This window comes from Phoenix dactylifera, chromosome 8 (genome assembly GCF_009389715.1).
Source record: "Phoenix dactylifera cultivar Barhee BC4 chromosome 8, palm_55x_up_171113_PBpolish2nd_filt_p, whole genome shotgun sequence".
NCBI classification, from domain to species: domain Eukaryota; kingdom Viridiplantae; phylum Streptophyta; class Magnoliopsida; order Arecales; family Arecaceae; genus Phoenix; species Phoenix dactylifera.
This window is the reverse complement of record NC_052399.1, coordinates 6,035,606-6,107,064: the sequence shown is the minus strand read 5'-3', so window position 1 is coordinate 6,107,064 and position 71,459 is coordinate 6,035,606. Positions and strand designations below refer to the sequence as shown.

Here is a 71,459-nt window from a genome sequence, read left to right as displayed (position 1 = left end):
AAGGTACCTAAACTAGAAATGGACTGGGATGAACATGACATGAGGAAGGCACAATTAAACTCTAAAGCTATGAATGTGTTTTATTGTGCCTTAGACCGTAATGAATTCAATAGGGTCTCTACTTGCAATTCTGCAAAAGAGATTTGGGACAGACTTGAAGTGACCCATGAGGGCACGAATCAAGTGAAAGAGTCCAAAATAAATATTTTGGTTCATAAATATGAACTATTTAAAATGGACTCTAACGAAACAATTACATGCATGTTCACTAGGTTTACTGATATAGTCAATGGCCTAAAAAGCCTTGGCAAGAACTATACTAACAGTGAACTTGTCAGAAAAATCCTTCGGTGTCTACCAAGGTCGTGGGAAGCTAAAGTGACGGCAATCCAAGAAGCTAAAGACTTGAACAAGCTTCCACTTGAAGAGCTCCTTGGATCCCTTATGACGCATGAGCTTACCATGAAACAACACAACGAGGAAGAGTCCTCCCATAAGAAAAAGGTAATAGCTTTAAAATCTACTTCTTCTAACAAGGACTTGTCTTGCAGCAGCAGCAATGAAGAAGAAGAAGATGAGGAAGATGGTGGTGAGGCTCTTCTTGTGCGCAAGTTCAAGAAATTCATCAACCACAAGAAGTCCTATCATCAAAGGAGAGGCCCCTCAAATTCCTACCGCAAGGACAAAGGTAAGGAAAGGGAAAGTGAGGGGATCGGCTGCTATGAGTGCAAAAAGCCGGGACACATCCGAGCTGAGTGTCCCTTACTAAAGAAGAGCAGCAAGTACAAGAAGAAGAAGAAAGCCCTTGTCACCACCCTATCGGACTCCGACGCATCATCTTCATCATCGGATGAAGAACAAGAAGAGAAGGCCAATTTTTGTTTCATGGCCAACGAAAATGAGGTAACTTCCGATACGCACTATGATTTTTCATTTGATGAACTTTATGATGCATTTAATGAATTAATGGTAGAATATAAGGCTATAAATCTTAAGAATAAAGAACTGAAAATAACCAATCAATCATACCTACATAAATACGATAAATTAGTTAAGGATAAGGATTTAATCACCAAAGAAAATATAGAACTTAAAACAAGCAACCAACTTTTAACTCAAAAGACCAACACCTTAACTAAAGAAAATGAAAAACTAACTAAGGAATTTTCAGAACTTAAAAAATATAAACAAACCTTAGATAAGGATCTTACTAAAGAACTTAATGATCTAAAAGCCGAAAATCAGACACTAACTAAAGAACTTAACAAATACAAACCCTTAGTTGAAAGATTTACCTATAGTTCTGAAAAATTAAACATGATACTAAATAGTCAACGTGCAGTGTTTAATAAAGTCGGTTTAGGATATAAACCAAGGAATAAGCAAAAACTTCTTAGTAACTTCTTTGTTAAAGCTGGGGAAACAAAAACTAAGAAAATAACCTACTTTTGTTGTGGTACAGTAGGCCATAAAGCAAATGTATGTAATTTTAGGAAAAGTAAAACTAAAAGAAAAATTAAAAGGGTATGGGTTCCAAAAGGAACCAACTTGACTAACCATGAAGGACCCAAGAAAACTTGGGTACCTAAGATGACATGATTTGCTTGTGTAGGAGTGTCTTGCAGCCAAGGTCAACAAAAATTGCTGGTATTTGGATAGTGGCTGCTCAAGGCACATGACGGGTGATAAAGACCAATTTTTCACCCTTGAAGCTAAGAAGGGAGGTGCTGTGACGTTTGGAGACAACAACCAAGGTCACATCATTGGTATTGGTAAAGTTCAAATCACCCCTTCTACTTTTATAGATAATGTTAGATATGTTGATGGTCTTAAGCATAACTTGTTAAGCATTAGTCAATTATGTGACAAAGGATATGATGTTATGTTTAAACCATCACTGTGCATTATAACAAATACTAATGATAATAGTTTAGTTTTTAAAGGGATTAGACGTGGAAATGTATATGTGGTAGACCTAGAAGACCTTGCAAAACATAACCAATGTTTAGTTGTTAATGAAACTAAAGATAATAATGCTAGTTGGTTATGACACCGTAAGTTAGGTCATGCAAGCATGGACACAATAACTAAATTAGTTAAAAGAGATTCCGTGATAGGTTTGCCAAAGTTAAAATTTGAAAAGAACAAAATCTGTGAAGCATGTCAATTTGGCAAACAATCTAGGAATTCTTTTAAACTCATAAAATGTGTCTCTACCTCTAGGCCTCTAGAATTATTACACATGGACCTATTTGGTCCAACTAGAACAACAAGCCTAGGTGGAAATAAATATGGTCTAGTCATAGTAGATGATTACTCTAGGTACACATGGGTCATGTTTCTAGCACATAAGGACCAAGCATTTTCCATGTTTAAAAAGTTCCATAAGGAAGTAACAAATGCTAGAGAGTCTTCAGTCATAGCCATTAGAAGTGACCATGGTACCGAATTCGAAAATCAATTATTTGATGAATTTTGTAGTAAAAAGGGGATAACTCATAATTTTTCTACACCTAGGACACCACAACAAAATGGAGTTGTGGAAAGGAAAAATAGAACACTAGAGGAAATGGCTAGAACGATGTTATGTGAAAGTAACCTCCCTAAGTACTTTTGGGGAGAAGCCATTAATACTTCTTGCCATATATTAAATAGAGTTCTATTAAGATCCATCATAAAGAAAACACCTTATGAACTGTGGAAAAACAGAAAACCAAAGGTTAACTATTTTCATGTTTTTGGATGTAGGTGTTTTGTACATAATAATGGGAAAGATAATCTAGGGAAATTTGACCCTAAATCTGATGAAGGAATATTCTTAGGTTATTCTACAACTAGTAAAGCCTATAGAGTCTTTAATAAAAGAACACTAGTTATAGAAGAATCTATACATGTTGTATTTGATGACTCTAGTGACATCTCCTCTAGTAAGAAAGCCAATCTTGATGATGATATTGAAATACTTGAAGAAAAGATAGATGAGGTGGGATTACAAGATGGTAATCAAAAGTTGATTGAAGGAGAATCATCAAACCAAGAGCCTATAGTGGATCATGGGCTAACTAAAGCTTGGAGGTATGCTCACGGGCATCCTAAGGAACTAATTCTAGATGATCCATCACAACCGGTTAGGACTAGAGCATCTCTTAGAAATTTGAACAACCATCTAGCTTTTGTTTCACACTTTGAGCCCAAACATATAGAAGAAGCCGAAAATGATGTAAATTGGATAAATGCAATGCAAGAAGAACTAAACCAATTTACTAGAAACAAAGTGTGGGATCTAGTAGAGAGACCTTCTGAATATCCAATAATAGGTACAAAATGGATATATAAAAATAAACTAGATGAAAATGGAATTGTTATAAGGAATAAGGCTAGACTAGTAGCAAAGGGTTATAATCAAGAAGAAGGCATAGATTTTGATGAAACCTTTGCTCCCGTAGCTAGACTTGAGGCGATTAGACTTCTATTGGCATATGCATGCTCTAAGGACTTCAAGCTATATCAAATGGATGTAAAAAGTGCTTTTCTAAATGGGTTTATTAATGAGGAGGTGTATGTAGAACAACCTCCTGGTTTTGAAAATCATCAATACCCTAATCATGTGTATAAACTGAACAAAGCGCTTTATGGACTAAAACAAGCACCTAGAGCATGGTATGAGAGACTTAGTAAATTCCTATTAGAACATGAATTCTCTAGGGAAAATGTAGATACAACATTATTTCTGAAAAAGAAAAATAGGGATATGTTATTAGTACAGATCTATGTTGATGATATCATTTTCGGTGCTACTAACAATCGCCTCTGCGAGGAATTTGCTGATTTGATGCAGAGTGAGTTTGAGATGAGCATGATGGGAGAGCTGAACTATTTCCTCGGGCTTCAAATCAAACAATCTGAAGGAGGCATCTTCATCAATCAAGCAAAATATATCAAGGAGATGCTCAAGAAGTTTGATATGGAGGGAAACAAGTCAATCAGCACCCCCATGAGCTCATCATGCAAGTTAGACCAAGATGAATCAGGTAAATCTGTAGATCAAAAACTTTATAGAGGTATGATAGGTTCTTTACTGTATCTTACTGTAAGTAGGCCTGATATTATGTTTAGTGTGTGCATGTGTGCTAGATATCAGGCTAATCCTAAAGAATCACACCTAGCTGCAGTTAAGAGAATCTTTAAATACTTAATTGGAACTAAGAACATAGGGCTGTGGTACTCTAAAGAATCTAGCCTAAACTTAATAGGGTACACAGATTCAGACTTCGCTGGATGTAAGCTTGATAGAAAAAGTACCAGCGGGTCTTGTCAATTTCTAGGAGAAAACCTAATCTCATGGTTTAGCAAGAAACAAAACTCGGTTGCATTATCCACTGCAGAAGCTGAATATGTTGCAGCCGGGAGTTGTTGTGCTCAAATCTTATGGATTAAACAACAATTAGAAGATTATGGCATTAAACAAGATAAAATTTCCATTAATTGTGATAACACAAGTGCCATAAATCTAACTAAAAATTCAATTCAACACTCAAGAACTAAACACATTGAGATAAGACATCACTTCATAAGAGATCTTGTATTGAATGGTGATGTGTCACTCCAATTTGTGTGTACTGATAATCAATTAGCAGACATTTTTACAAAACCCCTAAGTGAAGAGAGGTTTAGTGTGCTTAGAAGGGGATTAGGAGTGATTGATCCATCCTAGTGGGAGTTTTTCACTAGATTAATTGATTTTGATGATTAGAATGAGGTTAAAATAGAGTTTCTATGCAGTGATCATCAAATCAGTCCTTAATTAGGTGATTTTCCCTCATTTGGCATGATTATGGCATGGTTTTTAGGTGCGTGCCAAGGTTAGAGACGACTCGAGTAAGTTTCAGAGCCGGCTCCTAAGGGGGAGTCGACTCGCGCATTAGCGGGAGTCGACTCGCAAAGTTGGCAGCTGAGGGGGAGTCGACTCGCACACTGTCGGGAGTCGACTCGAAGTCTACATGCGCTAACAGAGAGTCGACTCGCGCATATTCTGGAGTCGACTCGAGGTCGAGTCGACTCGCGACTCAGGGGAGTCGACTCGCAGTCGGGATCCGACTTTTTAACCCTAGGTTTGTCGTTTCGCAAACACTTTTCCTCAAGCCGCCACTGTTCACAAAGCCCTAGAGCCGACTCCTAGGTCATCCCCGATCGTCTCCAAGACCTTTTCCCGTCGATTCTTCGCCGGACATTGAGTTTCCGTCCGTTCCTAGGTCATTTCCGGTCCGCCCGAGCTTCCTCTGTCGGTTCTTCACCGTCCTCTAGGTATTTTTCTTCCCGTTTAAGTCAAGATGCCTCGTAAGACTGTCGTTAGGAAGAGGTCCCGTCCCGAGGCCGGTCCCGAGCGACGCTCCAAGGCGCGGCACGATCCCGCGAGGCAACCACCTCCGGATCGGTCCCCGCCTAGGGTGGTTCTCGTTAGGCCGTTGACCGGGAAGGCCGTCACCTCCGGGAGGTTTGTCGATTTCGACTATCTCTCCCGGGAGGGGTTCACCATAGGCGATAGGCTTAGAGCCCAGGGCCTAGAGTACTTCCTCACCTTGGACCTTCCCACCTATCCTGGCCTGGTTCAAGAGTTTTACAGTACCATCCATCGGGGAGATGGAGGTATCGAGGGTACGGTAGTAGGTGTCCCGTTGCGTGTCACAGAGGACCTCATTGCCCATATCCTTCATCTTCCATTAGTAGGAGTGGCTCCCGCACACCCTGAGGATAGAGTTGCGGCCCTTACGGTCGTCTTAGGGCATCCACCTCAGTCCCCCCTAGATGAGGTATCTGCTAGTTCACTTCCTATTGAAGTAAGAATCCTTTTGAGCATTCTGTCCAGGTCCATCTTCCCTAAGACAGGGAGATTTGATTTTGTGAATGAGAGGGACTTAGCTATTATGTCTTATATCCTTCAGGACACCCCGATCAACTTCCCAAAGCTAATTTATAGGTATATGTGTGAGCCCCTAGATAGACCTAGGCTCTCACTTCCATACGGGATGTTATTCACTCTTCTTTTTAGGCAGTACGAGATTCCCATTCCTGAGAGGGAACCCTCTCGTGCCTTGCGATGGACTGATCGCTTGTGTACGGGGACTATGCACAGGATGGAATTTCGGAAGAGAGAAGGGATCTGGGTTAGGAAGTCTACTCTCACTGCTCAGACCACCAGACCATCACCCAGTCCTGAGCCAGATTCAGACTACCCAGACCTTCCAGACCATCCAGACCTCCCATCCACTCCTCCTGCTCCTACCACCTTTGTCGGACCTTCCTCCTCGGCTACACCATCTATGGAGGTTCGAATTGATCCAGAGCAGCTCCGGGAGCTGCGGCAGGAGATCGTCCAAGATCTGAGGGACGAGCTGCTTCGGGAGCTCCGAGGTGCGGTGCCTGCTCCCACTCCTGCACCCGTATCTTCTCAGTTGGTCCCTTCCTTGACAGCCGTGACTGACATGACGGCTCATGTACGGGAAGAGATCTACAATATCCGGAGTTTGGTCCAGGCCCAGTTCCACAGCATGAGTGAGGTCACGAGCTCCACTCGACAGATGCGAGAGGAGATAGGTCGTGACATGCACACCACCACCGAGGGGGCCGAGCGCTTGTCGAATGTACTCATCGACAAGCTGGACGCACTTCAGACATCGGTGACTGGGCTTCAGGCGTCGGTGATAGAGCTCTCCACTACACATAGCAGAGCCACCACGTCTATCATCGCACAGCTTGGCCATGTGACAGATGCAGTCACCCTCCTCATGGAGCAGAGCCGATTGAGAGGAGGAGCCACATCCTCGAGAGGAGGAGCCACATCCTCCAGAGGAGGAGATGCATCCTCGAGAGGGGGAGCCTCATCCTCGAGGAGGCCATAGATGTTTTTGTGTTTTGTCTTGTTTTGCTTTACTTATTGTATTCTCAAATGTATTCACATTCATATCAATACAATGAGTAGACATTTTATCTTCAATTATGTGCCATTTGATGTGCCATTTGTTGATTGTGCCATTGATTGTGTGTGATTACCTCCTTTTTGGTATGATGACAAAAAGGGGGAGAAATATGTATAAAATATGGTAAAATATGTAAAAGGGGAGAAATATTAAAAAAATATGTAAAAGAAATCAATGGAAATAAATATAACGATAAACTCTTAAAAACACACACAAATTTGTTCTAAGTGGATTCGGTACCTCGAGGCTCATTATCTCTCTTTTGGGGCTCCTAATTGAGTAATCTCCAGAATCTATTCAAGGGATATTCGGAGATTAGCTGAATCCTACTCAAGAACAAATTGACAGATTTTCCCTCTAAAAAGATAAAATTCAGTTCAAAAACTTCAAAGCATTAAAAGGAAATTCAGAGAATCGAAACATAGTTGAATGCATATGTTGAGGGGGAGAATCTGAATTTTAATCAAGCTAAATCATTAATGACATATAAGCCAAACAATTGATTGCATAATATGTAGGCTTATATAATTCCAAATGAAAGGGGGAGCTTTAACTCCGAAATTTAATGTTTCACTCCTTTCAAACTTGGATAAATTAAATTATCAGACATTTGAATTCATTTATGGATTTTACTTCATTGTTTTATGAGCAATTCATTTTACATATACTCAAAGTTTTGTCATCATCAAAAAGGGGGAGATTGTGGAGTGATTGATTAAAACCCCATTTGATTTTGATGAGCTCAAAGCAATTGAGTATATCTTGTGATTACTAATGAATTCAATTGAGTGTTTCAGTGAAAATCCTGTCCAAGTGTTTCTAGACTTGGTTCATAGTATTTTGGATAAGTTAAGAAGTCTGCATGAACCAATGTCTGAGACTCGAGTCGACTCCTGAGTATCACGAGTCGACTCCAAGCGTATCAAGTTCACTGGCACGAGCTCGAGTCGACTCCAGATTAGTACGAGTCGACTCCGACTGAGAACAGAAAGAAGAACAGAAAGCTTCATCTCAGAACCTGTCAACGAGTCGACTCCTGAAGTGCGCGAGTCGACTCCAATGTTCACCGAGTCGACTCCAGGGAAGTAAGAGTCGACTCCAAGCAGTCACAGGCAGAAAAGTCAGAGAGCAGTTTTCGGGTCTGAGATTCGAGTCGACTCCAGTGGAACGCGAGTCGACTCCGATGGTTGGGAGGTCGACTCCAAAGAAGGTAAGAGTCGACTCTCAGAGGAACACAAGAAAAAAGTCAGAGAACGATTTTCGGACTCTGAGATTCGAGTCGACTCCCGCAGTACACGAGTCGACTCCGAGACTGAGTGACCATCAACAGACAGAAGACCATGTTACTGCCTCTGAGATTCGAGTCGACTCACAGACAGCTCGAGTCGACTCCAAGACAAGCTACACGTCAAAAGGCAGAAGACCAACTTTCGGAAACTGAGAGCCGAGTCGACTCCAAGGAGGTTCGAGTCGACTCCAAGACTGGATGAGCCAAACGACAGAGAATCGAGAGTTCGGGCTCTGAGATTCGAGTCGACTCCCAGGACAGTCGAGTCGACTCGAGTGGACAAAATTCAAATTTGGATCCACGGACTTCAGTGGATGAGCCGACTCCAAAAATTGCCAGGTTAACTCCAGAAGTTGGCGAGTCGACTCCAGGTCAAGACGAGTCGACTCCCAGTCAAGACGGCAACTTTAATTCAAATTTGGAACAGTTGCCGAGTCGACTCCGGAAAAGCGTGAGTCGACTCCTGCTACAGCCGAGTCGACTCCTGATCGCGCGAGTCGACTCCAACCCACCAACGGTCATATTGTCAGGCTGCGCAGAGTATGCAGAACGGCCAGAAAAAGCAGAGTAACGGCTAGTTTCCGTGGGGATTGGCTTAAATAGCCACAGAGGACTGTAGCAAGGAAAGGAACAGACATTCCACTCCAAGCATTCAAGTTTTCAAGCTCTCCAAGTGCTCTTAAACGAAAAAGGGGAGATCTGCATTTACTGCTCCAACAACTTCTTTCCAACAATCAAAGCTTCCTCCTCCTGCATTCAAGTCGACCACTCTTTCAAGAGGAGACCGGAGTTCCAGAAGCCATACCTCTTCACCAGCTTAAAAGCGTTTGAGGGCTTCTAACTCCTTTACGATTATATTGTCTTAAATCTGCTTTTTGAGAAGCTATTTTCTGTTTTCTTCTATCTCTTGTATTTACTTGATTCAATCGGGGGATTGAATCAAGGGGTTTAAGGTTGGTTGGTGAGCCAAGTTAAAACCAACGTGTGTAAGGGTTTGATTGTGAGCCCGGAAAAACAATCGGGGTTGGTTCTAGTCGGTGAGCCTGGGAAAACCGACCGAGTTCGTTGTGAGCTCGTAAAACAACAAGTTTGGTTGTGAGCTTGCAAAACAACCGGCTGTAATCCAAGGGGGTTATAGTGAAATTCCCAAGTGAGACTTGGGGAGTGGACGTAGGAGCAAGGGTTAGCTCCGAACCACTATAAAACTTTGTGTTTGTAGTGCATTGTCTCTCATCTTCTTCCCCGCACATTACTCACAGCACTAGGCGTTAATTAAATAACTTGCTATAGTTTTTAATTAATCATCCACAAAGTTTTAATTAGCCAAATTATATTAAAAACCCAATTCACCCCCCCCCCCCCCCCCTCTTGGGTTGTCTATCTGGGCAACAAGAGAAGATACTAAATCCTAGTACACCCTAAAAGAAATCTATACTTATTTAATTACTATACTTAACCATTCTTTCGTGTATTTCTTTTTTCTATCGGCCTCGATCAAATGTCAAGATAACCGACTTTGACATTTTTTTTTGATACAGTGACGGCTCACACTGATCGAGTATAAGTACAACCAATAAAATCAGTAAAGAGAAGTTGATGGAGAGAAAAAGGAACAGATTAGTGATTCTCCCAAAGGATCTTTCGGGAATGATGTGTAACATAAGAGGCGACCTAGTTAGCAGCATTGTTTGCCTTCCAATAAACATGAGTGGCCCGGAATGAGCCAAACCCTCTCAAGAGCCTGCGTATATTTCAAAGTAATGGGTGCTGGTCGATATTATTATGTCGGCCTTGCATCCACTCAATCACTGTAGTTAAGTCTCCTTCAAGGTAAATGATGTCCGCACCTAAATATAGCTTTGCATGGGTGATGCCCTCCTATGCAGCTCCCAACTCTGCTCCGATGATAGTCACATCGAAAATGTGCCGACCTCCGGTTGCAACGAGTCTGGAGTCCTGATCTCTGATCACAAAGCCACACTTTTCCTCTGCCTCTACCCTTAGAAATGCTGCCATCAAAGTTTACCTTAAGAAGTGGGGCTCCTAGGAGATAAAGGCAATTCTGGTCGTTGTAAAAGCTGAGTGGGAGTCCCAAATATCCTTAGCCAACATAGGTAAAACCACCGTAGTAGTATTGGTGATCTTAGTAGCATAAAGTAATACTCTGTCCACCACTGTCCTCGGGTGCACCCTTTTGTTCTCGAAGATTCTAACATTTCTATTCAGCCATATATGATAGGCTACATAGGTACATCTGATACCCCACTCCACAATGTTGAACCTCCTTAAGGACTCCTTTAGATGGCCTAAGAAGTTCTCAATCGAGGCCGTAACCTGCAACATACTGGGTGAAGCCATAGCACATCCCCAAATCTGAGTCGCTCGTGGGCATCTATAAAAAACATGACTGATAGACTCTTCCACATCAGGGCATCCCTCGCAAACTAAAGTGATTGTCACTCTCCTTCTAGCTAGCACGCTCTAGAAGGCAAGCATCCCCGTGCCACCTTCTAAATGAATAAGGCAACATAAGGGTGGATATGCATCCTCCACATCCAACCTCCATCAATCCGTTGAGCCGTCCCTCCCCCCTCCTTTGACAAGGTAATATATGTCTCGAGAAATTACCTTCGATCTCCCATTCGCTCTCCATACCCTCCATCCACGGTCTTTCTTGTATGTATCGGTAGTGCCAAGGCCCTCTCAACCAGCTTCTCTCTGAAGGCACACAAACAAGGCTCTCATTCCATCTTCTCTCCCCTAAGATGATCGAATCATAGACTTTGCATCTGACCAGGCATCTCGGGTCGATCATGGTAAGCCACAAGCCAAGTGGATGCTCTATTAGCCATTTGTCCTCCAAAACATCAATAGCTCGTCTGTCCCTAATTGCCCATCTGATCGAACAGAGCACCATCGGGGCATGTGCATAAATCTCCTTCCAAATAAAAGAGATGCGACACCTGGTGCGGAAGTCAGACCCAACGGTCGAATCCCCATACTTGGCCCTCATCAAGGTGCACCAAAGAATCTTAGGTTCCATGAGATACCTGGTCGCATGCCTGGTCGCCAGAATCTCTCGGCTCACAGTCAAGGAGTGAATGCCCAGTCCGCCGCTACTACTCGACTGACAGATCACATCCCATGCTAATAGGTAAATGCTGCTCCTTCCCTCTCATCTGTCTCAGATAAAACTCTTCAACAATTCCTCCAGAGTCCTCGGTGGTGCTAGAGGCACGATGGTGTTGGATAGCAGATAAACCCGGATCGAATTGAGTAATGACTGAACAAGAGTGACTCTAGCCATCATAGATAGAGCACTCGCCTACCACCCCTCTAGCCTGTGTCTAATGCTCTGTGTCTAATGCACTGCTCGATGGTTGAGCATTCCTTTTTGAGAAGGCAATATCCAGTGATGGGAACCCCAAGATATCTCATGGTGCCTCCTGCTCACCCATTTCTGAAATCTTCATGATGGTGGCTTTCAATTGTGGCTCGATCCTCGGGCTGAAGTAAATAGTTGACTTGGTCAGATGAACTTGTTGCCCGAAAGCCCCATAGTACTCCTCTAAAATTCTCCAAATTGCATGTACTGATTGTTTTGTCGCTCGGACTAGAAGCATACAATCATTGGCAAACAACAGATGCGAGATCTGGATAGAATCCGCCATCGGCATATAGGCCTCCACAACCTGAATCTCAGAACCATAAGGAAATGCTCTGGACAGTGCGTTCGCACAGATAATGAAGAGAAGAGGTGAGAGCGCACAACTCTACCGATGACCGATGAAGGACTCCAAAAACTGTGTGGGCGTGCTATTCACTAGAATGACAAAGGAAAGAGCCTGAATGCATTCCAAAATCTACATGACCTATAACCGATAAAATCCAAAGCTTTCCACGGAGTGATTTAAAAACTTAAGCTCATTCTATCGTATTTTAATAAATCAATTAAACCATAATCGAAAGAGAAGATACTAAATGCCAGTACACCCTAAAAGAAATATATACTTATTTAATTACCATACTTAACCATCCTTCCATGTATTTCAATTTTGTATCGGACTCAACCTAATGTTAAGGTAACGGTCTTTGACAATCTTTGAAAGCGTTGTTGTTTTTTTTTTTTTTTTTTTTTTTTCGGAGATTAGAGGAGGTTATCCCTCGTCGGTCGACCGATCCTGTACCACTCAATCTCTATTCTCTACCTCGACTAGATTGATCGCGAAATTGAGAATTTTGTTCTAGGAGGTGGATGACCTTCGAAATCAAACACCTGCTCCTTGTGACGAGCGGAAAAGTCGTATCATCCCAAGTCCCAACCCAGGTTTGGGGGCGAAAATGTGCTTATCCGACCACCACATTCACTCACCTGGTGCAGATGCAACCAAAACTTATATTGGCCTGAAATCGTACCGTCCCCAAATGTCCACCGACATGAGGAGGGAAGGCAAAGTTTCAACTTTTCAAAGAAACGCCCCCCTTGCCCTCCAAAATTTCGCTCCCCAAATCTCAGAGGCGCCATTCCCAAACTTTCCAAACTATAAACTCTTCTACCATCGCCCCTCGTCTTCTCTCCCTGTCGTCTCTTGAATCCCAGAATCTCTTCTCGTCCCCAATCCTTCTCCTTATCATCTCCGATCCCATGGCCGTTCCTTCAAGCTCCTCCGCCTACGGCGGCAACAACGAGGGGGCGAGCAGGAAGAGAGGTGCCTCGTCCCTTTCCACCAGCGCCGCCGCCGCCGCCGCTGCTCCGAAACGGACCAAGAATCCTGGTGTCCGGGTCGTTGGAGGGCGAATCTACGATTCCGAGCACGGGAAGACATGCCATCAGGTATTCTTGTGTCGATTTTTTACCGAAAGATCCGATCTCTTCCTTTCACATTACCAACGATGTTGGAAAATTTATTCCTTTTGTTTTCAGTGCCGACAAAAGACAAGGGACTTCGCGGCTGCCTGCAAGCAGATGAAGAAGGACAAGCTCTGCACCATTAAGTTCTGTCACAGCTGCCTCCGCAATAGGTTATTTGAACATTCCCCCCAGCAGTTCCTTGATTTTTCTCAACCTTTAGCTTAGGGTAACTAGCGGTGTTGGATTGAATTGGTTTAGATACGGGGAGGAGGCGGAAGAGGTGGCGAAGTCGGAGAATTGGAGCTGCCCCAAATGCCGCGGCATTTGCAACTGTAGCTGCTGCATGTAATTCCTCTACCCAGTCTGATAAAAAAATTAATCTTTTTAAACGTTTGCTTTTATAATGAATTGGGCTGAGGAGACCTTCCATTAAGTTCTTGCATTTAGGTTTTAGTTCTCATGGCTGCCCGGAATTGACTATGGATTTTGATTTTATAGGAAGAAGAGAGGTCAGCAACCAACTGGAATTCTCGTCCATGCTGCCAAGGCAACTGGGTTTTCCTCGGTTTCTGACTTGCTGCAGCAAAAAGGATCTGAAGTACTTAATGCAGCGAATGTTATTAAAAGTATGAGTTCAAGAAAAACCCCTGCTTCTAAAATGGTATGATTTGATCGCTATCTCGTCTTTCATTTTAAAGTTCGTGTTCTCTGTCTTCATCAATTGTTTTTGGTTTTGAAAGGGGTCCGTAGCTCTGAAAAGAGGTCGTGATAAGGAAAACTACCATGTTGAGCAGAAGGATACCGATGGTGGTGACAGTGAAGGGGAACTCTGTGTGAAAAAAGAAAAAAAGAACCGCTCAAAGAAACTAACGAGAGACATTGGTAGTGAGAATTCCACTAGATGCAGTGGAGCTGTTTTGAACCAAGAGAAGGAAAACTTACAAGGAAAAAAATTTATTGAAGGCTCAAATAGTGCCTCAGAGAAAGAGGTGTCGGTAGATGGTGATGAGAGACGGGCATGCAGCAATGGCGATGAGACAAAATTGCCAGTTAATGGAAATGCCAGTGAATCAAAAGCCGAGTCTCTTCCAAAAGTACTCAAGTTTAGAAAATATGGTATTAAAAAGCTTTGTAAGCAGACTGTTGAAGAGACTGTGCTGCCTGAAGGCAGTCCCTTAACAAAGGTCGGGGATGTTGAATTCCCTGCCGAAGATGTGGGAGATGCCTTGCAGTTTCTGGAATTCTGTAAAGCATTTTTAAAGGTAGAATGTTACGCTCCTAAATGAAGTTATGGTTTTTATGTATGGTGGTTATTTGCCACTACTCAGGTTTGAATTTGAGACATCTCACTTAGAGAGAAGGGTGGCTTGACCTACTAGCTTTTGGAAGGAAACTGCTGTTTTTCTTTTGACATGAATTGATAAATGATTGCTCTTTCTAGAAAAAAAAGGAAATCATATTTTGATTCTATGTGTTATTCCTGCAAAAAAATAATAAAAACTCCTTTTCTTGCTCCCTTTTTCCCCCAAATGCATCTGTTAACAATTGAGTCTGGTGTACTAGCTTAATTCTCAAGTTGGTTACTTCAAACTTACTGCAACTTAGGTACCATTCTCTCTAGTTGCCTTCCAGCCTAGATTGATAGCATGCCTTGGACTTGGATCTGTGTGATATGTCCTTTTAATTGTGCCAATATTTAGGTGCTTGATATAAAGAAAGGTCAAGCTAAAGCTATTCTTCGGGAACTAGCAAGAGGACGTGTTGGGCGCCATGCAGCAAATTCGTTGATTGTTCAGTTTCATATCAAATTGTTATCTCTCATCCAAAAGAACAAGGGAGAGAAGTATGCCACTTTGCTATCATGTTTCTGTTTTTGAAATCTCATTTTGCTAATCTCATTATTAGTTCTCATGTCAGAGATCCACTTGTTTATTTTTGTAGTTTTGGTAGGCCTCTGTCTTGCTCAACAAGAAGTGGAGAATCATGGCTGCACGCTCTTAAAACATGTATTACCGGGTCTCAATGTCCCTTCAAGAATTTTCCTTTGGATTGTCTTAACAATGGCCTGCTGGGATATGATAGTTTGGATCCATCAAAGAAGCTTAGAGTTTTGAATTTTCTTTGTGATGAGTCCCTTGGTACTGAGTAAGTGGTACCCTGTTTATCTTTGACAAACACTAGTTCATTACTTCAATTGCTTATATAGATTTTAACCAACTCACTTTGTTCAGAGAATTGAGGCGTTGTATTGACAAGGAAAATTTAAATTATATTGAAAGAAAGAAGGCAGCCAAAGAAAAAGTTCAAGCTGCTAAAAGAAAGGTTTCAAATTTAGATATGTGGCTTATGTATTTGTTGTTCAGTTGTTTCTTGTTGGGTTATTTGTTTAGAATGTAATTTTGTACAGGAAAAGGATCTCAAGAAGAAGCTGAAAGATGATGTGGCCAAAGCGATGCTTTCTTTGAAAGAAGCTCCTCTTTCAGTTTCTGAGCAGGGCAATCTTATTTCAACAATAAAGTCTGAGACGGAGAAAATTCATGCTGAGATTCTAGAATCAATGGAACTTTTACCCAAGAGTATGTCTGATACTGCATGCCATTCACTCTTTTGGACTGTTGAACTTTCTCACTGCTTCCCTTTATTTAAACTACGTATGCTTCATTCAATTTGCACCATTACATTACATAATGGCTTCAGTTAACTGGACAGTAAGCTATGCTTGTGAAACTATAAAAATTTTAGAAGACATTGTGCCCTTTCAGTGCAGAAACAAGGATAAAGTTGGTTGTGGGCACGAGGAAAACTCCTTTGATATTAATTTTTAATATTAATCATGACCACAACCAACATTATCCTTGTTTCTCCACTAAAAGGACAGAAGGATTTCTAAAATTTTTGCTGTGATGGAAAATCTGGGCTATAATACGACCATACTACCGAGAGGTACAACTTATGATAATATGAAGCTAACAATTATATTTAGCTTCCAAATCTATCTCAAACAAAATATAATAAATAAATATCTAATTTCATTATCTATTAAATAACAAAATAATTACCAATTCAAATCACTCAAATCCAAACATAAATATCAAACTTATAATTTGTAATTTAAAAAATTACTAAGCTACAAATTTATAACCGACTAAAGAATTAAAGTTTTGCTATAAAATCATCAAGCTTGCTATCGTGAACTTCAAGCCTGGACCATTCTTTGTTTCTACTTATCCTATTTATCTAAAAAGAGAAAAATAAAAAAAAAGATATGTGAGTGACATAACTCAATAATTAAATTTTATACTATTTTATTGGATCAAGTCTAAGTTTTTCCATATCCATGTATTATTTAAAAAAATAGTTATTGCAAAAATAAAGTATTTTATAGTATAACATATTAAAGCAAGTCATAAAGTAAATCATCTATTTTTTATAAACATAGTTTCAAGCTTATATTTCAAATAAATTCACAAATCATTCTTCATATCATTTAACTCTATCATAGTTTAAAACATTACTCACATATATTCTTGCTACTATAACTTTGTACTTGTGATAGGGTCATGTTTCGCAATTGAATTTTTTTTTTTTTTTTGTTTCATATGCAAACTTTATATTCGCTGGCAGGGCCGTGTTTTGTATGGATGCTAGTTTTGGGTATTGATTTTTTCCAAGTTTAGGGGGTCATATATATCTATTTGAGAGCTTTTAGAATATTTATACTTTTTTCTTAAAATATGCACATAGGTAGATAGAACAATATTAAATGGTATGAACAGGTTCATATTTCATAAACAAGCTATTTTTATTAACAATATTTATGAAACTATTTTCCATAATAAAGTATAATTTTTATAATATATTTGCTGATTCATAATTTAAGAAAAATATGATATTTTTAATGGTAAATCATATGCATGGAAAATATTATAATTTGAAAAATAATAAGGAGTGAAGGATCTACTTACCTCTTTTACTTTAAATTGTCAAACGTCACTAGGCAAATTTGCTAAACCTAGTTAAAAACATTAAAAGCTAAAATAATTTTTATTTGATAACTTTAATAGAATTAAAAATAGTAAGAGAAGGCTTGATTCACATACAATGGTTTCGAGTGGGTTAGATCTAAATGATTTCTTTCATGAATTATAGGGTATGGACTTGATTAAGGCCAAGATCGTTTAACAAGATTCATCAAAAATAATTCGCTTAATGAATCATAAGGTATGGACTTAATCAAGGTCAAGATCGTTCAACAAGATTCATTGAAGGTGGTTTCAGGGATACTCATAGGGCTAGAGTGATCGGTCTGACTGGCTGCTTGAACATCAGAGCAGTTCAAGGTCTCTTTATTGGAGTCAACCTAAATCTATAAAATAGAAAGGTTGGGCCTTCACTAGGGTCTATAGGTCTTTTAGAGAGAGAGAGAAAGAAGAGAGAGAAGAAATAGGAGAGAAAGAGAGGGATGTGCTCTTTCTCTCTCTCTCTCTCTCTCTCTCTCTCTCTCTCTCCTTTTTTTCTTCTTTTTTGGCAAAATAGGAGAAGAAAGAGGGTAGACCAATGGCTTGATTTTAGAAAAGTACAACTAGGGTCTATTTATGAGTGGGATCCCCTAAAACTAAAAAGTTTTCTTAGTTCTTGGAGGTGACAAATTTTCTAAAAGGTAAAGACATAAATTTTAATTAAATAGTAAAAAATAGATTGCTAACTCCTAACGGCCTTCCGACTCATCTATACGAGGTTTGAGAGAGAGAGAGAGAGAGAGAGAGAGAGAGAGAGAGAGAGAGAGAGAGAGAGAGAGAGTAGCTCCTCAATTGGCATGCACAAGCTGAATTCTTTCATGTTCTCCATTCTTTGATCATCTGTTGCATGCAATCCATACCTAAATTTATCATGTTGAAGGACTGGGAGAGAGCCAACATGCACTTGAGGTAAATCTCTTATTCCAAAATATTGCTCGAACATGTCATGTGTGTAGAATGCATGAATTATTTTGGCATTGCAAAATGTTTTGCAGACAAAATATATCAGTTTTCATGAACAAAATCTTTCTTCATGTAAAGCTTTCACAGTTAGTGGCAAGCATTATGTTGGATGGCATTATCCTATCATTTATATTATGATGATTGTAGTTTTTTGATGAATCCTGAGTCAATATGAACAATCAGTTCAAAGGTAAAATTTAGTGATCATAATATCAATAACTGAAGGTTGCAACTATGCTGACATCAGGGACTGGATTTCTGAGTTGATATAAGGTGTATTTTACACTGAGCTTAGCATATGCATTGTTTTCTCATAGTATCATTGTTCAAATTCCAATATTACAAACATTTTGTAAAATAGAATTTAACCTGCTAACCTAGAATATGTAATATGGAATGTAATATGCTGAAATCTTGAACTTTATTCTCAGTTGTCAAATGATACCATTTCTGTTATACTTCTACTCTAGTTCATTTTTCTTGTATGTTGTCTTTTCTCTCATCATCTGGGTGGAAAGTTACTTTTTCCTGGTTTTCAAAATTTATTAACTTTATTCTGTTTTTGTATTTCAAACATATTAAAAGAGCAACAAAGACAAGATGCCCTTCGGACTGAGCCCATGCTTTTGGAAAAAAGTGGGCATGCATATTGGAAATTGGAGGGTCATTGCAGGAATTCAAATATCATACTTCAAGGTCAATGTTCACTGAATTTCTTTCTCTTCTGATATTTTGAATTGGAAACCTTTGAATTTTAATGGTGCCTTTTTTTTCCTCCAGATGTTGGGCATTGGGACTCCCTTGCTCTTGAGGATAAGTGGTTTGCCTATGATGAAGATGAAGAGAATGCAGTTGAGAAACATATTTCCTCTTTATGGTACAAAATCTTACTCTTTGTTCATTCTACTTCCGCATGTTTTTGTTTCAGAGTTTGTGACTTCTTAAATTTATCATATGCCTAAATAATGTTTGGAAAAGATGACTTTTATGCATTTGTCTAGAGTTATTTGCATTAACTTGAACTTCAAAATATCAAAGTTATGATGTGTCACGCTCTGAATCCAGAGAATAATGAACGTCACATATCTATATAGCAGACTATACAAATATGCAAGGCTATAGATCATATTAAAACAATAATAATTCTTAAAAATTTATTAAATCAAGAACTTATTCAAATAATTTTTACAATGGTTTCAAAGTGACATAAGTCAACATCTGCTAATTATTTCTTAATTCAAACAAAATATTCTAATGAGTTTAAATAGTCTGACTAGAACTCCAATAAACGAAAGTATCTTTAGAAGATCTAGCATATTTCTTTAAGTCTCGAGCAATCATGCATCTAGATCTAAAAAATAGAAAAATTTTAACTCCCTAAAGTGGAGTCTAAGCATGCCAAATAAATAAAAAAATAAAAAGCAAGATATTGACTATGAAGTAAATCAATTCTTGAGGAATACATATATCTCTTTTTGAAGTATACTGTTGTTTTCATAAATAAATACCAGAAATTCAATATCAGGCTATGGCCACGTAACCCAGTGGCATGGGTCAGAATACATAAAGTGCCAAACACTACTATTTTTAACTATCAGTGGTATGTTGTCCAAATACTACTATTCTAATCACCGATGATATGGTGTTGAAACCAGTTTCTCAGATTATAAGTCGATAGGGCTAATGAATAATTTCTATTAGCGGAGCTAAATTATAGCCGTGCCGAGAATATATATATATATATATAATAATTTTTTCATAATTTGCCCAGTCATATTTTTCAGATTTTATAACATAATATATAATATATTTTAACATATTTACTATCATAACATTAATATACCTAACCCGTTTAATTTAGTATAAAACATATATCATAATCAAATTTAATCAAACTAATTATTATTTTGTCAAAAAATTCAGAAAATATACTTTGAAGAATATTATCATTCTAGAAGTCAAACGAAGTCAAAAATTAAACATTACTTGAAAATAGCCTTATGCTCTCAAATTAGGTCAGTTAGGTGATAATGTCCGACTGCTCAGGTGGGTTCGAACAAGGAGAATTCAACTAGTCAAACAAAGATCAATAGTAGCCAAATTTCAAAAGATCTAGCTAGGGCTAAATAATGGGCTGGTTTATCATTTGGGTATTAGAGTGGTTTAGGGTCTCCAAACTAGGTTAACTTAGATTCGAGCAACAAGGAAAGTAAGATCTCTGAGTCTATCTAAAGAGAAAAAAAGAGAGGAAAGTAAGGCTTACACTAGAATCTTAGCTCGAGTTTAGTTAAGTGTTTGAAATCATCACAACATTTGGCCTATGGGCCAGGAAGAGAAATTAGCAACAAGATCTACAGAATCTATATATTTATAGGGATTAGTAATTAAATAAAAGAAATTAAGAATGAGAACTAAGAAGAGGAAGAAGAAGAAGACGAGAAGGAAGAACAGAAAAAGAAGAGAGGAGAGGAGAGGGAAGAAGGTTTGCTGGCGGCTAGGCCTTGGTGGCGGGGTCAATCTAATTAAGGCGCTGAGACCCTACTTAATGCGAATTTAATCACTTATTACACGGACTCAATCTCGCACACAAATAGACTTAATACAAACTAAGACTTAGCTAATTTCCTCATGCCCAAATAGTTGTGAATCATGGTTCCACGCCTCCATAGGGTTAAGGGAATGCTCCTGCATCACCGGCGAGAAGGGGAAAGCCAAGGACTTGGCTTGGAACAACTTGATTTGGCTAGGAGAAAAGAAATAGGGGGAAGGGGAGCTCACCAACAAGTGGCAGAGATAGAGGATCTCAACTGAGGATGGCTCGATCTTGTGGGCTGGCGGCGTCGGCGGCGCTCAAATAGGGAGGAGTCTCGGAACAAAGTACACAGAGAAAATGGAAAGGGAGAAGGGGCTTCAAGCGGTGGTGCTCAATTGGGGTGGCACGTCGGCCACTAGAGAAGAAGAAAGATGAAGGAGAGAAGAGGGCTCGACGGTGGTTCGATGCAAGGGATGAGCGAGATTTATTGGGGATAAGCTCGGGTTGTTGCACTGCCCGCAATCTTCATTATGGATGAGCTCGACCGAACGGCATGTGGAGCCTTATTGGCCATGACTTTGCATAATTTTCTCCAACGACAAGCGATCGGGCGGGGGATCGAGATCCACTCAACTAAAGAGACAAAGAAGAAGCGGAGAATTGCGATCACGATCCTCTGTTTCAATCTGCTCTCCTCACTGAAGTTGGTTGGGCCTGTCTACTTTATTTCAAAATGGCTCATTTTGGGTCGGATCTCACATGATATATCTCACCTATTCTATTTCCATTGAAATACCTTAGATTGAGTTTAGATTGTGTTTGAATTGAATGTATTAATTATCTGTAGATTTGCCCAATTGGCTAGAGTTATCAAAGTGGTCCATTGCAGATTATAGATGCATATGCCTTTCTTATATCAATAAAGTTATTGGACTTTATTCTAATCCATAGTCTTTAGGAAATTATTTACCTTAGTATTCAGATGATGTGTCCAATAACTTTATTCATACAAGAAAGAGTCCAATACCTTGGGAAATTATTTACTAAAGACAATGCGCTTCCTAGAAATTATTTATCTTTCTATTGTATATTTTGCTATATTAATGTTGTGCTGCTTTTTTGGACATTAAGTACGCATTTCTACCTTCTTTGCCTCACTTATTGCTTAATCATTAATGTGGACTGGTGACATTGTCTAGGAAGCTAAGACATAGGAGGAAATATTTAGAGAAAAAAGCATCTGCGGACAGTCAAGGGACAGAGTCTCTTTAACCAATTGACCATCTCCAAATTGCTGAGACGAAGGTAATAGATACAACTGAATTCACCAAAATCACATCATATCAACAATGAAACTCTCGCAAAGACTTTATGGAGAACTAGTTCATCCTTGAATATATATATATATACATATACATACACATATACATACACATATATATATACATATACATATACATATACATACACATACACATATACATACACACACACACATATATTTATATACATGTGTGTACATATACATACGTATGTGTACCTATGTATATGTGAGTGTATATGTATGTGTATATGTGTGTGTATATGTATATGTATATGTATATGTGTGTATATATGTATATCTATATGTATATCTATATTTATACGTATATATATGTATGTGTGTGTGTGTGTGTCTGTGTGTGTATATATATTCCATTTAATACTCCTGGCTGGCTTGCAAAGGTGGCACCAATATATCTGCATTTTCTGGATGTGATAGATGGATGGCAAACTTTGTGTGCCGAAGCCCATGGAAATGCTCTTGGAAGTTCTTTTATGAAACTATCCTTAAATGCTATGCTCTAATTGCCATGTAAACCAATGCTGTTATGCTTTATCTGGTTATTGCAGAACCAGAAGCTTCGCGACCGGTCGGGAGATGTGCTGCAATGTATTTTGATTTGTATAACCAGATACAAACTTGGATTCCTAAGGGCTCACCACCCTGCTTATTTTGATTCTTGGGTGGTGCTTTTGATGGGGAACCATTATTTGTATTGTATAACCAGACAAACATGGAGGGCTCATCATCCTGCATATTTTATCTTTTAAACCCATTCTTTTGATGGGGCAATTGTGCCACTTAAATGGTGTTTGTGATAGCTCAAATTTTGCCTATTATTCAGTTCTGTAAAGAACCAGCAGGATTCTTCCTGATGCAATTAGAATGTGTATTCTGTGAGGTATATGCTGTACCTTTGTCATTTGATAATCTAATGGAGATTTCATCGAGAACTAGTGACATTTAGAGTTGAGTTTTCGAAGTGCTTGTCCTATCTGCCCACTGAAAGAAAATTCTAACCATCGAGGTGGTAGTAGTTATTAGTTGGAACCGGGCTTTGTTTCCAACGGAGTGACTCAGTTCGAAACGTGCGGATGTCGATTAAATGTGGGGACCGGATGCTCTTCGCCTATGAGAAATCTTTTACCTGCATCGAACATTTTTTGGTGGAATTAATTCTCCTCCCCCTCTCTTTTTAACCACCAAAAGGAAAAAATATCCTGAGCCAGGTTGAAACAGCTGGAAAGAAATTTCTCATGTGGCGATGAAAAGTCGGACAAATAGGATTACAGAGGGGGCCCATGATGGGATCAGAATTCTTTTGTATTTTTTCGGATAACAAATATGAATTCTTTTTTGAGAATTAAGAATCATACTACTAAGAAGCATAGTAGTAAGCTTGCTGTTATGGAATTAGCTCTTGATAGATATAAGTAGAGTTTGTTTTAGGGCAATGTTCTTATTGTCGGTTTCTACATAAAAGAATTCCTTATTTACCTTGCGAAGAACAAAATAAGCCAACTATTATGGCATTGGAGCCCAAAAAAATGCTAAGAATGTACCTTCAAGTAATTTGTCATATTTCCTATCGCTTTGATCAAACAGTTGTGCAGACCCATGTGGGTGTCTGTTTAATTTTATATTGGCTAGGCTAGTCTAAATTGTTATACATACCATCTGCTGCATGGCTCATGTGGACTAGAGGATGCTGCATTACGAGCCTATTTGGATCGATCATGGGTTGATTACGGTATTTGAAATTAGATTATTATACTTGTGCTTAGATTAGAATGAGTATGAATTCTTAGCATGGCAAGGACATTAAGATTTAAACAAAGAAAATATGTAAAAATTCATGTAGATATGTATTTAGCTTTGCATCAGCTATATATTAGAGATATCTTGGATAATTGTAATTTATACATAACCAAGAAACCTAAATAACATCACTTGGCCGGTCTTTTTACATGAGGTTCTAGATTGTTGTAACAATCCTTGCATCCCTCGAAGCTAAAATCCCTAGCACATTGCTCCTGTCCACAACCGATGTCATTCCTCACCGTTGCCTACTGGCCCCGAATAATTTGGGTCTAACAAGGCCTTGACGACGAGCCTCGTCGTCAGTTTGAACAGCAGCATCCCTCGGCTCTTTTATCTGCACAAGGTTGCATAGCACTTGTTTGTCATTGCTGACTGCACCAACGAAGTTTTGGTTAAGAGTACCCCAAGAGGCACTTCTCTACAGAGTGCAAGCCCATAGAGCCGGTCCGGTCGGCAGAGAAGAAGGGAGGCTGTCATTGACCAAATAGACCAAATGGCCGGGCACCAAAATTCCTAGCTATACCAAAACTCCTCTCCGTTTATTTCCATAAAAGAAAAAATTAGCATTTTAAGGTCCAATAAAGCTATTTATTCTTTGCTGAAGTGAGTAGAAGTAGAGACATGGGATCCATCAATTAGACACCTAACCCATCTATATTAAACATTTGTTTAAAATAAATATGCTTAGGTTATAAAAAGATCAACATGCTTCAACCTATTTATTAAATAGGCCGGGCCTTATTAGGGTTCATGAGTTTTGATTTGTTTAATCCATATATGATTTAAGAGGATTACCAGACTCGATGGGAACTACTTTGGTCACTACAAGTATTTAAGCCGATCATCAAACTCAATGTGGATCATTTTGGCCACTACGAACGTCCAAGAAGATTACTAAACTTAATGTGAAATATTTTGGTTACAATGAGTACTTAGATTCTTTGTGGATCACTTTAGCCACTACGAATATTCAGAAGGATCATCAGACTCGATGTGGACCATTTGGCTACTACAGATATTCAGGAGGATTACCAGACTCGATATGGATCACTTTGGCTACTACAAGTATCTAAGGAGATTATTAAACTCGATATAAAATATTTTGGCTACTACAAGTATTCAGAATAATCACTAGACTTGATGTAGATAACTTTGGCCACTACGAATATCAAGGAGGATCATTAAATCGATGTAGATTATTTTGGCTATTAGGATCATTAAACTCGATGTAGAACACTTTGACCTTTACATGCAGGGCTAGATAGGGTTCAGGAGCGAGATCTGCCATATTTAGAAGTTGAGTCGCAGCCAAACTTTCGAAGACTATAACTTGGTCATACGATGCCCGATTGAGGAGGTTTTTTTTTTTTTTGAAATTGGGTATTTCTTCGAGATATATAATTTTGCGCTTACCCAATCATTGAGGCCCCAAAATGGCCTAGTTAAACTAAAACTTTTCTTTTTGGAAAGATTTTGACCTGATGTTATCTTCCAATTCATGAATAATCAAGTGGAGTGACAAAAGACAGATTGATGTAAAAGTCAAGATTTACCTTCTCAAAAATTTTAGCTTTTTCTACAATATTTCTAAATTTTAGTATTTTCTAGAATATTTCTATTATTCATATTTATTTTAGGATACCTAGTCATATTCAAAGTAGGAGAGGAATCCAATCCAAATTATAAAAGGAGGGACCTCTCTAGTATTATAAATACAGGCTTTGTAACTCAGTTTAGGAGGGGTGGAGAATGAATGAAAGAAAAGGAGACTTAAGCGCTACTTTCGTTATTCTTCCGTCTTCTTCTAGTTTTCGTTTGAGATATTCAAATTAAGTAGAATGAAGGAAATCTTCCTTCTCCTCGATTGGATCAACATAAATCCATTTATATTTAGGTACAATTTGGATGCCTTGATGAGGGGATATAGTATATTCAGATATAAACGTTCTCTCTTCTAGAAGGTGAAACATGGTAAAAATTAGGCATAATGACTGATGAATTAGTTAGGTGGTGTTCTATTAGGCTGCAAGAGGCTTGACCCTTAAACAGGACTTCAAGTTGGGAGGGGGTGTTGGTTTTTATTGGGTTGTTACTAACGTGAATAATCAAAGCATTGTTGAATCAGTTAGGTGCGTTAAACAAGCAAGGAAACTGACACAAGGTATATCTAAGTCAAGGCATGGAAATTGCCCGGCCCATGAAAAATTTTTACAGGGTTAATTTCTAAATGTGCGAATGCATAAATATCACATCCGGTAGAAATACAATGGCATTTGGAGTTTCAGAAAACCACTTCTGAGATACTAACTGTTGCTGGAAATTGGACCCGGGGGTGACCGCTCGACTGAGAAGGAGGAGCTTCGGCGAGAGTTGGCGGGTGGCGGTCCGTTGGCGGGCGGCGTCCTCCAGGGGGCGGGCAAAAAGCCGGTGGCTGGGGTTTCCAGCGCCGGTCCTCCGATGTCTAAGTCAGAGGGAGGGGGGCAAGTGTATGGGGAGAGAAAATGTATCTCAAGAGTTCTTTTTCGAGTTCAACCCCCTTCTAAGGAGGAGGAGGTTTTCTTTTTATAGAGAGATATAGGTGTACCTGCGATGTGACGGAGCGAACGGTTACCGCATGATCGAGCGTGTCGTATGAATTAATGCATGATCGTGTGAATTAATGCCTTACCGCAGGAGATCAGGCCGACAACAATGAGTCGTCGTGGCTGATCAGACACGGCCGAACGGATTTACCGTGGAGGGTTTGAGATCCGTAGATAGCAGGAGCCATGCGCATTCATTGTTGAGTGAGCCGGAGATCAGCAGAGGCCATGCACATTAATTGTTGAGTGAGCCGGAGATCAGCAGAGGCCATGCGCATTAATTGTTGAGTGAGCCGGAGATCAGCAAAGACCATGCGCATTAATTGTTGAGGGCAGTGGCAGGGCATGGTCCCTGGTCGAACTGCAGGAGGATGTGACCGCAGCAGCTGGGCGGTGCGGTTGGGAGGCTGGGCTCTCGAAGTCGAGGATGCCGAGGTCAAGTGTTCGGACGGGGCGTCTCGGAGTTGAGCGCCTGGTCGGACGTCGGGCCCGGTTGCATGCCTTAAAGTCGGGCGGGCGCCTCCAAGTCGGGCGCCTTCAGGTCGGGCGCCTGGTCGGGCACCTCCAGGTCGGCTTCAGGTCGGGCGCCTCCAGGTTGGCTTCAAGTCGGACGCCTCCAGGTCGGCTTCAGGTCGGGCGCCTCCAGGTCGGACGCCTTCAGGTCGGGCGCCTGCAGGTCGGGCACCTTCAAGTCGGGCGCCTGGTCGAGCACCTCCAGGTCGGGCGCCTTCAGGTACGTGCTGACCGCGTACCCTTATGTTTCGGAGCGACTCATTTTTCCCCCAATACTAACACATCAATGTGGAAAGAGGGGAGCATAAAATTTGTGCACAGACATAGCTTTGCTCTTGAGGCATCCTGTTGGAGTTGAAAGATCTTTTTCGCCTCTAAGTGTCTAGCTATCTCTTATCAGCTTCATAGCAAGGTGGTGCCTTCTAAATGTTGCTCAGATATTCATTTATTGAGCCATATCCTCGATCACTGTAGGGTCCATGGTCATATATTGGTCTAAATATTTCTAATGCTACATTTTTATGGAGAAGTGTAGCATTGCAATTGACCTCATCCTCGCCTTCAAGTTCTAAAATGCAATCTAGAGAACCGAGAAACAGTCTGTCGTTTCAAATATTTTGTGTGCGGCACCGACAAAGTTTGTGGAACATCTAAATTCGCAAGAATGTGTGCTAATGCTAATGAGAAGCTGTTCAATAATCATGAACTGTAGCTAAAGAAACTACACTTCGTGCAAATTTGGCCTTGTCTCTTCCTACTCCGCTAGCTCAAATTCTTGATGCCGATGCATGTAGAGGTTTTTTCTTTAAGACTTTAATAGAATTCTTGCTGTCACCCAACAGGAAAAAAAAAAAAAAACTATACTTCACGTCAACAAGATTTGACTAAATTTTTTTGGATTAGTTGGATGTCTACCGGCCTAGCCACGTTAGAGGCCAATTTCTACGGCATATGGGATGTTAACGTGAGGTTCAGAGGTGGAAGTTCACATTATTAACGCCCGTCCTGGAGACGAAGAGTTGACCCGGCCTGGGTGGACTACATAGATGCGGACCAAATCAAACTCTAATAAATTTAAAGCCTGGTTCGGCTTAACCTTATTTTTTGTTTAGTTTCGACTTGGAAGCTTTTCATCATAAATCCTCGAAAATATTGAAAGAGAGAGCGACTTCAGATATCATTTAAGCTGGGAAAGTACATTATTAAGTTGTCAAGCCAAACACCTTTCAAAAAAAAAAAAAGTCGTCAAGCCGAGCTGATCCAGGCCAATTGTGAATTGATGTTGGGTCAAATAAAAATCTGAGCACAGACAAACCCCACAAAATGGAAATCTTGGGCTTGTGGGCTTGGTGGGAATGGTCGTCTCTGAAGAGGTTGAAATGCCATGAGCATTTTGCAGAGCCATCGAAGAAGTTTAATTCAATTCAGGCATCATTGAGCCCGCGGCAGCAGCTCTCCGGTGGTCTTCTTCTTTCTTTGGTCAGCTTCCTATCATTTCATAGCAATGATGAAAGACTTACGCACATGAAATGCTCCATGATTCTCTTCCCAACAAAGGATGGGTGCAACCGTCGGGGTATAGTTCTATTTGCATCTTTGGTAAGGGAAACCTACTCGGTGAATGCCTTGTGAAGTTAGGATTTGATTAATTGAAAAGGTTTCTATTGAATCATTGTTACTTTGGTATTTTTATTTTTTTACAAATTTAAATGCTATAGAAATGATGTTAAAATAGCATTTGCACAAAATTTCTTCTACTCCTTTCTTTTTTTTCTTCTTTTTTTTTAATGACAAATAAGTACTTCATGATGGGGGAGAATATTGGGCATCTTGACCTCGAGTTGAACCAACCTTTTTGACTTCGATCATAACCGAGATGAATGACTTTGGTGCAGACTGAGGTGCCACTTTTCTTGAAGTGATAAAGATTAACAGTTATACCAAAGTTGCAGTTAGTGCATGAGCTGCGCTCATACCGCTTTGCTCAAATTAACGCCACATGTTGCTCGCGTGGGATGGTTACCATAATGTTAACGTGCAAACGACTGTTAACACATAGTTAAGGCACGTAGGTAACAAATGCATATCTTACTCTATGGGCTCGTTTGGTTCGCGGGAAGTATTTTCCCTCCTAGGAATATGATTCCTGGGAATCAGATTCCTAGGAAGAGGATACCTAGGAAAGTACTTTTGGCATGTTTGGTTAACCATGGGAAAGTGACAAATTTCCAAAGTGCTTATGTTTGGTTGACCATCCACTTTTCTAGGAAAGTTATGTATAATTCTTATTATGCCCTTAATAAAAATTAGGTCTTTAATGCTTTTTTAATGCTTCTTTAATGCTGAAGGGTCTTTTTGGGAAAAAAATAAAAAAGGAGTGATTCCCACCTCATGGGAAAGTAACTTTCCCATGTTTCTCATGGGAAAGACTTTCCCATGAAATGTGGGAATCATATTCCCATGGGAATACAACTTTCCCATCTCTCTCCTTTGAAAACTCCAACCAAACAAGAGGCATTTCATTACTTTCCCGTTGACCACACTTTCCCCCCTCCTTTTCCTGCGAACCAAACGAGCCCTATGAGATAACCCGAGGATCTTTAAGTAAGCTCATTTAAAGTCTCTTCTCCATAAATTTTCTTCTTTCTACACTGTTGTTGTAGTATTCTGACTTAAGCATTGAAGGATTCACTGCTGGAAACTTTTTAGTAAGTGGATTTCTTGCAAGTTGGTCTCGGTGCCAATCAGTTCCAATTCACCTCGGTCTCAACTGACCTAACTTTTCTTCGGTTCCTACCAACCTCAGAGTACACCGAGCTACTATTGATCTCAGCTCAAAATTTAGCGGCAACACTTCCAAACCTAAAATCTTATAACAATTCTAAAAATCGAAAGGATTTCATCATACAAGACAGTCTAATACTTTTTTTTTCATAGACTTTTGAAAATAAAAATAAAAAACAAAAACAATACTCAGCGGATGCTCAACGATTATCCCTTTTAAATCTTTGAACTCAAAATCCCTCTCCTTAGGTTGGATTGGCTTAAGGGTACTTGGCATAGCCTTCTTTAGGACCCTCCTCACTAATTTTATAGGGTAAAAACCAATGAGCTTTCCTGGATTGTGTTAGTTTTTGCCACTGATGAAGTGGTTTTAAGCATCCCCAGTGGTACTCAAAAAAGAGGTTCTGATGATATCAACCTTTTTTTTTTCATCAGAGAACGAAAAAATTCCACCACCGCTGGCAGGCTAGCTAGGGCGTGAGCATTGTGGGAACGGGCTTCCTAAAAAGCCAGCCCGAGTTTGGGTCAGCATAGAATGAAGGGACAGCGCTAATTTTGTGTTGGCAAAAGAAAGCAGGTTGCAGGCGAATAAAACGGACCTGGAAACTCAGGTCGGAGCACAATATGACTAAAAGATCCATTCCATTTAGGGCGAGATAGAATGGGCGGGCACGAGCGATCGAACCGATTGGTCTGATGATGACTATTGCACTTATTAGATTAATATTAGCCGCTTATTTTGGAACAGACTAGGATGGAATTGAAAGATCGCATTTGGACAAGATGATGTGGGCCTGATTCTAGTTGGAGTCGATCCTGAAAATAGAGTCAGTATAGAATAGAAAAAGATAGAAAATTACCTCCCCTAACCCTATTGTAGAGACAAACGAACTCGCACACAAAAAGAAAAAAGAAAAAAAAAATATACCGGGTTACGTTTTGGACCTCACAGGTAGTGGAAAAGCCAATGCCCTTCCATGCGGTGGCGAAGTTGTTGTCTCTCATCCACCAAAGTCAATGGAAATATGGCACTGTCCACGATCCAAATTTCCAAGCATACACTGGAAAATGAAACTTTTGGACAACAAAGTGTCGGTACGATTCCATTTGATACAATTATATCCCGAATATATCCCCATCCCATTTTGATAAACACTGCATGAGTTTATAGAGGCTGATTTTGGATGAGATTCTGAATTGCTACAAAATTACTGGCAACAGTTGAATGTTCCAAGAATATTCTTTTTTTGAGAATATGCCTTATGAAAGGTTCATTGCACCTAGGTCTAAATGCACTTAAATGCCCTCAGATTCTCTTCGACGAGCCACGGAATCCGAATATTCGGCAGCCGGCCGAGTGAACCTTTCGGAGGATCCAAAAAGAACTGCCTTTGTTAATACTACTAGATAACTTAAATTGTTCCATTGACAACGTTACATGCACTGTAGCAAGCAGTCAATGACACCTATAATTATGTTTTATTAGTACTAGTTGCATTTGTACCTAATCTTCAGTCTTGCTAATGATTAGTTAATTTAATCCCTTGTCATCGATCAGTTATTTTAATCCATAGCATATCAAAACTCTGTGTCACTTGTTTTAACTCTCGGCAATAATGCCGGAGCTTTAAACAAAAAAAATCATCGGGTTTGGTCACGATGTCATGGTGATTAGCAATTTTAATAAAATCATTACAAAGGTCATGCTTCACATTCGGCATTTCTCCTTCTTTTTATTTTTTTGTGACGCGAGGGCTTTTAGCTACTCAACCTCATGATCTTTCGTGTGGTTTATAGTTGAATGCTATTAAAGTGCACGTCAACTTTAGGCAGTGGTCATTTAGTCCGTAGCTTGCTTCTGAAAGCCAATGACGATTGTTGCGTCATCTTTGAACTGAATATTTCTCCCCAAACTTTGTAGATTTTAAGCATCTTTCAAGGCTGCAAGAGCTTGGTACCTTCAGAACTACCATAGCATAGTCCAAACTATCTAAGCATAAACATGTTCATCAGGTGGTCATGACATGATAAATTCGTAACTGATTTAGATATAAATTCACCATCTTTTGTTGTATCAACTGCAGAGTTTTCAATGCAAACAGGATTGTAATCCAGTATTTACTATCTTCTGTATGTCAAAAGTTCTATATTCAAACCTTGGGAGCTATTTTCCAAGTGTCTAAATGTTTATTCCATCAATTATGTCCAAAAATCCTTAATGACATCACCATATTGTTTATTAAAAAAGCCATATATAGCATGCACCTTATTGATAGTTGAAGGAAATAACACAATATTGCCAAGTATACAAGGATATCTGGTTGAGTTGGTTCCATGCCGAGCATATTTGAATACATGGTCTGCCCAAGAATTTGGTTGAGTTGAGTGCGATCAGTCTAAAATCATGTTGGATCATATGTTGACTGGAACTCAGCCTAGGTCTTCAGCAAGTATTGTTATATGTAAAGTTAGATCTTTTTATGCTCTCAAAATTATTCAATAATGAGTTAAATCCAAAGTACAACATAATTTTTATGAAAAATATAAAAATTACAAGAGTAAGATTTACATTATATTCTAAACAAACTATCGGATATGGATGGGGTCTGGATCCAAATCAATTAAGGTTCATTAAGATCCAATTCATAACCTAATTAAAAAAAAACATGCGATTTAAATCCTTCTTCGTGGAAGTTGTAATAGATCATGCAAATATACAGCTGCCGGGAAGGACTTAAATCTCCTTTTTTTTTTTTTTTTTTTGACTCCAATTTATGTAAGGCAAGTATGTCTGTGGCGAGAGAAACCTAGTAAGGCAGGATGCCTCTCATCAGAAGTGGGAGTTGTTAGTGGCACGTAGGAGTCGTCGTCTACCTCATAGCATTATTCAACATACTATAGTGCAATCTTAAAAACAGAGACCTGAAATATTATATTTTTTATATCGTTAGACAAAGACGATTCTACAAATTATGTAAAGGATATCTTTTTGAAATGAAAGATATGCAATAAAAAAAAAAAGAGAGACTGGTGTTGCTTTTGGGTAATGAAAAGGACGACTTGTAAAACGACACAGAAAAATGTTAAATAAGTTGAAAAAGACAAAGGTATGTTGAACGGTTGATGCCTATCCTCATCCAATGTGTGATGTGAGTTGACAAGTAACTTCGGCTGCTTGGCCTCCAATGCAAGGCAACGCAAACAAAACCTACTACGTCGAGTCGGCATTTCTGCTTCCAAAAAAAAATATCAGCTTCAAAGCACGGGAGTGTTTATCTGAACTTAACATCCTTCCCTCTTTTTTTTTTTTTTTTTTTTTTTTTTTTTTTTTTTTTTTTTTTTTTTTTTTTTTTTTTGTAATTTGCTTGGCTCTGATGTAGCTAACTGTGCTCGTGCTAGAGTAGTATGAGCAACCGATTCACCAAAAAAATAAATAAAATAAAGATATTGGTCCCAGAATTATAGCCATTCATGTATTACATAATGGCTGTGATGCAGCAGGATCTCTATACTGCATAAGCGATGGTGATCCATTGGATCCGGCGGGGCTTATACCATTCATTGATAGTGAGAGCCATGCTGTACATCGGATCACGCAAAAGACCATGGCTCATGCTATATATACATGGAATAGTGGTGGTTCATGTACTACACCAGTCTCGAGTGATCACAACAGCCGCAAAGGGTTGTGATTGCGGTAACTGATCTCTTAAGCTAGCTAGGGCACTCATCGGAAACATGACTAAATGTCACATACGGTTAAATGTCATAGACAATAACCCATTATGTCCCCAGCTGTTCCTAGATCGAGAAAAAATTATCGCAACATTTTTCGAAAGCTCATGTGAGATAATATGCGAATATTGTAAACTCTCATCAAATTCAACTCAATGAAGGGGGAAAAAAATAAAGCAATCAGACCAATATCCTGAAAGGTTGTTAAGAACTATGGAGAAATTAATTAGCAGTAGATATATATAAAACCTTGGGAATCAAACGATAACTGAGGATAGAGCTAAGAAGAGGAGCAAAATACACCAGCAGCAAGGTAGCAACCTCTACTGATGATGTTTTAACTTCCAGTCGCTGTTTCACATACAGGTCATTAGAGAAACAACAAAATAAACTTTCATACATATATGCTTCTATTTATTTACTTTCATCACAGAAAACACAAAAAAGCAAACTCCAAAAATGCTATCTGGCTGCTCTCCGAAGGGTCAAAAGGGAGGTGAAGCTGTTGTGGTCTGAGAAGATGACGAGGTAGTAGGGGAAGCAGAGTTGGCAGCACCGTCATCTCCACTGCATCTACCTTGTGAATGTAGTGGCCCGGTGGGAGACCTATGTGACTGCTGCTTAACCTGCTGCTGTTGATGTCTCAAATCCGATGGCAGCGATGCAACAGGAGCATAGATTCCACCAGCTCCATTGGCTGGTTGTGCTGCTGTTGCAACCGCAGCTGCTGCATAATCCGGCGGCCGGACCCATATTTCGCCAACCACTACATACTGGGGAGTCGGGGGGCTGCTGGTGCCGCTGCTCTGGACTGCGGGGCTTGGCCGTCTACTGTGCAGCCTGTATTTCTGAAACAACAACATGATTTGAACATGTAAGACCACCGAATCACGAAATTGTGCATCCAAGAAGTATAAGATACGAAGTACTTCGACTCAAACAAACTACAATCAGGAGAATGGATACTCATTGTATGCAACATGGTGCTGTAACAAAATTCTCACAAAATTTTCGAACAGAAGTAAGACTCCACGGAGTCACAGAAAACCTGTTCTTGTGAAAGTTCGCTGAATCATGTTACTTATTTCATCTGTACCTTTTGAAAGGTTGTCATTCTGAATAAAATCAAATGGATCAAACTTAAGCTGCACACCTTCTGGCGCAGACTCCTTCCCACTATGGCGATCATGCAAGCAAAAGATATTGTTTTTAAAATAGAAAGGAGATTATGGAATGGAAAATGGTGAATCTCGATTGCCAAAAAGAACAGGCCTCCAAGAATGTAATGCGGGTTGATGACTGTCAGGATGGACCAACCATACCAGTGATGCATGCAAAATATGGCTGCCAAAATCAGCAACTTAAACTATGAATTTCAGATGAGAAAGCTCCTCCGTCACCAATTCGATCAGTGGAAACAATAAGTGGGTCCATGAAGATAAGGATAAGAGTTCAGCATAACATTGTTTATTGGAGATGCCAATCTTCCAAATCCAATAGACGGGAGTATTACAATGATCTGTCATGTGGAAAATTTTAGACAAATAGATAAGGCAGGTAGGCCAATGGCACCAACTCTCAGCTCCACCACCTTTGGTTTGAAATTTTGGAATCCTGGCAATCACGTCACCAATGAGATGCTAAAGTAGTATCAAAGCCTACAGTATTATTCGATAACCAGGACGACAGGTTGCCACAGTCCAATTCGAGCTAGACGACGAGGAGAGGAAGAGTTTAAATTATAGCCAGGGGCGGCCCAAGATCACCAGCATCAAATGACCAGGGGAATCAAAAGAAGAGAATATACCTAGCGACAGGAAGGGTCTCCCTAAAGTCTGAATAAGTCCCGATGCATGGGATGCTCTGTTGGCACCCTAAGATCATCATGAAGAACCAATCAAAATGGCGAATTAATGCAACGACCAGGGGCGGCTAATCCTATTATGTATTTCAAAATCATCAGATTCTGCAATCCTAAGTTTAACAATAAAAATTTAGAGTAACAATCAAATTGATAGAGATGCAATTTATTTACCTGTAAATGACTCTTGACCTCGTCGTTGGTGAGATCGTCCACCTTCATCAGCTCCCGGATCTGCTTCGGCGTCGCGGCTGCAACCAATCCCGTTTCAAATTTAGGAACATATATAACATACTGGCAATAAAATTATCTCATTTTCAGATTGAATGATAGTTTTCGGAGCAACCATGGGAGCCTCCGAGCTGCTGGAGGGCGTGGATGAACTGGCGATGGAGATCCGGCGACCAGCACCGCCTCGCCTTCCTGTGAGGCTGGGACTGGCCTTCCTTATCCTTCTCTTTCTCGCCGCTGCTTCCTCCGCCAACCGTAGTAGAGCTCGCGGGCGCCGCCGCGGACGGCACCGGCGCCGGGACGTGCTTTTCTCTGTCAAATGGGCGGAAGGCTCCGCCGATCTTCTTCGCATTCACCGCGATCGGCTTCTTCGGAGGCTCCTAGTGTGCCACGAGAGTACGATTTAGAGGAATAAAACGAAGAACAAAGAATAAAACATCCGGATCTCGCTCTCTCTCACCGCTTTAGGGAGCGAGTGGTCTGGGTCTTGGCTCCAGAGCTGGACGGATCGGAGCCAATCCGGCTTCGTATCCGATCTCTCTTGATCCATCTCCATGGAGCCGCCTTTCTCCTCTTCGATCGAAGAGGAGGTCGGCTTCAAGGGGATGAACTCCTCCAGCACGGGCCCGTCCGTCACCGTCTCCTCGCTGCTCCCCATCTGCACCCTAATGCTCTCAATCGCTGCAACCACCACCACCAAAACCCAAATCACCAGCCTGGTACTCCAAGAATAAAAGCCCCACAGAAAGCACGAACAAAGAGGAGAGAAAGATAAGAACCTTCGGTGACGAGTTGGAGACAGAGGGGGAGCTCGCGCGGGAACACCTGGATCTTCCGGCGCTCCTCCTCGAGCGCCTCCACGTACTCATGGCACCTCCGTGCCCGCTCCGCCAAATCCATGGAGAACAACAGCACGAGAACAAGAAAAGCCTGGGACGACCGAGGCGCTGAAATATAATGGGATATCGCTTCGAACGGACCGGAAGGGGGAGTGGAATAAAGGGGAATAAGGGGATCTTAGAGCCGGAGGAAAGGGAGGAATAAACTCGGGCAAGAAGGCAAGAAACTACGAGATAGGGATAAAACGGAAGGGAGGGTGGGATTAAGAGAGAGAGGAAAGATGGGAAGGGGGGAGGAATCGAGGTCGGGGCGTCGCGTACGCCATCGAATCTTGGATCGAGGGGTTTTTGAATATTCCATGGTTCATAACAAAAAAAAAAAAAAATCCGCGGTGGGATTCTGCTGCCATAGGCTGGCATCGACGTCAGCAGGAGGACGAGGAGATAAGATCGAAGACTCGACTGACCGCGACTGGAACCCGAGACAGACGACGGTAAGATGTCGCTCTCGATCGGGAAACGAACGGCTGGGATTTGGCGAGGGGGAGAATCGGGAGAGGAATCTTCGCCCCGGATGTCAAGGCGCACCTGCCACGCCGCGTATGGGTGGCAGAGGAGATTCCAGAAAAATCCTCCAGTATTTTATTGTCCGATTATTTTATTATTATTTTGTTTTTTTTAATTTGGATTGGGTTACCTTTGCCCCTTGGGGGATTCGAAGGGGCGTCGACTCCACCTGGGCCTGGGGGAAACGGCCGGGTGCCTTGCTGCTGGTTTTGGTGTTTCCTGGGAACGAGTTAAGTGGGATTGGAGGGAGGTTCCGTGTGAGAGGTATGAAGGTATATCCTGGTATTTGTTCCACCTGATGGGACAAAATAAGGGTTTCAGCGGTCCTCCCAACGTACAAGTATTGCTTGTTTGCTCGTACATTTTTGCAGTTCGTACTGCTTGGGACGTGTTCGCTCACACTAAATGGTATTCCTTGTAGAAAAGTTATCAGAGATTGAGAAACCCCCAAAATTCCATCCGATCTTGCATTAAATTGGGTATGAGACCTAAACAAAAAAATCGAATTAAATTAAAATTACTTATAACTCAATCCGCCTATCTTATTTGCATCCTTAAATGTGTCAAATACAAAAAACCAGTCTAAATTCCAAAGTATATATATATATATATATATATATATATATATATATATATATATGGTGAATGACAGTATAAATTCTCATCCCATTTTGATCTTGAATAGTTTGGATATAAGAATGGATGATGCAGTAATTGATTAGTGGCTTGATCCATTTGGACCTGATCCATCCAATAATTTTTTATTTCCTCATATCATTGTTGCAGATTTTATTTGTTCTTTTAGCATATAGGTATCAACCTTTTGCCTAAAATATATTGATATATAGATTAAAAGTGTAAAATGAATATGAAATCAAGAATTTTATTTTCCATATCTTGGGATCCAGAAACCTAAACCCTAGATAAGCTATCTGAAATATCAAAAGATATGATATGCAAATGTCCATCAATATTGAAAATTCTCCTATTTATCATGGAGACAAATCAATGGTAAGACAGGTATTCTTGATATCTCAGCACCTAGCACCCAAATCGCTGCTCAGTTTAGCTATTTGAAATATAGGCAATATGATATACAATATAGATCTATACTGGAAATTCTTTTATCTATCATCGGGACAAAATCAACCCAAGACAGGAGATACAGAGAGCAATGGTTGTGAGAGGGCTAATAGCTAATAATAAGTGATAGAGTTGGATGGAGGGTAGCAAAAGCAAAAAAGGAAAAAGGAAGGGGCTGGATCAACATTAAAGGTATGCTGAGGCACTAGCAGTGATGGCGCTGCTAACCAAAGCATGTCAATAAAAAAGGGCCAATTATCATCAAAAAAAAAAAGGAAGAACAATAGCTTTTTCATTTGTTTTATTTTATACAAAATCAATGAAAATATTCTAAATATAGGTCAAGATGATTATTAAAAACTTTTCTGCCAAAAATCTTATGCAAGATAAATGATATCTCAATTCGACTCAATTTGGTACCCTCACTAATTATGAGATTCCAGATTTTAAATTTTTTTAAGAAATTATAAACAAGAGTAAATATAACAAATCTACTATGTCAAAATTTTTCCTCACTTCTAGTATATCTTATGGCATATAAGAGATTTGGTACTCTATACCACAACCTGATTGGGAATTGCATCAATGTATGTGCTGCATGAACCTTCTCATTCTAAGTGGCATGACAATTATAGCAACAATCTTTTCGATGTGGTTATTGTAGCATGACTGATCAAATATTAGCTTTATCATCTTAATTGATACAAATTGATTGAAATAATAAATATTTTTTGCTATTTTATAATAATTTTCAAAATTTTTAAATATTTAAAGAACTACTCGAGTTCTTGTTAAATATTAGCTCTATCATGATAATTATGGAAATTGCTTCAATATGACGGTCGACAAAATCGGGTGTGTCTCTGCTAAAGGTTATTTAATATATTATCATTGCAGTTGGGTATCTCACTATACCTCGACATCGTCTGTCACCCTCCATTCTATGCATAACTAATGGCCAATTAAAACTCTAGTTCCATTAGTAAAATTGGGTGCTGGCTAGGTTGAATGTGTGTTGGACTAATAAGTGGGCCTTCTCATTTCTTCATAGGAAGTAGTTAATGAATCACAAGTTCCCTTATGGAAGGTGATGGGAAAAAATGTTGGATATCTTGACCTTATATTAGACCAACCTCTTTGACCTTGGTATTAGTTGAGGTGAACAACTTCGATTAATACCGAGAAGCTACTCGACACATGTTAATAAATTCTGACAGTTATGGCAACACTATTGTCAACACATGATCGGCATAATTACCGCCGCATGCTGCTCATGCAAAATATTTTCCACGTTGTAAATATGTGACTGACCGCTATCTAGCAATTAAGGCATGCCACACCAAATCAGATAACAGATCGGTTGACTACCCTATATAAAAGGATAGTTCAGGGGTCCTTAAGTAAGCTCATTTAGAGACTCTATTCTGCAAAAAAAATTTTCTTTCATACTGTTGCCTTACCATTTTGATTTAGACATCGAAAGGTCCCCCATTGAATACTTTCTAGCAAGTGGACTTCTTGTAGGTCATCCTCGGAGGAGACTAGTTCTTCCACACCTTGGTCGGATCATTTAGTTTGGTTATCACCGACCTCAGAGCTAGTCGGGTAACGCTCCGATCTTGATTCAGGATTCAACAGCAACAGATTGGTGCTAGAGGAAGGCCCCCAACTATTTCGATACCAAACGAAAGGAGGAATTGAATTGTCAAGATGAGGTCGCAAAGGACTCACGGTGCATCTCATGCCTCGCAATGTTGTGCTCTGGCCTCATAAGGATCATTGCAGATTATGGAGCACGCTTCGCCGGTATAGCCGGCTGCACCTATGAACACTGAGCAGTTCAATCTGCTTGTACAATTGGTGCAGGCCTTGATCGCAGTAGTTCAGGGCTTACAACAAACGACAGCACAGTCAGAACTAGTCCGATCGAAACCTGCTCAACCTAGTCGCCACTTCTAGCAACCAATGCGCCACACGTGCCATATTAGCCTCCATTCGCAACGCCAAATCCCAGAGTGATCTCGTCAGAGTCAACACACCGGATGAAGAAGTCTTAGTCGAGATGGGAAGCGACCGCCAAGCCCCAAGGATTCTGCTCTGGATCTTTCATCACCTCACCATATGGAGCCTCTATCTTAACGGGACCCCGACCTTGACAGAAAAATTGAGAAGATAGGCCGTCAAATTCAGGCTCTTAGAGGATAAGAATCGAGGGCGAATAATGACCTCGACTTCTTCACGAATTTTTTTTTTTTGGTAGATTATGAAAGAACCGATCCCACCTTGGTTCAGGATGTCTTAAGTGGAGCCATATGATGGCACCTCGGATTCTTTGGATCATTTGAAGAGTTTTAAAACTCTCATGATGCTGCATGGAGCCATTGACGTCGTTTTTTTGCAAAGCTTTTTCTGTAAATCTTCTTAAAACGTCTTAGTTTTGGTTCTCAAAGCTTCAGCCTAAATCTATCCATTTCTTCGAGCAGCTTGGACGTGTTTTTACTCGCACTTCATTTTCTGTTGAAGACAGTGTTGTAGTTCCAATGCGTTGCTTGACATCAAGCTGAAGAAGAGAGAGTCCCTTAGAGATAATGTCAACCACTTTAATGCAGCGACATTAGAAGTCCACGATCTAAATCAGTTGAGCCCGATGTCAGCAATGAAGGGTGGCTTAAGACCGTCTCATTTTCTCTTCTCCTTGGAGAAACACTTTTCGATTGACTTCGCCGAAATGGTGGCACGAGCTGAGAAATATGCCAAAATAGAGAAAGTCATGGCCTTCTATCACAAGTCTACTGGGGGAAGACCCCTCCGAGGAGGAAAACGGAGATGAGAACAGCGAGGTGCGTCAAGGAGTACTTCACCTTGGGATAAAAAGAGCTTACGACGGCCCAAGAGTTCTCCTCAAAATTTAAAAAGGTATACTCCACTCACTACACCGAGGACTCAGATTCTTATGGAGATTCAAGGCCAAGGTTACGTGCGCCCTCCACATTGAATGAATGTCCTAGCGAGCAAAAGAGATAAGAAGAAGTATTGCCGATTCCACCGAGACCACAGACATGACATCGAGGAGTGCATCCAACTCAAGGATGAGATTGAGGTAGTCACCGACGTGGATGGTTGGACCGGTATGTACATAATCGGTGTGACCAAGAAGGGCCTGCCTCAGCCTCTGATCTGCCGCCCGTGGAGCCCATCAATAATCATCCAACGATATGGATTATTAATACCATTGCCGGTATTCCTCCTGAGGTTCCAAGCACCTCAAACAATCGGGCCCCGCTGGAGGCCGAAGCTGCTTCAAAGAGACAATACACGGAAGACGTCATCTCTTTCTCTGACGCCAACTTAGGAGGAGTATAGACTCCTCATGATGATGTTGTAATTATTTCTCTTACAATTGTAAATTATAATATAAATAGAATTCTTGTTGATAATGGAAGTTTGGCCAAAATATTCTTTTATGATGCTTTCCAACGAAATTTGGGATTCATGGTAATACAATGAGGCATGGAGGCAAAACTAGAGCAAAACTGAGCAATACAAAAAATGTATTCACTAAAGATTGTCCAAAAAGTTCAACGCCTGGCTAGTTGTGTCACGGCACTTGAAAGATTTGTGTCAAGGCTTTGTAAAAAGACTATGTAAAAAGGAAAAAAGCTGCTTACTTTGACAAATAAAAATAGCCTTTCTCAAGTTGTTGCATTCTTACACTTGTCAAGCCCAAGGACACATAAAAAATAAGGGCTTATCTATATAAAAAAAAGGCGATATAATATAATGAATCTTAGTCGATGGCTTATCCATTATTAGGAGGCCCAGCTAATGCATGGACTTGAGGCATAATTGTGCTAAGAAAGCAACCCTAGAGATGATATTATTGATAGCCTTTTTTTGATGCTTCGCATTCATTATCCATGATTATTGTATGGCTGTAGGAATTAAAGAATGATGGAAGTGAAGTGAGGGGGGAAAATAAAGTCCTGAAGCAGGCAGATACTCCGAATCTCAAAATTTCAGGAAATACGAATTCTGCCTCAAATGTGATTTACATTATCACTAAAATTTAGGGACTAAATAATTTTCTCTTCTCTAACCATGCAGTCTCCACCTCTTCCACTTTCGTATGCCTCCCTATTTTCCCACCGGAGTATCCATGGATAATGGGTTCCTCTCTCCAAAGAGGCCCTTAATGTGGTAGGTTGCAATGGAGGAGTGAGATGTCATTGATTTGTTCAATTATTCCTTCTTGAAGGAAATTTTGGAATATAATCTAATTGATCATCTTAAAGGCACTCCTCTTTTATGCAAATGTGATGGAAACTTGAAATCCATGTAGCAATTAAACTAGTCAAAAATAAGATTCATGTATGTAACCTAGGAAGAGAAAAAAAAATGCAAATTGAGGATAAACCTCTCTTGCTTTGACTCTTGGATAGTTTTTTCAAACAAGGTTTACTTGAAGAGTAGACTTCGAAGATGAGTATCCAAAGCAAGGAGAGCTTGATCAACATAACATTGGATTGAATTTAGAAGAATGAGAGCATGAAAAGTTTAATCAGCTTGAGAATTAACCGAATTCAGAAGAAAATCTAGAATAAGAGAAGTCTAATCGGGTGGATATTATATCAAATTATATAGAAATCATGATTTAGAAGCTAAACCATGTAGGTGAGGTTTATTTTGAAATTGTGCAAGACATGGGTATCTTTTGTAATTATTTAGTTAGTTGTGAGAATAAGCCAAACAGCCTCATCTATTTGCATATTAAATATGTTTATTTGCAAGTGAACAATCTCATCTTCTCTCTCTCTCGCTTTCTCTCTCTCTCTCTCTCTCCATATCTATCCCGCTCTCTTTTGAGCTAAGCATTTGACAAAAGTAAATCTTAGCTCTCTCTCTCTCTCTCTCTCTCTCTCTCTTAAAAATAAAGATAAAAGTAAATATTAACAAGCTTAGGGGTTGGACAAGCCAGTCATACATAGTCCTCTAGTAGTTCCAATGATAGAATTCGTATATGGAAACAAATAAGTCTCAAATGAGTTGTTCATAAAAAGGTCCCAAATGGGTTATGACCTAGATCTGACTTGAAAGAGTTGCAATCTAAGTTTTGGACTCAGGTATTGCATGATTACTTACCATGTTCATTAAGCATTATGTCATGCTTTAATTAGGATTAGATTCATTACGTGTGTTGCACATGATAGAACAAAGTGAATGGTTGAGATCTTTTATTTGGTTTTTTAATCAAATTTGCACAATCCAAATTAACCATCTACTCTCCTCTTTCCTGTTAAAATAAAACCCTTTTCGAAGAAAAGTCCACACCAATTGTTTTCCTATTTCTTATGTTAATAAAAACTCGATTGAAATGAAATTACTGAAGGAAAACATGTTTCCTCAGTGGCAGAAATCCACCCACAAATACGAGAGAAAAAAATATAATATTTTTTAGGACTTCGATAACAAAAGGGTTTCGCAAACAAATTTGGCAATAAAAAAATTTCTGCAATTTAAGATTTATTGAAGTCAAATTAAATTATTAGGGCCGCATGGCAAGGTTTAATTCTGCTAGGCCAAGTCTAACGGAATCATGGATTTCTGGCCAAAACAATGGTTATAGATTCATAGTTTAGATCAAGTCTGAAATAAGATTTTGGATGGGTTCAAAGTGACATGCATGCTTCTTGCACCTCAAATCGTGGTTAAAGTGGGGTAAATTTGTCGTTTGACAAAAAATAGCATCACGTACACTCGATCGAGAAGCCACCTTGTCATATTCTTCCGGAGAGGAGAGGCCACGGTTGAGTTCTAGACTTGTTGTCAATGTAGAGGTCTATTCCATTTGAGATTTACAAAGGCAATTATTTCAGAGGAATTTTTATCATAAAAAATCCCTCTTTAATTTAAAAAAGCTGCCGAGCAACTCTAAGCAATATGCGATGACTTGTCAGAAATCCAAATGTTGAGATAACATTGAAAAAAATAGCCAAGATCTTTTAATATTTTGAATCCCTTCTTTTTGCTAAACAAAAACACCATCCACCTTTACACAAAAAGCTGATTCTAATTCTCTGGTCAGGTGTCAGGAGCGAATGCTGCAAGCTTTAGTTCCTAATAAGCTTCTTAAAGTTAGGGAGTGGGTTTCCTGAAAGAATCATGCTCATTTCTTTATTCTGCTTAAGTCCTGGCACACTGCTTTAGATCATATTATTGATGCTTACTCTTTGTTCTCCTACTGGATAATTTCTGTCTCTAACTTTCCCTGCCTGTGCTAGGGTTCAACGACTGGTCCTCCAAACCTTTTTTCTTGCCATGACTCTTTTGGGACATGAGGAAACAGTGGTTAATATCTCTTTCTTTTTTTTTGACGAGAGAAACAATGGTTAAAATCAAGAGCAAGACATGTCATCTGAGAAACCCATCCCTCTGATTCAAACGGACAGAGTTCATTGTTCATCCTGCTTTATCTCAAACAACATGGTATACCATCATCTTGAAATGAAAAGGAAAAAAGGATAGGAAGTGCTCAGAAAACAGAAAGCCACGCCGATGTCTAATTACATACTCCATATATTTGTAACTTAGAAGTAGTGGAAACACTAGAAAAATATCATAATATATATTTATCTAAACCACGGTAGCAGCCTAATTAATCATACCGTCCAAGGCCGAAGAAAGTCTCCTCTAACTAGCTTTCACCTGTAAACCTGGGCGCTCTCTCGTAACTGATGCTCTCCTTCTAAGGCCTCCTCCCTCTCTCTCCATCATCTCCATCGTAGCCTGCAGCCTTTGTCTGGTCTTTTGGTGCGGGCACTGCATATGAAGTGATGGTCTTGGGTGGAATATTAGCTCGCTCGTTCGATTCCATGGCCTTCGTCTGGGCCTTCAAGGCATCACTCTTCTCCGGATTAGGGATCACTCGAGCTGCTTCGCTTTTGTGACCAGAATCTGTCTCTCCATCTTCATGCGAAGTGCTATTGTTCGTAGTAGTAACCTTTGGGGAACTACGAGCACCACCTGCGGCACCAGTCGCAGCATTATTAGCCTTTACTGGGCTGATGAAACCGGATTTCCGATCGACACCGCCATCTTTTTCCAGCTTGGGATTCATGGAGACTGCAGTGCCGTGAAAATCAGGTCCAATATCTCTCTCAGGATTAAAACACAAGCAGAGCTCTTTCCAGCACATGGTGATGAGCTGCTCTCTCTCGATCACCTCAACCAGGCTAGGGTTGGAGCAGTGGACTGTGGAGTTGTTATTAGGTTCCCCAGTTATAAGTTGGGATGCATGAACGTCCTATAATCTAATAAGGTGAGCAAAGTTCTGAGTCTTTCCGTGTCTTCTGGAACCTGATTCTTTTCATACATATACGCTGCTTAGTTTTAATTATATGAGCCCAAAACTGCGATTGTTCTCTTTTTGGATGAAAGTTAACCTCCATGGATAAGCCTCGAGCTAGATTAGCATCTTCTTAATTTCGGCTGCTGCTTTGGCCGCCCCACTCACGTCCGCGCTGAAGTCCTCGTTCATGGCTAATGGGGTTGGCAATTATTGGGGCCGCTCACGTGGGGGCGGCCAAATCACGACTTGCCACACCAACTCGATTTTGTCACGGGAAAAATTTAAGATCGGGGTGCTTTGAGATCTGTGCATCATCTTCGGGATTGCGAGTTGCGGGATCAGGATCGGGTGCTTAGGACGGGCATAATGAATGATTGCTGTAGCGAAAAAGAGACCGAGAGTTCATAAAAATAAGACAAGCATCGGGCGCTTTAAGCATCCGTTAGATATGTTTTTTTTCTATAATAGATATGTTTTTGACGGACGGTTGGAGTTCCGGTGATCGTTTACAAATCGATTGGTTGCTTTTGTTTTGATCGCCACTTCATGGCCACGTAACTCACATTCAATTAATTATCCTGCGTATGGTTTCTTTAAGAATAAATTATTCCGAATCCAAATATTCCAGGATACACTGTTCAAGACTCGAACCTAGAACTTTCCTTTAAAAAAAGGGAGAGGTATGGCAATTGTGGACATTGTCCACTTTATATGCACATCAATGCTTCTTTTCGCAAACCTGGGTTTCATTTTATATGCAAGCAAATTCTGGTGACGGATTATTGAATATTAAATGTCCATCAAAATCGGAATGGAACGATAAGTTTAGCCAATGCTTTCTGATCAACAAATTGGCGATTAAACCGAGCGGAGATTGGGGTCATTTTCCCTGTTTAATTCAAAGCTTCAGATTGCATGAAAGTGCAAGCTCATATGACCTTTATAGTTAATAGACCAAGTCATTAACAGCGAGCTGTGCCGCCATTGATTCAGAGGCTTGCAAGTGTTTCAGGACTGAGCTTCAGTTCAAAAAGGTCTCGAAATTTTAGGTTTAAACTTCAATCCTTGGTTTGTCTTCTGCTTAGTGATCAAGTCCTGCCGTCAAAATCTTTCAAGCACATAGTGAACTAAGCTGCTTCCCCTCTCCTTCACTTAAAAGCAGTATAGAATCCTAGTTATTAGGACGGACGTCCACAGAGGATTTTGGCTGCTCCGTGGAGCGTGAAGTGGACGTCCGAGTCATTAAACTAATCAGGTGAACAAATCTCATAAAGCACTGCATCTTATTCCTTTCTTCCTCTAATACACTGGTTAATGTTGGCCGGCCTCCACCCATATGCATGAAGCTTAGTATCTTGTTTAATTATAGGCTCATAATCTCCTTAATTTCTAGACCTTAATATATAGGTTAATGGATTGTGTAATTAACATGGCGACTTTTTTATATGGTAAAAAGGATGGGAAGATTGATCACCAGTGGCACACAAGAACAGGGCTGACAGGGCTGTATTTGACTGCTAAACTTTTTGGGGTGGGACAGCATTTACATCTCTTGATTTGCTGGTTGGTGAGAGGATTCTCACCATTTGATTAGATCAGTAATAATGATACTGAGTGAAGGTAGAATTTGGATTAAGATATGTCTGTCATCAACTAGAAAGGGTTTCGGAGTGGTCAAAGCATCATGAAGAAAAAAAATAGTAAAATGAAGAATCCTTTTCCGCATCCAAGTGGAAGCAGTACCTAACACCTTTCAGCTCGCGCTTATTTGGGTATGGATGGTATTTTTGTAAGACTCTTTTGGTTCGCAAAAAAAAAAAAAAAGAGAAAAAATGTGGTCAACAGAAAATAAAAAAATGACTTATTGTTTGGGGGGAGTTTTTAAAGAAAAAAGATAGAAAAATAGCATGTTCATGAGAATAAGATTCTCATATTTTTTGGGAAAGAAAAATTCATGAAAAAGCGACTTTTTCACTCGTTGAAAATTAGATCATTTTTTCTAAAACGGTTCTTAAGCTATTAAAGTACATTAATAAGGTCTTCCTTTTTATTAAGAATATAATATATATTTCACACAACTTTTTCAGAAAAGTAGATGCTCAACTAAACATAAGTTACTTTGAAATGTACCATTTTTCTATGGTCAATCGAATATACTAAAACTATTTTTCCAAACATCATATTTCTAAGAATTAACCTCTTCAAAAAAATATTTTGGTAAGAAAAATTTTTTTCTGCGAGTCAAAAAAATTATTAGGACTACAGCGCGGCAAGCCTCATGTTTTTATTGTGCATCTCAAATGAGCACTGCATTTGAAATTGATGCAATAAATGCAATCTCTTTTTTATTTCTTTCTTTTAAGGCCAAAGTATCGATCTTTTTAGTAAATCAGAAAAAAGAAAGAAATTTGATTGCACTCAATTGAGGAATCAAAGTGTTCAAACGATTTCAAGCCCAAATTCTATGGCAACACATCCAATCGTAAAAGTACAAATCTGGGGGTCACACTTCAATGAAAGAACTCCATTTCACAACCTTTTTGCCATCCAGATCATGATTTGAAAGTATAAAATCTGAGTCGCAGTAATCAGCGTAGAAGAGTTGTAATAATCTTGAATCACAACCTTTTCATTTGCTTAATGAAAAGGTCCATCGTTGGCGTCAAAGAACAAATCTTTGAATCATGGAGTCCAGGTGGTGTTTTCCCCGGACTGATGCAATGAAAACATTGTGTCATCTTGGTTACATTTCTGATTGGATCTAAGTTGCATTCGAGTGGATATTAAATCCAATCGGATCAAGATTGTATGTTGGCGGTATAACATAGAGATATGACCTCTAGTTTATGCATCAAATGATCAAAAATTAGATAGGTTAAATTTAATGAAACAATTCATATATTTTAACTATTTGATAGAAGTCTCCAAGTTGCATAATTTTTTATGTGTAAATAGTTTAGAAATAGTAGATAATATTCAACGATTCGATTAATCAATATTGAATCCCCATCATCTAATATTAATTTTGACTAGATTTGAGTGGAGATCTACTACTACTAGATCTTCGTCTACCCCCCTCTATCTCTCTCTCCCTAGTAGGGTGGAAGATTTCTTACCGACTTTTTCTTCATTGAAAAGAACTTTAGGGTGGCTATGTAGAGAATATTTGGCTACTAGCCAATTTTGGGCCTGCATTGCTGAGTGATTTAATTTTGCAACTTGAGGGTGTACCAACATTTTTTATCTCATGAAATATCCGTATGTATACATTTGTAAATTACTTTTCTTTGTACGATTGTTCCCTTTTGGCTGGTGTCTCATTTTTAAATATAAGAAAACTAATGTTTTAGATCGGAGATATCTGAACATGATTTAAACTTCATAATAATCAAAATTATAGAGGGATATCATGCTACTAATAAAAAAAAGAGGGATATAATGGCAATTTTATATGCTAAGTTATTATATAACCTAGACAAAATTGTTGCAAACCAAATATCACTTAAATGAATGTTGATAGTAAGGCAATAGGAGTATAGCTGCAAAAATAGAGTACTTTTTGGTGCAACAAAAATGGAGTACTTTAAAGACATCATACGTGCAACTTTCATGATTACAAGAGTATATATGTAGATGGACACATTCTGGAGGGTAGATGTGCCGAAACCTTATAGTTTAGCACGCATCAGGTCATAAAGAATTAAATAGATGATGCCTTGGGTTTCATCAACCGCAAAAAAGATGCTTTTTCTATCTTATCTTCTTAAAAAGAGTGTGACTCCTGGCACAGTCAATTTCATAAAACGTAATGATATGGCTGCAATCAGCTAATGGAACTCCTTTCATTAGCAAATTTGTTAATGAAAAGTTTTGGGTTTGCAGCTGAATGGTGGCAGCCAACCAGCCCCATAACCTTGGACATATCCCTTTGATTCCTTGGCCCCAAAATTTGGACAACCTATCGGGCTCATTGTATGGGCTTGACATCCTGGGATTGTTTTTTAAAAAACAACAGACTTTCCATCGGATATTCCACCTTAATAGGCCCGAGAATTTGGGTTGTATCTTTTGCAAGAAAAAATAATTCAGTGCACCGTTGGATTGCACAATAGCTGCTACGAGATTTGTGCAAGCAGATAGAAAAAATAGTTTGTAGTGCTTTGAGATCTATGAGAAATATGATCCAATAGTTGATGTCGTGAAAAAAGATTGACCATTACTTTCGCTCGAAGATACAACCCAAACCCTAGGTCCAATCCTCATGCCTCTGTGCGTCCCACCGGGTCACCTCCTCTCCTCTCCTGTCCCAAAAGCCATTTCCTCTTCCAAATCTCAAGTTCCCTCTATGGCAACCACCAGGTTCATAACCTCATAAGCTACCCCAATCTAAATCCCCAGCAGGGCAACCATCTCCCACTGTGTATTTTGGAGAGCTGGGGGGAGGCTCCCTATAACCATAGAAAATTGGATTGAGAAAATGAAATTCTGATAATGCATTTACATTACTAATTTAAGACTTGGACTTCAACCAATGAGTTCTACTAATACTATACAGTATGATGCTATTGTATGGTGCCATGCTAATATAGAACTTGAACTTTGGTTGGAGTTTATGGGCATAGGTTTGATTCCTGCAGTCTGATATATGTTGAGATTGAATCAATTCAAGTTTTGTAATTTTTCCTTCATCTGGTATCTATTTTTCTTTGTTATTCATTTTTAATATTATTTGTCTTTTTCTGAATATTAAATGTGTTTTTCTATACATATTTTCTTATTCATGTTGATCCATATTCTTTTAATGTTTTATGAAAAATAGACTATAAATTTATGATATGAGATACAAATTATAGAATGATAGATATAGTTTTGGATATTAAAATATTTAAAATAAGCTTTATCTCTTATGTATATTATAAATTTCATAACTCGTGAGTCTTCTAAAAATCTCTTCCGAGTAATGGCTCGAAAGAAGCCGAACTCTCTTGAAAGCCCGCAGATGTCCCAAAGCAATGGATGCCGATCGTCTTTACTGTAATGATCCTAAATCCAGTCGATCACCGTAGCCGAATTACTTTCAAGATAGATACTATCCGCACCTAGAATTAATATCGCATGGATGATGCTCACCTATGCAGCTCTGCTCCGATGACAGACTCGTCGAAAGTGCACTGACCTCCGGCTGCGACGAGTTTATCTACCTCTATTTTCAGAAATACTGTCATCAAAGTTTATCTATTTGCTCTCCTTCTCTGAGATCTGTGAGTTTGAACAATCTTCACTTCTTTTAGGCGTTTGGATATTTCAAGTGCTCGCTGCTCAACGCGTTGACCAAATTTTATGTGTTCCAAGTTACCCGCTTAGATAGGCATCCACCTCTGATTGTTGTTTGGCCCCAAGAAGCATGGATCCAGCCGCAAAGATGGGATAAGTTAATCTGAAAATGCAATACAACCCAACAAGACTCGTATCATGCCGCAAGATGGGATAAGTTAATCTGAAAATGCAATGCAACCCAACAAGACTCGTATCATCCAAGCCTTCTGTCTGCAATGGAAGGGTATTTGGACCATTCGGCTAACCCGATGGCCCTTTCAACTGCCGTGCAGAATTTTATTTCTCACCCAAAATCCGGATCAATGCCCTTAGGATTAATAGATAAATTATTATTAACTGAATAATTTCGTGAATGCTGATTATTATTTATTATAAAAAATTTATGCTTGATTTGTAGGGCCCACTCCAAAAGGGGAACCCTCCAAAAATAGGCGTATGCTGCTTGGAGTGGCGAGCACACGGTATTCTTTAGTAAAAGGCGAAAGAATAGTTCGCTCTGTGCTCGCCACGCAGCCGCGTGAGTTTGACACCAGCAGCACCTGCGCCATGTATAGCACGAAAGAAACCAAAGATGGAGGTAGTTAGTCGATGTGGGACTAATACTGCATCCGCGTTGCCTCCCATGGCAACCCCAAATTAGGGGTGGCAATCGGGTCGGGTCAGGCATAAACGGGTCGGGTCAAATACAGGTCGGGTCAGAAAACTATAAATCTGAACCCGACCTGTTTATTAAACGGGTCAGGAATTGCAAACCTGAACCTGACCTGTTTATTAAACAGGTAACCCGACCCGACCCGTTTAACCTGTTTAATAAACAGGTAACCTGTTTACCCAACCTGACCCGACCTGTTTAACCTGTTTGCCCAACCTGACCCGTTTAACCTATTTAGACATGTTTAATCTGTCCAACCCAACCTGTTTAACCTGCCCAACCCGACCTGTTTAGACCTGTTTAGACCCGTTTAGACTGTTTAGACCTGTTTAACCTGTTTAACCCGTTTAACCTGTTTAGACCTGTTTAACCTGCCCAACAGTTAAACGGGTTAAACGGTTTAAACGGGTCAGACATCTAAAACCCGTATCCGACCCAATTAATAAACAGGTTAAACGGGTCGACCTGTTTACGACCCGAACCTTTTTAGGCCAAACCCAAATCTGTTTATGGCGGGTCGAACACGGGTCGGATTGGCGGGTCGGGTCATATTTTGCCACCCCTACCCCAAACTAGAACCGCTCAGCCGAGGGAACCAGGTTGCGGAAATAAAGAAAGGCTTGGGTCTTTTTGTTCGGCTTACGTGACCAACTTGCATTTAAATGTCGACCGGCTGATTATGATAGATCATCCATGACAGCTATTAATAATCGCAGCACTGCGAAGGTGTGCTGATAGATAGTGCAATTAGTTCTACGAGTAGGTATCACCTCAACTTCAGGAGCCCCACACCACATGCACCTCAGAAATAATCCGAGATGAGATGCGAGGTGACAGCGATACGAGACAAGTGCATGATGAATAGAGCCCAAAAAATAAGATGAATGAAGCTTATAGTCATAAGACGAGGTGATTGGTGTGGTGCACGTGATGTAGGATATAATTTTTCTATTTTGAGATGCTCTTGGGCGAAGGGCATACGATGAATTTAATCGATGGGTCCTCAGACACGTACGAGATGAGTCCAATAAATGCCGGCTAAGAATGAGGCTAACTAGGATCTAACCATCTGTTATAAGAAATGGTTTGGATCCAATGCTCGTATGCGATGTTAACCCTCAATCATGCTGCACGATGCCTGAAAAGATCTACCATGCAATGCGCACAAACAATAGCATGAAATGGTTGTATGAAACCCGGCTTACTTCCTCTATGGTGATGGCATATCAAGGCATCACACAAGAAGGGAGAGTGAGAACGTCGCCTTTTTTTTTCCGTGATAAGAAACGGAGGAGGTCAAGTACTTCCCTCCAATTTATTGAAGGACAAGGCTATATCCAGGGAGAGTGAGTCCATCAAATGCACTTACATGATGATTGGTTGGTCCAAGTTTCCAAATGAGTATCAATGTTAGAGAAAGAACTAGAGGATTTTTTTATTTAAAAAAATAAAAACTACATCTCGATCATGCTGTTTTTGAAATTTGGTATATGGAATTTTCAGCCATGTCTCAAAATATTAAATTTTGACTATAGTAAATATTATACTCGCTTATTTTAGATACAAATATTTCCAAATCGGGCAAAGCATGAGACGCTATATCAACAATAGCAAACTAAACGGCTCATTCAAATTATGTTCTTGTTTTATCTCTCATCAGTTCTTATTAAATGACATGCAACAGCTTGTGACAAATGACATGGACGTTGATTCAAGAAATCTTATGTATATTTAGGTGACGACGATGATGGATAAGATTTACATCTTATAATAATGGTGCGGCAATTGTGACTACGACATAATATCTTTGTAATAATTATATTTCATAAATACGAATTTTTTTTGATATAGTCTTTGTTCTCTGCTTTTGTTTCAAAAATACAAGAAGAAAATTGAACTATACCAAACAAATATATATCATGATCTCTTTTATATTTTAGATTGTTTGTAAAGCAATTAAGAGCTTTGGCAAACAATTTAATGTTGATGCTCTTTCGCACAGCTACGGCCTGCTTTAAAAGCGGTGCGGGCATATCCGTATAAGCTATCTCCGTTTGTAAACATAGTTGCCCGTTGGATCAGGATGACTTAAGCTTGGATTAGCCTATACGCGACTGGGTCACAGGTGGCCCAACGGCCCAAGCTCACGTCGTACTCATTTGTTTGGTCACAAATCATAAACAATACGCAAATAGTTCTCCTGCTGATATGCAAGCAGGGACTTAAACTATACACGGGTTTGCTTTTTGGGTGCACTAGGCCATCGGATATGGCAATTTTCTATCAAAAATGCTACAAGAAATCACACGTAACATGTGATCAGAAGGATAATCGATCAAATGACTGCCGATATAGGTACATAATTGGCTACGTCGAATCAAATGATCAAATCGAGCTGTTGGGCTCAAATAGCACAGGCACAAGCCCAGACTAACTGAAATGTGTTCCAGATACAGCAGGGTGTCAGGATCAAATTTTGTGTCCCTAGTTGTGTAGCTCACCTGCATTCGGTCTTAAATAATTTAATTTAATTTAATTTGTAGAACAAACACTAATTTGTACCTAGAAATTTGATCTAACTTAGGGAGAAACAGCTCTAGGTTATGGCCAAAAGTAAAATACTAACCCAGCAGGAATATCAGGGTGGTGCCTGCCATCAGTGCAATCTCAGTCCAACTCCTAGAAATATCCAATTAGTTAAGAGACTTAGAGCTCATCTCACTAATTGCAAAATCTGGACTTGCTGAAATCCATCCCACTAAGCCCACGGACCAGCCACTTGCAACCCTTGGCCTAGCCACAAAGCTAGCTTGCTGGAAAAAAAAAAAAAACATTCAGGAGCTCGACTGTAAGTAGTTAATAACCCGAGTAAAAAGACCCAAAGTAACCCAGTATCCAACTCTCTTTGCAATGATCTTTCTCCCTGAGAAGCAAGAGTTAGGTCCAAAGCCCCTCCCTCGCTTATGGCTTTTCTTCTGTTCCAACGCCACCGACGTGAACCCCCGTTAAATTCCCCCACATTCCCCCACCTCTCTCCCCCCGCCCCACTTCTCCCACTCTTTAAAAGCCCCCCCATCCACCCTTCCACCTCTCCGTCCCTCTTCCCCATTCTGAACGTCTCACAACGGTAACAATAATGGCGGAAAAAATCCACTTCCTTTTGCTCCTCTTTTTCCTCACACTACTCTCCGCCTCCCCTGTTCTTTCCCGGAGTTTCTCAACGCGGAGCACCGGATCCGCCCCCACCACCGCCACCTTCGACGTCTCCGCCTCACTCGACCAGGCTCTCCGCGTCCTCTCCTTCGACCCCCACCAAGCCCTCGACCAAGAGGCGAAGTCCGTCCGCGCCACATCTGGTGGCCTCACCCTTGAGCTACATTCCCGAGACTTCCTCCCCACCAACGCCCAGCCCCGCCCAACCGACTACAAAGCCCTAACCCTCGACCGCCTCCGCCGCGACTCCACCCGGGTGAAATCCATCGCCGCCCGGCTCGCCCTCGCCGCCCACGGCGTCAAACGCTCAGATCTGAAGCCTGTGACGGAGGAGGAGGAGTTCGAAGCGTCGGCGGAGGCCATCCGGGGCCCCATCGTCTCCGGGACCAGCCAGGGCAGCGGCGAGTACTTCTCTAGAGTCGGGATAGGGAGCCCTCCGAAGCCCTTGTATATGGTGCTGGACACCGGGAGCGACGTCACCTGGGCTCAATGCCAGCCCTGCGCCGATTGCTACCAGCAATCCGACCCCGTCTTCGACCCCTCCGCTTCCTCCTCCTACACCCCCCTCCCTTGCGACTCGCCCCGTTGCCGCGCCCTCGACGTCTCCGCCTGCCGCAACTCCTCCGGCGGCAAAGGAGGCTCATCGTGCCTCTACCAGGTCTCCTACGGCGACGGGTCCTACACCGTCGGGGATTTCGCGACGGAGACGGTGACCCTCGGCTACTCCGCCCCTGTCGCCGGCGTCGCCCTTGGCTGTGGCCACGACAACGAGGGCCTCTTCGTCGGCGCCGCGGGGCTCCTCGCCCTTGGCGGTGGGCCCCTCTCGTTCCCCTCCCAGATCTCCGCCCGTTCCTTCTCCTACTGCCTCGTCGACCGCGACTCCCCGGCGAGCTCCACCCTCGAGCTCGGCGGCGCCGCCGCCGCCTCCGGCCCGGCAGTGGCCGCGCCGCTCCTCCACAACCGGAAGCTGGATACCTTCTACTACGTGGGTCTCTCTGGCATCAGCGTCGGCGGGAAAATGCTGTCGATCCCGCCGTCGTCGTTCGCCATGGACGAGAGCGGGAGCGGCGGTGTGATCGTGGACTCCGGGACGGCGGTGACGCGGCTCCAAGCGGAGGCGTACGGGGCGCTGCGGGACGCGTTCCGGCGGGAGACGTCGGGGCTGCCGTCGGCGGAGGGGATGTCGCTGTTCGACACGTGCTACGACCTCTCGTCGCGGAGCAGCGTGGAGGTGCCGACTGTGGCGTTCCACTTTCCGGAAGGGCGGGAGCTCCGGCTGCCGGCAAAGAACTACCTCATCCCGGTTGACGGCGGTGGCACCTACTGCCTGGCCTTTGCGCCGACTACGGCACCGCTGTCTATCATCGGGAACGTCCAGCAGCAGGGGACACGTGTCAGTTTCGATCTCGACAAATCGGTGTTGGGGTTCACCCCCAATAACTGCTAGGCGTCCCCTTCTCTCTTTTAACCACTCTCTCTGTGCTCCTTTTTATATATATATTTTATTTTTATCTTTTTCATTTAGGCTGTTCTACTCTTTTACCGTCGATGCCGTGTCGATGGGTGCTGGTACACTGTAACGAAAGCGCCTTAATCGGACGGTTTGCTGCTATAAGGCATGGGGAATGGGATCAGGGGATGTGGTCGCTGTGGGTGGTGGGCAGCTGGGGTTGGTGGTGATTTTAACCAAGTGGCCTATTGTGAGCTTGTTGCTAAATAGCGTCCGGAAATCATCATGTATAGTAATCCATCCACATTTTGTAAGATTGGATCTCAGCCGTTGTTCAATGATGTCGCTCTGTTTGTGGGCCTGGAAGATAGGTTTTTGGTGTCTACTAGTGAAAAAAAAAAAATAATCGTTGCAGTACTCGATGCAGGTTTTGATCGTTTGATTGAACGCTAGTTGGCCGCACGCAGCGATGACGCGTTTATCCGGCCGCTTCGCATGCGCCTCGCCATGTGGCACATGGGGGCAACACCGAATGATCCAGTGAATTGCACAATCTTGCACCTTGCACGAACAAAAGTCTTTTAGGGCGTATGCCACCGACGAACTTGTTCTAAGAACCGTGGATCAAAAAGCAATAAATTAGATCTTCATTAGCTATATGTTAAAGAATTTTAAAATATATATCATAAAATTATCTGAATATATATATTATATATCGAGGAACATAAAATTCTAGAAATTATATATTAATTTATCTAAATATGTACTAATTTTTTAAAAAATATATATTGAATTACTACTTGATATATATATATATATATATATATATAATTTAAAATATATATTAAAAATTGATCGAACATATATTGTATTTTGATAAATATAATATTTTAAAATTTTAATTAATTTGGAGATGAATATATATTATTGGAAAATTAATTTGATGGGTGAGTATTAGTTATGTAGGAACGGAGAAAGGAGCTCCAGGAACGATTGGAAGGAAAGAACAACTTGACGTTGACGTACAAAAAGAGCAGGATATAGACAGATTCTTTTACATATGATGTTATATGTATATATTATTTTGAATTTTAGGATGGATGAACTTTATTAGTAGATGGGTTTCATCTTTTTTTTGATTTTTATTTTATGATGAATATGATAAAATATGTGGTAAGAAAATAAAAATCGTTCTGCGCATGCACATCAGGGATTTCTATCATCTTCCACGCTTGTTGACTTGACATGCACTACATTCCTTCACGAGGTTTGATTGGCGTAATGTTGCACCAAAGGTAGAGTTGGGCAACGGGCCGTGCCGGGCCGGCCCGGCCCAGGCCCCCCGGGCCAAAACTCTAAACGGGCCGTGCCTGGCACGGCCCGCTTATGAAGCGGGCCGTGCCTGGCACGGCCCGTGAGGCACGGAAGGCAAGCCCGGCCCGGCCCCCGGCCCCTCTATTGGTGGGCCGGGCCGGGCACGGCACGGCACGGGCCGTGCCAGGCACGGCCCGTAACGGGCGGTAACGGGCCGTGCCAGGCACGGCCCGCAACGTCTCTAAACGGGCCGTGCCTGGCACGGCCCGTAACGGCTCCAGACGGGCCGTGCCTGGCACGGCCCGTCTGGAGAGGGGGGAAGAAAATAGCCGTTTCCAACGGCTATTTTCGGGAAAAAGACGGTTTTGCCCCTCCCAACAGTTCTATAACGGCTGAATTGAGGGGTATTTTGGGAAAAAAATTTTTTGGGCTTCTATAAATAGCCCATTCCTCCCTCATTCTCACCACACCAAACCTCTCATTCTCTCCTTCTCTACTGCTATTATTTCTCTCTTCTAAAGTGCTCTTCTAGCAATTTAATTTTTAGTTTGTTCAAGTGCTACACAAGAGGAGGTTCCTGTTGAGAAGAGAAGGTCGCTTCTGTTGAGAGCACAAGAGGAAGCTCGGAATCTCGGCGCTGCCTCTGCCCTCCGACCCTCTACTCAATTCCTCCTTGCGGTTAGTTTTTATTTTTTGAATTAATCATAGATATGTCATCTTTTGAGGAAAGTCAGTTTGGCATTCCTGTTTCTGAGGGGGAAGAAACTAATCCCCAACCCCCTGTTCCTAGTTCCTCTAGAACTGGTGAACCGAGTGAAGGTCAAACCTCTTCTCGTAAGAGGACTAGTACTGTATGGAATGAATTTGATAGAGTTATGGTTGAGGGAGTCTGGAAAGCTAAATGTAAAAAATGTGCCAAACTTTATAGTTGTAGTAGTAGTGGGGGAACAGGGCATTTAAAAAGACATCAAGAGAGTCATAGGATGCATGATTCTCATGCTCAAACTCAAAGTAGCCTTAATATACAAGGGGGATTACTTGTAAGTAATTTTGCATATAATCATGAAAATCAAAAAAAAGCACTTGTAAAATGGATAGTTAAGGATGAATTACCTTTTAGTTTATGTGAATCTTTTAATTTTGAAGAATATGTTCAATTAAACCTACAACCTGCTTACAAAAGAACTAGTAGGCGTACATTTAGAAGAGTAGCTATGACCAATTTTTTAGCAATGAAACAAAATTTAATTGAAACACTTTCTACTTTAAATGTAAAAATTTCATTAACTTCTGATATTTGGTCAGCATCTGTAGGTAGTAATTCTTTTATTGCCATTACTGCTCATTATATTGATAATGATTGGCAATTAAATAAGCGTATTCTTGCTTTTCGTGCTTTTGATTTTCCACATTCTGGGCAACAAATTTCAAATATAATTTATCAAACTGCATGTTCATATAATATTAATGATAAAATTATGTCTATTACTTTTGATAATGCATCTAATAATAATTCTGCTGTTGTATTATTAAGAGACTCATTGCATCCCATATTAGATGGAAATTTACTGCATATTAGATGTGCATGTCATATCTTAAATCTTTCTGTTCAAGCTGGCATGGGCATGATTCAAGATGTGATTTCAAAAATTAGAAATGCAGTTTCTTTTATTCATGCTTCTAGATCAAGACTTCAAGAATTTAAGGAATTATGTATAAATCATGGTAAACGTTTTAAAAAATTTAAACTTGATGTAATTACTCGTTGGAACTCCACATATAGCATGATACATGATGCATACCCATATAAAAATTTATTAAGTGCATATATTAATGATCGTGGATTAGGATTTACATTGACTGAAACTGATTGGAATAAAGGAAAAATTTTGGAAGATTTTTTGCTTAGTTTTTATAATGCTACCAATGTTCTTTCTGGTATTTATTACCCTACTTCATGTTCATTTTTACAACAAGCATATATAATTAGTCAAAAATTTGCAGAACATAGATATGATGATGTTTTAATGCCTATTATTCACCTAATGGAATCTAAATGGAATGAGTATTGGGACAGGATATGTCCTATGCATAACTTAGCTGCTGTATTTGATCCTAGAGTTAAATTAAATGGCGTGCTAATTTTACTTGATGCATACGCTGAAAATATGAATCAAGATGCTGAATCTGCTAAAGATGAGGTAAGACAACTTCTTTATGATATTTATGCTATATATGATGAAAAAATTCGTGGATCTAGAACACAAATACAAACCTCTATTCCTCCTTCTAGTAGTTCTCGTTCGTCATCTATTTTTTCATTCATTGCACAGAGAAGACACACACATGCTTCAAGTTCCTCTTCATCTTCTTCATCTTTAAGTAGTGAACTAGAATTTTATTTACGAAATGATCTTCAGTCTGCATATGATGAAAATCAAATAGAGAATCTAGATGTATTATCTTGGTGGAAGAGTGTTAGAAATCAATATCCTGTTATGTCTGCAATTGCACGCGATATTTTAGCTGTGCCGATGTCCACGGTAGCATCGGAATCCGCTTTTAGTGCAGGTCGGCGTGTTCTTGACGAAAAGAGAAGTAGGATGACGGGCGAAACGGTGGAGATGCTTCTCTGCTTCAAGGATTGGCTGGATGCTGAGGCAAGACTTCAAGATAAAGGTGGACATAGTACAACATCTTCTGATGATGATGATACAAACACTACTGAAGAGTGAAGACTGAAGACTGAAGACTGAAGAGTGAAGACTGATTTACTGAATCACTGATGATTAGTAAGATTTCTTAATTTTTTATAATTGTACATTTTTATTGTATTCTGGAGGTCAGACCAAGGTCCAAACCTCGGCCCTTTCTTAGTTTCTTATTGTATTCTAGAATCTAGAGGTCAGACTAAGGTCCAAACCTCCCTTCATGTACCATTTTGATTGAAATTAATAAACTGGTAGGGGTCTATGCCAAACCCCCCACCATTAAGGTGGCTTTATATTCATAAATCAAGATTTCTTAGTGTTCATAATTTATTAATGTATTAAAAAAATTTTATCGGGCCGAGCCGGGCCCAGGCCCGGACCGTGCCAGGCCCGCGTGCCAGCCCGGCCCAGGCCCTTATGGGCCGTGCCGTGCTGGCACGCGGGCCGTGCCGTGCTTGGCCCGCGTGCCTAGACCGGGCCGTGCCGGCCCAGGCCCGAAGCGGGCCGTGCCTGGCACGGCCCGCTGGCCAGGATTCGCTAGCCCAGCACGGCCCTATCAAAGGGGCCGTGCCTGGCACGGCCCGTCACTGTAGCTGGCGGGCCGTGCCAGGCACGGCCCGCTTCGTGCCGTGCCGTTCCGGGCCGTGGGCGGCTGGGGGCACGGCCCGCTTCGTGCCGTGCCGTTCCGGGCCGTGGGCGGCCCGGCCCAGTGCCCATCTCTAACCAAAGGCCAAAAAAAGGGCTCCGAGTTATACCCCACTACTCCCGTGAACTGCGATGTCGTTTCTGGAAAACATGGAGGAGGGGGTGCTCAGGCGGCTAGATTTTAATGCAAAGGACGAGAGTTAGGCGGGACACATGCTCGGTTGGGAAGCAATTTGTGATGTGTTTTAAATACCGAGTCCTTTCGCGGCGTGCGACCCGGTCAAGTATGTTATTGGTGCGTTAAAAACTCGACAGTGGCCAGATTAGTGTCGGTGATAACGATGTTTATTGGTGATAACGATGTTCATTAACTGCATTCTTTCCCGTGTGGGATGAAGATAACGGCATGCTATGGAGACTGAAGGCCATCTCCCACTGGAGGAATCTATGATTTGATGAAGGTCCAGTTTTAATATCAACTGGTTCGGACCAGTTTGGGTCCAACCAAATCATTATTACGCATCCGTGATCGCCAGCTTGGGGCGACAAATGGGGCCCAATTCACCTCTCCGTGCCTGGGGTTTAAGAGATCTTTAGGGGAGCGGCGAGGTTGGTGCACAGGCGCTTGGATTTTGCGGTTGATGGAGGAGTCCGCACTCGCCGTCTCGAGTGAGTGCTTAACAGCTAGCACGTGGTGGGGCCATGCGGTCTCTCAGCGCCGTGGACTTGGGTTCCATCAATGTTTAACCAGCGCCAGATTTTTTTTTTTTTTTTTTTTTACGTGGGCGGGGCCACCACGTGGGATGTCCTTGTTAGGGATCTACGGTCGACAGTGAGAAAAAAAGAGAGAGGGAGGTGCGCTTTTCACCTCGTTTGACGATTAGAAAATTAGTGGAGCTGCTTTACTCGTGCTTTGACCGTGGGTTGGCGATCTGGTAGGTTGCAAGATATCGGGCAAATGGGCAGCCTCATGGACTCTCCGCGCTCGTTGGTGAATTCTATTATAAGTTCCATCTTGTGCTAAAGTATCGGAGTCATCTAGGTTTAAAAGTCGTCACTAGTAGCTTTTTTTAATTTTCTTTTATACAGCTGTTCACAACTAATAGAGTTACGAGAAAAAAAATGGTGAAGAAAAAAAAGAGAAGCAATTATATAACGCTTCTAAAAGATCCCTTCTAAGTGTTGAATAACAAAGAAAATAATTCAGTGTGTACACCACAATTTCTGACCAATCTGCAAATATTACAGAGCAGCGGATGTAATCCACTACCCCAATATGCACCCCAAGCAAGTGGTAAGATTTATTATTTTTAGTTTAAAAATATATAAAATATATGTTTTTATATATTATTAGGAAATTAAAAAAATGACTGTGGAATATATATGAGTTTGAAGTCCATCTAATTGGTGTAGCAAGCCAATCTATTCAATAAAAGTGGAATATAGTTTCTCTATTGCAACTCATGTGCCTACATGACAGGTATATCATATGGATGCATGGATCGGTCATCTTTGCCAGATGCCCATCACCCTGCAATGAACGTCGGACCAAATGTCATAGAGTTGGTGGCCATATTAACACCCGCAGGAAACACCCAATTTAGTGAGCCAGGGCTGCCGTGTGCTTCATCTAAACTCGAAGAAGCAATTGAAACAAAGCGCTAATCCACCACAGTGAGCCTTCAACGATCCGACGAGTCATGGACCACCCGAATTAGTTGCGTTTCGGTCGGTTCACGTCGGGCCGGCTCCATGTTTACTATGATTAAAAAAAAAAAAATTATCAGTGACCAAAAAAAAATCATCAACAAAATTTAAACTTTTATTGTGCTTCTATAGTAAGTCACCAAATTTGTACATGGAAAACAAATTACACATCCAAAAACAACTTGTGCATAAGTCAATTGAAACTTATATCACATATTGTTGCAGACGGCTATACTCAGCATGTAATCTTGTATATTTAGCAATTGCGTATTTTTCTTGAATCTGAACTATACCAAAATGGCCAGTAATTTTTTTTTGAGAAAGAATAGCTAGGAAGATAATTATTCACAAAGTGATGGAAGGTCGAGTATATTCTTATCTATTAAATGTTTGCAACCATGGTAACATAATTATTCACAAAGTGATGGAAGGCGGAGCATAATTTTATCTATTAAATATTTGCAACCAAGAGAACTAATATATTGAGAGAGCGGTAATAATCTCATATTAAATAGAGAAGTGATCTTAGAGATATTTATATATTCATGGATCCGTTATTTTTTTAATAAATTTTTTGTGTTTAGCTTCAATAAATGACACATGATGGACTTTTATCAAAAAAAAATAACACGCAAAGGATCAAATTTGGTTAGCGTGGGGTAGAACTTTTTAAGAACCCTTCCAAAACTCTAGATAAATAAATGAATCCGTCTTTAGGTTTTGTTTATTTTTAATCATTATATGTTTCTTATTGTTAATCAATATCCTACCCATATCACTAACTAGATATATTTTGCTTAGTAAAACCAGCAAGTGTTCAAGAAGTTGGCGAGGGTCAAGTTTTTTTCATTCAAAAAATGAGAGAGAGAGAGAGAGAGGGCAAGCTCCATCCATTCCATTAAAAAAGATTGGTAAGTAGCACAAATGCTAAGCAAGAAATCTCGAGGAAAGTAAAAAGCATCGATAAGTAATTATAAGACTCATATATCAAGATAATAGTCATCTATGTGGAAATGAATATAATAAAAAAAATTCTGAAAAACAAGTTTAGATAATTATAGTATGCATTCATAAACCAAAATAATGTTATTTATGTTGTATCTAATAGTTGGGTTTACAAGTCTAGTTATTATATTAAATGTTTACAAATAATGATAAACAAATGTCAATTACTATTTGAATTTCAAGATATGTGACATCACATGTAGCTTTGTGTGTATTATGTACCTCTACTTGTTAGTGCGAGGATACGTACAACTTCATTAACAAACATGTCAAGATATGACAGATAAAATAGCACCAAGTTATTTAAGAGGACTCAAAGCTCTTTTTTTTTTCCCCCTCAGATCATTAGATAGATGCTTATAGGGCAAAGGTATGGTTTCAAATAACACATTACTAGGATTATGCATCCATAAAATTCAAGCTATGAGACAAGTTAGCCAAGTTATTTAGTCATATGTGTTGAAAATGGAGGAGACCCACTTCTTAAGCTAAAATCGTATGCCTGCATAAATTGGCGAGAAAATGGTGGTGCCCAATGTGGAGAACAAGTAATTTCAAGTAAAAAAAAAAAAAAACTTTACTATAGCAGGCTAGGTCATTCTCTACAACCGATCTCCTTGTTCTGTTCTAGCGTATATATGGCATATCTCTCTAGTAGCTTGTCTACAACTAAACTTGGTGCGGCATTCAAAGACCCTTTTTCCGATCAAGGGTAATAATGGCTTGCATCAACAATACAAAAATTGTGAGATATGCATACATACATACATATATTCATTCTGTTATTTTGGCAAGGCATAAGCGTGCCGAACATATCATCCTTGATTAGGTATAATGCCTTTATATAAAAAATCTAAGCTAACACAAACACAATGAGACTAATATTATCCTCCCCCTTCCTGCGGCGGCCGCGGGAGGGGGCGGGCCGTGGCCAGCGGTAGTCTCGGCGGGCACGGCTGGCCTCCGGAAAGTGCTCTCCTTCCGCGAGGCCGACGGCGCCGGAAAGGGGCTTGGCCGTGGCGGACGCAGGAGGGGGGCGGGTCGTGACCGGTGGCGGCCGTAGGAAGGGGGAGAGCGCCCCCTTCTTCTTCCTCTTCTTCAGCACCTCCCCACCGTGGGACCTTCTTCTTCTTCGGCACCTCTCCTTCCATGATGGGGACATCGTGGCCGGTGGCGGCCGTAGGAAGGAGAGGACTATCCGTCTTCCTCTTCTTCGGCACCTCCCCACCATGGGGGCGGGGGAGAGGGCGGGGATGCGGCGGCGGGGGAGAGGGAGGGGGGTTGAGTGAGAGAGGAACAGATGGTGAGAGAGAGGTTTTTGGAAGGATTTTTTTTAAAAAAAATGAGAGTATTTTGGTCAAAAATACAGCTTCCCGATAAAGCTAAAAATAGCGTTTTCGGAAAGCTCCAAATTGGAACTTCTCCTCAAAAACTGTTTTTAGCTTCCCGAAAAAGCTAAAACAGCTTTCCAAAAATTTTACTAAATACCTTTTTTTTATATCTAGAAGTACTTTTAGAGGGCCAGAAAGTACTTTCTGGCACTCCAAAAGCTCTCCCAAACGGGGCCTAAGCATCCCACATCGATTAGTGTAGACATTGAGAGGCATTTTCCATTTGTCCCCACACATATCACGATTGGTGGTGTTACTCTCACTGTTTGCCTTTTGCAATTACTGTGGTGTAGCCTAATGCAACATATATTACAGTGTTCCTAAACTATTTTATATTTGCCCCCTTCGGGATCGGGCGAATCGCCATGCCGACCAAGGTAATGAGGTGCTAAACATACTTTGTAACGTCTTCAGGGCCTAAGCTTAAAAATTCCATAGCCCAGGACTCGTACAAAAATTTTGCCCAAAGGTCAAGGGTATTATAGTCATAATGGAGTACATTCTTCACCGAAACCCTAAACCCCTAAGATATAAGCCATCCCTTCCGCGATTCGGGGTCCTCCTCTTCCTCTCCAAAAATTAATAAACCCCTAAAGCACAACCCAGCCGCCGCCGGAGAGGAGAAGCGACGAGATGAAGTACAACCCGAGAGTGTCGAGCTCCCGGCGGAAGTGCCGGAAGGCGCACTTCACGGCGCCGTCGAGCGTCCGGCGAGTGCTGATGAGCGCGCCCCTCTCGTCGGACCTCCGCAACAAGTACAACGTCCGGTCGGTCCCCGTCCGCAAGGACGACGAGGTCCAGGTCGTGCGCGGCACCTACAAGGGCCGGGAGGGCAAGGTCGTGCAGGTCTACCGCAAGAAGTGGGTCATCCACGTCGAGCGCATCACCCGCGAGAAGGTGAACGGATCCACTGTCAACGTTGGCATCAACCCCTCCAAGGTCGTCGTCACAAAGCTCAAGCTCGACAAGGACCGCAAGGCCCTCCTCGACCGCAAGGCCCGCGGCCGCGCCGCCGACAAGGCCAAGGGCAAATTCTCCGCCGACGAGGTCGCCGCCGCCGCTGCCCCCTCCCTCCAAGGGGTCGACTGATCATTCGGTTCGTCACAGTGGTAGATCTGTTGGTTCTCGTTCTTTTTCTGCGTATCCGGTTATCATCGTTTATGGTTCTTGCTTTAATTATTAGTTGGGAGATTTTGGCTCTGAGATGAAAAAAAGGGCTCGAGTTTTGAACTCTGGTTATTTTTCTGCTATATATCATATTGGTGGATTAAGACGATGATGTTTTTTTAACTCTCTCTTATTATGGTTAGAGCTTCTTCGGATTTGGATTTGATGGTTTCGATCTGAACTTCCACTCTGGATCAAGCACTTATATGATTTGTTTTGCATTAAATTATTCTGTTTGCTGTCTCTGTTATTGTATGTTCTGTAGCTTCAGTGATTGGGAGGACTATTGAGAGTTTCTCTTTTTATTTCCTCTTTTGATCTAGAAATCTCATTTTTCAGTGCCCTATATATTACCTCAGGAAATGTGGTTTAGAAATTTTACAAGTACAAAGTTTGATGAAAAAAGATAACTAGTGCTGTCAGATAAGAATGTGCTTCTATCATATTAATTCTAAAATTGGCTTGATGAGATTGCATTGATGGTGTTCTCTTCGTGTTTGAAGCTAATGCTATGCTACTTTTTTTTGTCATCCTTATGGAAGAGGGGATTGATGTATGTCTGAAAATCGTAGGTATGGAATTAAGTTTTAATCTTATTTATTTTGACAAATTTTGGTTTTATAGTAATCCTACTGGTAGTAAAATACGCATAGTTATTTCTAGATTTTATATGGATCCACTTAGGATCATGTTAGTTGCAATACAGGGAGTAGTGATACTATCATATGAATGTATATCAGAAGGGAACATGATGTCAATCTTTGACTAATGTTGTTAAAAAGCAGGCATATTTTATCTGGTGCTGGTGCTGGAATGTGGTCCGTGATTCTCTTTGTGATATTATAGGGCATTAATTAGGTGAATTGGTTGCAGCTTGTGACTATGATGTCCCTCTTAGTTTGATTGAAATTATGATCAATTCTTTTCCAGAGAGCATTCTGTTATGCTTAACTGTCCACGTAAATGATTTACTGTTTACAGGGATATAGATCTGTACATTGTGCTATGGGGTTTTATGATGTTCAACTCAAGGATATTCTTTTAGTTGTTTGTGTGATTTTTAGGTCATGTTTAGCATGTTGATTGTTGCATATAAAGTTCTGCCCATGTGGTCTGTGTGGGAGAGTAGTGGTTGGCTTAATTTGGTCTTAGCTCCTGTATGCTAACCATGGAATCAATCATCTCGATAATTGAGGTTGCCAAAGAGGAAGATGAGTGGTTAACAAGTATAATTTAGATGTGTGGGGGAGTGAAGAGCTGTAGCAAATATGCCTTTCTTAATTAGTTAATGTGCTAAGTGTCTTGGCCTGTAAAGGGATGGCGTAATCATCTAACAAGGTTTCGTTGTCATGTATATAGTTTAATTTTTCTTGTATGTTGGACTGCCACTTATGCTGCATCTGTTTGTTTCGTCTGCATATGCAGAAGAGCCTATATATACATGCACTTTTTATGTCAGTTTTGCATGATTGCGTTCATTTTCTAAGATTGTTTTTTTAATAATATTGTATAATAGGGTAAAATCTTAGTTAATTGTTTTAATCTCCGTGTAGGAAAACTATAGTTACCAGAGGACCTTGATCAGTCGACACCAAATAATTGGGACAAGTAGGACGGGCTTCAATTACATGTCAAATGATCCTTATGGTGTACATGTTCCTTTTGTATATGTTATAGTGGACAAGTATGCTTAGGAGAACCTACAAGGGTAGTGCAGCAAAGGGGGTGGGCTCTTAATGATTACCTGAATCTGTACTTGTTGAATATTGATCAATATTTTAATAATGAGTTACTTTTTGTTCTGCAACTTTTGATCACCTCTGAATATACATGTTGCTTATATTATTGTAGTCTTTTGAAATTGCATTGGAGGTAGATTGTAATATATTCAGAAATTTTTTTGCAATATAAGAAGAATGCAGTAATGCTTGACATTGGGTATGTGTTTTGAATTACTTGGCTCTTGAAACGCAATAATATTGAAAGACGTTCCCTAGTTTTAATGCTTGATATGTTCAAGACATAAGTAAGCGAACTAGGAACCTTTGAATGGCATCTTGTGGACACTGATTTTTGTGAAACTGTGGACTTGAAATTTAGTTGATGTATTAGTGGTTGTAGCTGTGTTTAGCTAGGTTATTCCTTAATTGTGGGTTTGGAGTCGTTGTCACAGTTAAATAGTATGAGCACTTTCTTGGATTACGAGCACTTCTATTTCCCCAGAAATATTTCCTTCCCCCGTTCCAACCCCCTGCATCTTGCCCTTTTCTCGGACATTTAGGGAATTGCAGAATTGTTATAACACGGGCAGTTCATTATTTGTGAACTTTAAGAGTCTTGTCTACTGAAAGATATTTTGATGCTTGATATGTAGATCAAGTTAATTGGCCTTCCGTGCTCCAAAATCAAGATCACTCGATTCATGATTTCTGGTTGATGGTATTGCCTATTTTGTGCATAGGTAATTATATGATTTATTTTCATCTGAGGAGACTTTTATGGTTAATTTTAGTGCTATGGTTGTTTGAGAAATGTACTCTCTCTTCCTTGTGTTCGTGGACCTGACCGGAGAAACTTAACACCTTGAGTTTTCAGGCTCAAATAGTATTGTTCTGATAGAGAAATCATCTGTTTTGCTTGGTTATCTTTACTATTTTGCGCAAGTGTTCACCTTCTCCAATTCATCATTTGTAGTGCTTCATCATTTAGACTTCATATTTCATTTTATAAAGGCTAATGTTTTGCAAGTTTGTGACGTTTAAAAATCTACTTGGCTTTGGCTTGAATGATAGCATACTGCTACCTGCAATAAAACCATGAGTTGCAAAGTGCCATGAGATGAAACAAGTTTGGTCGATGGATTTTCAATATGCTTAAGCTTCAACCATATATTTTTAGTTTTATCATACTTAAAGAAGTATTTTCACCTTCTCTGCGCATTCATCTTTTCCAAACCCTCTTCTTCCTTCCTCCCTGAAATAGCCTGGCACTGCAGCTTACTTCCTGCAGTGATTTTAAGTTGCATCAGTTTGCATTTAACAACAGTTGAGAGTATGGCGATGAAGTGTTGAATGAGATATCTACTGTGAGGCTCATTGATGCGTCTGACAGTGTTGGAGTGGGGCTCTGCCGTTGGGTTTTTAAGAGAGAGGGAAATGATGAGGAGGTTACTTGATATAAAGTTCAATTGTGAAACTTGTTTTTCTGAGCACTAAACATTATGCAAGCAACAACATTCTCGAGCATGGGCAAGATATCGGCGTGCCTAAATTCATAGGAAAGGTGTATGGTTAGGATGTGAATGGTATGCTTTGGACACAAACTACGTATAGTTTGTGTACCTTCCAAATTGGTACCTTTGTTAGTTAATTACAGTGAAAAACCTTGGAAACTTTGAGTGATGGGCTTCATCTGAATTACCTGCCCAGCTTCCGGCGGCCCTCATTAGGTTAAATTTCATAAACCCAGAATATGGCAGTTTGAAAAAGCCTGTAGATTACCCTTAAAAAAAAAAGGAAAAATACATTTTCGTAAAAATGCATTTTTGAATTTGGGGGAGTGGCAATTTAGTAAACAACTTGACAAATCATGCAATTTAATCAACAAGCTTGATAACTCATGCCAAATCAGTAAATCACGTTGACGGAGCTTAACATTGTTTGCACTCTGCCTCTGACGAGGTCGAATTTTAATGAGAAAGAGATGAACAGTAGCTCTGGGAGCAAGTGAGCGGTCTGTGCGGCTACCGTTGTCATCCTCCTTCCTATGGGGACTGGTTGGGGCGGAGCGGAGAGCCCCCGATGTGTCGAGGTTCTGGCGGAGGAGGTGGGCGATGTGGTCCTTTGCCAGGTTGGCCGGCGGCGATGCCGACCGGAAGTCCCATGAGAAGCTCATGTGTCGAGGTTCCGGCGGAGGAGGTGGGCGATGTGGTCCTTTGCCAGGTTGGCCGGCGGCAATGCCGACCGGAAGTCCCATGAGAAGCTCATGTGTCGAGGTTCCTGCGGAGGAGGTGGGCGATGTGGTCCTTTGTCAGGTTGGCCGGCGGCGATGCCGACCTGTTGCCTTAGTGGAGATCTGTTGCCTGGTTTGGCGGATCTCTTCCTTGACGAATGCCATCTTGCACTCCTCTGTCTATCCATAACACTTGCACTCTGCGAACCCCTTGATCTGCTCCCCACCCTTGCCCTCCGATGCTCCCATGATCGCCGCTGCGTCGCCTTCGTTCCTTACCTTTGCCGCCAATCCCTATCTAATAGCCCATCTATCCACCATTCCACCCCGATTCTTCCGGGCAATAGATACCGGCACCGACAGGACAGCCATGTAGCGTCCTAAAATGCTGATGATTCGAGTAACTCACAATTTGGGCAGACTTAAGAGTTATGTAATCCTTAAGATGCTATATCAGCAAATCTAAAAATTAGGTGCGGTCATGTGATACTAAAGAGCAAACAGCATTGAACTCCATCAGCGCGATTTCCTGATTTGGCATGATTTATCAAGATTATTGATTAAATTGCATGGTCTGTCAAGATTGTTGACTAATTTGCCATATCCCGTACTTTACTGACTCAATTGTTAGTGGCCTAAAAGTTGGTGATACAAATATTATATATATATATATATATATATATATATATATATATATATATATATATATATATATATATATATATATATATACAAGGGAAGAAAATCGAACACGGGGAGGTTTTCCGGGAGTGTTAAATCATTTTCACACCTAAATTTCATGAGGCACGTATCGAAATGGCCGCTTGAAATGGAGCGAACTACAGCATTTAGATGGTTCGATGGCGGTTGAAACCTCAAGAGGCATCAGTCAATACACAATTGCAGGTTAACTTTCCAATACTTGAGATCCTTCAAGTCGGTTTTTTTTTTTTTTTTTTTAAATCTTATTCCCACTCCACCCCTTGAGGGAGACTCCAATCGAATCGATCCCTCGACATCTTTATCCAGATGACAAGAGACGGTAACATCTGGTCGAGCGTTTTCAAGTCATGGCGGCAAAAGCCTGTTTGTTTTGCTGTATTTGGACTGGCCGCAAGTCCGAGTACAGCAACTTGCTGTATTTGAGTTGTTTGGATCGCTGGAGCCGAGATCTTACAGCTGCAACTACTGTAAATGTCAAAGAAAGCCGAGTTTCAGCAACTTTTTCTGCACCCAGATTGGCTGCAAGACAAGATGCCGCATCTCGAGTCAGCGCGTGCTTCAAGGTGGTTGCACGATTCCAGGACTTCTCTGAAGCTCTCTAATTCTATCTATTTTCCTCTCCCAGGCTCTCATCCCATCAGCGTTTCTTGCGAGCCCATCAGACCTGGTCTTCTCTCACACATCAGATGCTGACCATTTGTTTCTACTCCACGTCCCACTCTCCACCAAGCCCCACACATTACCGCCCACCCAAGGCCTGCCCTAACCCCCTCACCCTCCAAGAAGACCTGCAGACCCGTGCCCTTCTCCTCAACCCCCACATCATTGTCCATACATAAACCGCCAGAGGAGGATGGAATAACTTGGAGCACCACC

At 40.7% G+C, this 71,459-nt stretch overlaps 4 protein-coding genes and 1 non-coding gene across 8 annotated transcripts; 3 read left to right on the top strand and 2 right to left on the bottom strand.

The window, feature by feature from the left end:
- The first annotated feature begins 12,647 nt into the window (after positions 1-12,647).
- On the top strand, positions 12,648-22,860 carry LOC103714000. Its single transcript, XM_008801093.4, has 13 exons — positions 12,648-13,099; positions 13,190-13,287; positions 13,376-13,462; positions 13,616-13,778; positions 13,858-14,379; positions 14,818-14,960; positions 15,059-15,262; positions 15,349-15,439; positions 15,525-15,693; positions 18,685-18,795; positions 18,880-18,976; positions 21,832-21,937; positions 22,526-22,860. The coding sequence occupies exons 1-12, from the start codon at positions 12,911-12,913 to the stop codon at positions 21,902-21,904; spliced, it is 1,947 nt and encodes a 648-aa protein (XP_008799315.2). The 5' UTR covers positions 12,648-12,910; the 3' UTR covers positions 21,905-21,937; positions 22,526-22,860.
- Positions 22,861-33,605: 10,745 nt separating this feature from the next.
- On the bottom strand, positions 33,606-36,654 carry LOC103713999 (transcription factor NIGT1-like). Of its 3 annotated transcripts, none has more exons than XM_017844465.3 (6): positions 36,263-36,654; positions 35,944-36,164; positions 35,599-35,863; positions 35,427-35,503; positions 35,199-35,265; positions 33,606-34,239 (listed from the first exon to the last, which is right to left on the bottom strand). In XM_017844465.3, the coding sequence occupies exons 1-6, from the start codon at positions 36,381-36,383 to the stop codon at positions 34,220-34,222; spliced, it is 771 nt and encodes a 256-aa protein (XP_017699954.2). In that variant the 5' UTR covers positions 36,384-36,654; the 3' UTR covers positions 33,606-34,219. The 3 variants fall into 3 exon arrangements, 2 of the variants coding, with proteins under 2 accessions (XP_017699954.2, XP_008799311.2); XR_005512754.1 differs by having other exon boundaries at positions 34,107-34,239; positions 35,199-35,329; positions 36,263-36,652; XM_008801089.4 differs by lacking the exon at positions 35,199-35,265 and having other exon boundaries at positions 33,608-34,239; positions 36,263-36,648.
- Positions 36,655-51,054: 14,400 nt separating this feature from the next.
- LOC113463175 lies at positions 51,055-51,169 on the bottom strand. Its single transcript, XR_003386931.2, has one exon. It is a non-coding gene; the product is annotated as a U5 spliceosomal RNA (small nuclear RNA).
- Positions 51,170-54,344: 3,175 nt separating this feature from the next.
- Positions 54,345-56,335, top strand: LOC103713998 (protein ASPARTIC PROTEASE IN GUARD CELL 1-like). Its single transcript, XM_008801088.4, has one exon. It carries the CDS (start codon positions 54,443-54,445, stop codon positions 55,964-55,966), a length of 1,524 nt encoding a protein of 507 aa, XP_008799310.2. The 5' UTR covers positions 54,345-54,442; the 3' UTR covers positions 55,967-56,335.
- An 8,952-nt stretch (positions 56,336-65,287) lies between these two features.
- On the top strand, positions 65,288-67,753 carry LOC103713997 (60S ribosomal protein L26-2-like). Of its 2 annotated transcripts, none has more exons than XM_008801086.4 (2): positions 65,288-65,838; positions 67,463-67,753. In XM_008801086.4, the coding sequence occupies exon 1, from the start codon at positions 65,376-65,378 to the stop codon at positions 65,829-65,831; it is 456 nt and encodes a 151-aa protein (XP_008799308.2). In that variant the 5' UTR covers positions 65,288-65,375; the 3' UTR covers positions 65,832-65,838; positions 67,463-67,753. The 2 variants fall into 2 exon arrangements, with proteins under 2 accessions (XP_008799308.2, XP_008799309.2); XM_008801087.4 differs by having other exon boundaries at positions 65,288-65,851.
- The last annotated feature ends 3,706 nt before the right edge of the window (positions 67,754-71,459 follow it).

What these genes read in the sequence shown, in the direction of transcription:
- LOC103713998 (XM_008801088.4), top strand. Translation starts at nt 54,443, where the DNA reads ATGGCGGAAAAAATCCACTTCCTTTTGCTCCTCTTTTTCCTCACACTA.
- LOC103713999 (XM_008801089.4), bottom strand. Translation starts at nt 36,383, where the DNA reads ATGGATTTGGCGGAGCGGGCACGGAGGTGCCATGAGTACGTGGAGGCG. An exon ending in TCTCCAACTCGTCACCGAAG is followed by an intron (nt 36,165 to 36,262) that starts GTTCTTATCTTT and finishes TGGTGGTTGCAG; the next exon opens with CGATTGAGAGCATTAGGGTG. An exon ending in ACCACTCGCTCCCTAAAGCG is followed by an intron (nt 35,864 to 35,943) that starts GTGAGAGAGAGC and finishes GTGGCACACTAG; the next exon opens with GAGCCTCCGAAGAAGCCGAT.
- LOC103714000 (XM_008801093.4), top strand. Translation starts at nt 12,911, where the DNA reads ATGGCCGTTCCTTCAAGCTCCTCCGCCTACGGCGGCAACAACGAGGGG. An exon ending in TGCAACTGTAGCTGCTGCAT is followed by an intron (nt 13,463 to 13,615) that starts GTAATTCCTCTA and finishes TTGATTTTATAG; the next exon opens with GAAGAAGAGAGGTCAGCAAC. An exon ending in AATGGAACTTTTACCCAAGA is followed by an intron (nt 15,694 to 18,684) that starts GTATGTCTGATA and finishes ACATATTAAAAG; the next exon opens with AGCAACAAAGACAAGATGCC.
- LOC103713997 (XM_008801086.4), top strand. Translation starts at nt 65,376, where the DNA reads ATGAAGTACAACCCGAGAGTGTCGAGCTCCCGGCGGAAGTGCCGGAAG.